Source organism: Equus przewalskii, chromosome 26, assembly GCF_037783145.1.
Source record: "Equus przewalskii isolate Varuska chromosome 26, EquPr2, whole genome shotgun sequence".
NCBI classification, from domain to species: Eukaryota; Metazoa; Chordata; class Mammalia; order Perissodactyla; family Equidae; genus Equus; species Equus przewalskii.
In genome coordinates this window covers 11,827,679-11,899,767 of record NC_091856.1, presented here as the reverse complement: position 1 = coordinate 11,899,767, position 72,089 = coordinate 11,827,679, and the positions used below count along the sequence as shown (strand labels likewise).

Below are 72,089 nucleotides of genomic sequence, written 5' to 3'. Positions count from 1 at the left end.
TGGGCATAGATGTTAGCTCAGGGATAATCTTCCTCAAAAAAAAAAAAGAAGAAAGAAAGAAAGAAAGGCAGCCAGCTGTCACCAGAAATATTGAGGAAATGCTGAAAAATATAGAGCTGCTAGGATAAGATCAAGAAAGAATGAGAGTTGGGAAAACCACAGGCCAAAAGACCAGCAATCAAAGTTGTCCTTCCCAAGGGTGTGACACAGCCTGAATGGGCAGAAGGTTTATCATCAGGGTAATAAACCACAAAACTATAACAGGAATCGTGGTGTTGATCAGACCTTTGCTCTGTCCCCAGGCTTTCAGAGCTTATGAACCTGGCAGGAGCATTTTATGTCCCCAGGATAAAACATGATAACTTCCTTCTAGGAGTAATGGGGAGGTGACTGGGACGGGGAGTCCGTATGGGAAATAGAGCCTGAAAGAGCCGGATAAATGACTGTAGGCTTCCACATTAGAGCAGGTGGAGGGGAGGTATAGGAGCAGTTAGCTCCATGTGGGCGTAAAACAAACCCAAGTGCTCTAACCCCAGAGAAAACTTCTATTTCTTTGGGATCAAGAAGGTCCCCAACCTACATGTCTCTTCCTAGTTCATGGACGTTATGGGAAAATCTGTGCACCCACTCAGTGGCTCAGCGGTTAAGTGCGCACGTTCCACTTCTGCAGCCCAGGGTTGCCAGTTCGGATCTCGGGTGCGGACACGGCATCACTTGTCAAGCCATGCTGTGGTAGGCGTCCCACATATAAAGTAGAGGAAGATGGGCACGGATGTTAGCTCAGGGCCAGTCTTCCTCAGCAAAAAGAGGAGGATTGTCAGCAGTTAGCTCAGGGATAATCTTCCTCAAAAAAAAATTTTTTTAACATTCTAATATATTTCTTTAGAGATATTTGAGTGGATGTTAAATATACATCAAAAAAATAAATTAATAAATATATAGTAATTGTTGTTATGAAATAACAGCAATCAAAAAAAAAAAACAGCAATCAGTACAAAAAAAATTCCTGAAAATTAAACATATGATTACCAAATTTTTAAAAAAATCAATGTATGGAATAGATAATTACAATGGATACAGTTGATGACTGGATAGATAAAGTTTCCATTACAAAGAACAAAAATGAAAAGAGATAGAATATATGAGATTGTGGAAGATAGAGCCAGGAAGTCAATGTGTATCTCAAATGAGTCCTAGAAGCAAAAATTAGAGACAATAGAGAGCAGAAAATAATCAAAAAAATAATGGTGGGTGGAAATCCCAGAGGTAAATAAAGAGATAATTCTTTATAACACAAAGATCTACCAAATTAAAAACAAAATGAATAGGAACGCATACAACTGAACAAATTTTGGTGAAATTTCAGAACTCCAAGGGCAAAGATAAAATCCTAAAAATTATCATAGAAAAGAGAGGTTACCTACAAAGCAATAAGATTAGAATGACAGCATCCTTCTCAACAGCAGTTCCTTCAAAGTTCTGAGGGAAATGTTTGAAATTGGAAATCTATACCTAGCCCAACTATCAGTCAAAAGTGAAGTCAAAACAAAGACATTTTCAGACATACAGAGATTTTTAAATGTTACCTCCTTATACTCCATATGAAAAAAATGTCCCAATGAGGAGCTCCAGTAAAATAAAAACATAAAATAAGAGTAAAACTGAGACAAGATAAATATATGAAGAAAAATAATAGCTGAACACGACCCAGAAGGAAAGACAGCTCCAAAGAAATCAAGAGGGAAAACTCTGGCCCCTGTGACTCAGCATCTCCTGTGAATGACTTAGGGGTGACATTTCCTTCTCTTTGGATCCAGTCACCTCACTAAGCAGGGTTCTGTAAACACTATTATTCTTTGGTTGATATTTAGAATTGACTTTTGGATAAAGCACTACTAAAGACAATTATAGTAATAGAACAGAATGTAAATATTTTAAAACTTGGCAACACAAAAATAAATACAACAAAATCAGGAGAAGAAATTATATGGAAATTAGCATAAGTGTACTATGTAGTGGGAGTTCCATAGGTAATTTCTAAATATAAGTTACCAAATAGAGAAGGGAGAATTTGTAAAGGAATACAGTTAGCCATTATTTATTATTGAAATCATATAATCCATAAAAGCTCAGGAGGTAGAGAAGGGCAAGGAAAGTGGACAATACTGAAAATGTCCAAATGCCTCAAATTTCCATAACAGGAGGCCAAAATGTACTCTCTGATGTTGATATATCAAAAACATAAAGTTCTCTTATTTAGAATTTCAATTGTAGCCACCAAAAACTAAAAGCAGAAACTTTAATTTCAGAGAAATGGAATGGGAGTATGGGGGGAAACAGACAACACTGATTTTTGCTCTTCATTTTAGACTCCCATGTGGTTTAAATGATTTTTCTGTTTGCAATACGCAGGTTTTACTTTGTTCTTTAAATTAATCTTTAAAATTTTAAAGAAAAAAATAAGTTACATTCTCCTAGCTTAGTAAACAATGAGTGGTGCCCCCAAGGTGAGCTGGGTTATTTTGGGTATTAGGAATTTAACATGGCAGCTGAGGGTGAGAACTAGGATCCAGGATGTGAAGTTTAAAAATTCTAGACAGAAGATACACAATAGGGCCAGACCAAGACTAAAATGGCATGTATGCTTATTAATAAATACAGAAAAATCATTACTTCACTCATGCATTTATTCACTACCTCAATCCCCATTTATTCCCTCTGACTCATTTCCCCACTTAAAAATCATTCATTCTCTCCTTCATTCATTCATTCAGTGGCCACTCAGAAAATATGAGACCAGCTCTCTGCCTTCGAGGAGTTTAAAAACCTACCTGGAGGTAAAGCAGTAACCTAATACATTACCTGAAAGCACAGAATCATTCTGAGACAGAGATCAGCATGAGTTCAAGGCTCATGAAGGGAGAAACAAACGTACTGGACTTGGAAAAAGCAATCTGCTCCAACTCAGGAAAGAATTTGGGTTTCCTTCATTTTACATTGTATTCACTTTATTTTAAAGTTTCATGCTACCCCTTGAGATATTAAGGGGAGGGATAGTGAGTAAGCCTTCTCCAAACCAGAGTTCAGAGTCCATTGATCCACAAGAGATCAGGCCATAGAAGAAAACAAGACTTTCTTCAACCACGGAAAAAGTTCCTTTACTCACCCAGGTGCTTGTTCCAGCTGGGTCTGGGTCTTCCCAGAGAGGATGAACTGCTCTGAGTAGGACGACCAACTATCCCAGTTTGCCCAGGACTGTCCCAGTTTTAGCACTGAAAGTCCTGTGTTCCAAGCGACCCTTCACTCCTAGGCAAACTGGGGCAACTGGTCACCCTCAAGTCAGCACACGGTTTTCAGCACTTTCACAGACTTCCTTCATTTGATTCATGCAACAGACTTTGCTGAGGTTCAAGATGCTGGTATCTCCATTTTCCAGATGGCAGAACTGAGGCACCAAGAGGTCCAATGACTGCTAAAGATCACATAAGTAAAGGAAGTGGAGAGCCAGGATCTAATCTCAGATCTGTTTGCTTTTATCTAGAGCCAAATCCACAACCCCACTCTACACCCTGTGTTCCTCTGATGGGCATGAGAACAGACGTCGTAGAACAGGCATGCTGAGAGAGTTTCTGTGCACAGAGACTGAAGAGGGAACAGGAGGCCCTGAGTTCATCGGTGCCCTGCTCCAACCCAATGAGCCAGGCAGCCCAGTGATGAGGCGGGAGATGAGGCAACGTCTCCACGGGGTGCTCAAGATCTCATAGAACTATTGGCAGGTTCTGATGAAATTTTCATTTAATTAGATAGGTCCTCAATTGATTTTTTCTAAATTGAGAAAATTAGCATGGTTCCTCATTTTCTACAGCAGATATAGTATGTCATTCCTGGATGCTAATAATTGTAATACATAATAACAATAATACTGCTAATAATAATCCACCATTTTGGTAGGTCACTCTAGGTTTTTTAACAAAACCCTTGCAGCCCCTTGTCAAGGATGTTAAGGATTATTTATAGATCCAGTACAAAGTGGGAACTTCTGAGGCCCCTTCCAACCCGGGAGATGACAATTTTGTACTAATACTCCTAGAAAAATCTTTGCATATAAGTGTCCTGCTAGGTTTTGTTTTATTCTGTTTTTTTTTAAGTATATATTTGATAAAAAGAGAAAGAGAGAGGAGAGCTGGGAGAAAACAAGGCAAGAGGGAAAGAAGGGAGTGGCAGAAATAATGGAAGAGGTAAATAGAAGGAAAGAAAGAAAAAGGGCTGGTCCTGCGTAGTGAAAAACGAGAGCAGATAAATGAAAAACGACAGCACGGAAAGTCATGGAGAGCTCAATTAATTAGTTATTGTCCATTTCCTTGAGAGACCTCTAACAAATCTGTCCTTGTCAGTGACAGGAAATCTTTTTGAATTCTTTGTAAAAGGATATTAATGGCGGTGGTAAGCTTCAGCACCCCTACGCAGTGATGCGAGGAGGTGGTGGGAGATACTGTAGGTCATACCGGGAGCAGCCTTGGTGCACAAGCAACCCCTCTCCACTGCTCACACAGAGTACTTCTCCAGCCCCCAGATTGTCAACCCTCTCTCCTTGACTGGTACATCAGGAGGCTGACATTTAATACCCTAAGGATATAGATGTTTGAAAGCTGGTTATTGTAACAAAGGAAGCCATCCAAACTCTGCAAGACCAAATGGATCAGATAAAGCTGACACAGAGATAAATCTGTTTTACATCCATTCTTGCACAAGTTTTGCTAATCTATGTAGTTATAGCTTTCCCACTGAAGGGGAAAAAATAACCCACCACATGTCAGCAAGTCCACATCACGTTCCTATTTTTAATCTCCGAGGTATAACATTCTAGGCAAAGACCATTTTTATGCTGACTTTTGCATGAACTCCATTAACGTAGGATGACACAGGAAGAAAATGAGAAAGGAGGAGAAGAGAGAGTAGGGAGGGGAAAAAAGAGAATTTCTTCTTGAATGGCTGTATAAATGCAGGGGTTTTTTTAAATGAATGAATTCTGCTCCATCATTGACACAGGATCTCTTCTCTCAGTCAGTCAGACACCTACTCTTCATTAGCCTGTATTTATGCTGCCAGATTGGACTTTCATATGGGAGCCTGAAGCACGAATGGTACAGATGGCAGGAGAGCTCTCATGAGATTGATAACGATGAAGAAAGATGCCACATTAAGTCAGAAGGTGCCACTGTTAACATCCCAGCTCAGAGGAGAATATTTCTAGCTAGCACTCCCCTCCAAGGGCTGTTTTTCTTCTGGCTTCAAGTAAAATTCATTTCCCTCCCCAAAAGCTCTCTGCCCTACCCTCTTGCTGGCAAGTGAGTGATACATTTGCTTTTGTCTCTTTTGTGTGTCAACTGACTTTGCCTCAGACACTTAACCTTTACTTTCCAAAGGTGGTTGAGATCCTAGTGGTGGAGGAGAACTGGGGGGAGAGGGGAGGGAGGGAGAAGGCATTTTAGTCCACGATGCCTTTAACAAAGGCACCACTATAAGAAGTTCTGTGCAGGAAACCTGAATGGTATTTATTGTTTCGATTCAGGCCCTCATTGCATCTGCTGCCTTTCAGAGACAGACCCTGTGTTCATAAAACTAGGACCCTGTCTCAAAAACCTTGGAGAAAGGGCAGTCTCCAGGGTGTAGGATTGAGGGTTTAATGGGAAAGTCAACACTACTGTAGGATCTGCAGCGTGAGGCATTCCTTTGCTGCTGGGATGGAGCAGGAGACCTTTTGAAGTACCCATTCTCAAGGGAGGGCCCATGATTCATTTGTACCTTCAGCTGCTGGCTGAGCCAGTTGGTTCCCCATTCAAGGAAAACACAGGTCTTCATCTGCAAACTTCAAGCTTTTCCCCTTCAAAGGTGAAAAAATGCACTACACTTCAGCAAAAAAGGGCAACGTCTTGTCCCAATTTTTAATCTCCATGGTCCTGGTCACTGATTTTATCTGGCCAGAAATGTATCTTTGGCATCAAAGCAGGGAATGAGTTCTCTGGTTCTTCCTGATGTCCCAGACTCCCTGGGTGGCAACCTGACACCAGGCTAGGAAATGAGAGCGGGAGAAAGTTCTCTAGCCTGCGGTACAATCAGATAGGGAAAGCATTTCCCTTGTTCAGAAAAAGTCACCCAGAAACCAAATCCACAGACAAAATGTGACATAATGGGATATGCAAACTTAGCAAGTTTGGAAAATTTGGCAGCTCTAGCCCAACCTGAGTGATATATTATCACAGTCTATTCTAGAAAGGGCAGGCTGGGAAACAAAAGGAGGCCACATCACGGGCCCCTGTACAGCCATCACAAATTCATGTTGGTGTTTAAGCATTTAATTAGCTTCCCAAGTTGACAGGAACTCTAGTCGATTTAAGACACTCTAAAGTAGCTCCAACCCTCTTGTAAGCTTGGACCTAGAAAGCCTACCGCCCTGGAAGGATATTTGGAGAATCTTAATGGAAGGGAATTCCTATTTTTATGTCTATATGATGTACCATCAGCATTTCCTCCCCCACAAAAATACACAGAGGGGCAACTAGTCCAAATAACTGGTTTAAATCTGTAAATTACAGCACTGCTTCAAGGAACTTTTAAGGTCGTTTTGTGTCTACGGAAAAGTTAGATGGCATCATAAAATTTTTAGAGCTAATGTAATCTTTATACAGTGGATTCATCTCAACCGATGAGATGGTTGAGGCACTACCCATCTCTCCCTTTCTTTGAACTGTCCTTGAGTCCTGAGAGAGAATTACTGCTCCGGAAGCATTCGTGCCACAACTATGCAAAAACATCGTCCTCCCTCCAGGACGAGAGGTCTTCCAACCTCAGTCTTCGTTTCACTCCCCTCCACTGGGAGAAGAAAGGAGTGCTAAATGTGGTTAATTTTCTGAGTTGGTTGCATTTCTGCTGTGGAGTCTAACCCTCTCTTCCATCTCCTGTGTGTATTTCTTCTCGGAGCTTCGGTCTTTAGTGACCTTCTCATACCGTTTCATTAAATGCCCTCCGCCTCGGTAAATTACAGTACTTTGAAGCCTTGGAGTTTAGCATATAAAAAAGCAAGAGCCTCTGTATACTGCCCTGGGATAAGGTGTGATGAAAATCCCATACAAGCTGAACTGTACTTCCTAATCAAATGGGTGTAACAGATGGCTGCTGGAGCAAACCATCACAATGGAAATATCTGCAGTTCTCATGGTAACGGAATCTGCCAGGTCTGAGGGATTTGCTGTTTTTCAGGACATCTGAGCTGCAATCTCTTTCGAGCTGTCTAGCAGTCTCCGTCTCGCTCTCTCTCGCTCTCTCAGCATGATGGAGATAGAGTTGAAAGGTGGAGCCCGATTTTGCATTCCAGCTGTGATTAAAGACACAGGCACACATCCTGGGAGATAACGTGCTGCATATTCATTATGCTATCTAGAACCTCTTTAGCTAGTGGGACACGACTGTCATACAATTACAATATGCCTTCTTCAGGAGCAAAGGGGGGCTGGGGTGGAGAAGATCAGAGAACAACAGAGAAGGAGAATGTGAGGAATTAAGATGCGTGAGACGTACCTTGTAATAAAGATATGGAGCAATATTAAAACTAGCAGTTGTTTCCATTTCATGGCAACATGTCAAGATGACTTAACATAGCAGGATAAAACATCTGGCCTGGGGAAAAAAATACATGATGTTGAATTTCCAAATCATAACGTAGAGTATGTGGAGCAAAAATAACAGATAAGCAACCGTGTACCTTCGCAATAAGTGAAGGCATATGGAAGATTTCCTTACACTCTGCAGTCAGAAAGGAGATCCGTCTCATAAGGTGGAGGTTAGCACATAGACACTGAGCTTTCATTATAAACCCAAGGTTTGGGTTGAAACCCACAGGACTATATTGGAAAAAAGGTTGGGTTTTTTTCCTCATGCTATTCATAACCTTCTGATTTTACAGCGGCGCTCGGAAAGGGGGAAAATAATCAGTCACAATTCTGTTTTATTAAAGTCTTTTCCTCCAAATCCCTATCGATTTAAAGAAATAAGGAAAAGCATACTGTCTTCTTTGCTATAGTACCTGCTAGCAAACACACACACACATACACACACAGGGTTGATTCACAGCTGCCTGGTCCCTTGGGTATTTGAGCTTGAAGATCAGACAACATATAAGAATTCAGCCATGACTCAAAATGGAAACAAAGAAGACCATTCTTAGCAAACCCGGCAATGTGAAATGAAAAACTACAGGCTGTAGGCTGGAGCCCCCTAGCACGCTTACCCACCCCATTGTCCTTGAGGGCACTACTGTTAAATACATATGACAGCCAAAGAGATGAGGAGAATAGTTTCCAGAAAGCAATGATTGGATCTCCCTTTTCATGAGGTAGAATAGGCAAGACTCTGTAAGCCTCTAAGTAGCACTTGAGCACAGGGTCTGTGAGGCAGCATTGTCTCCCTCTCATATGGCGCCTGAAGAACATATTATATTATATAGCCTTTCTCCAAGCCTGCCCTGCCCTGCCGGACACCCTCTTCCTTTAGAATCCTGCTAATAACAACTTGTGGATGACAATCTCCATCTTAACAAGCCGGATTAGTTAGTTTAAAGCAATGAACTGAGGCCATTTGTGCAGATGCTAATCAAAAAAGAAAAAGGAAAAAAATTATAAAAGACCCATGTGCCTCCATCCCTTGTAAGTACAACATAGATAAAGAGGAGGATGTCCCAGGGCCACATCTGCGAGCTGACCTCTAAGGCACACAAAGGTCGTCAGGGCCGTGGGGTTAGGAAAGGAGGGAAGAGGGTTTGTATGAGGCCAGTAGCAGGCAACAGTGAAAGGGCAGTTATCAGGAAACTGTCGGAAGCTTTTTTCCTTTGGAAATTGTTCTTTAGTCGTCTCCCATGAGGTCTTTGCTTTTTCACAGATACTTCCCAGCTCCTAGCACAGAGCGTGGCACATAGTAGAGATGCACATTGAATGTTTGATGGAGGGCGGGACAAAGGATGGAGGAAAAGATGTACAAGGAAAGATTCAAAATGCCAAAAACCACCAATATGTAATCATCCTCTCCTTCTTCTCCACACCGAGAACATAAAATTGTATTAAACATAATCGTCAGCACATTTGGAAAGATGCTCTGTGTCTTCAGAGATCAATGGCCAGATTGATTATTAACATTCAACCATGACTGGCACTTCAAAATACACACACAAAAGGGAAATCTACTCAGGGGATGACTCACTTAAAATATCGCAGAAAATTTAAGCCCGTTAAAAAAAATAATGTGTCATTTCATCAGCTCCTCTGACACGTCGCTTTTTTTCTATACCACAGCTAGGAAACTGACTCATGAAGGAAGGAATGTGTAGTTTCCTTTAAAATAGTCTGAAAATAACATAATATACACTTTATGACACACTGAGTGTGTAATCAGTGTGAGGGAGAAAAACAACTTGTGAGAGAGAACCCTAGCTCTCACATTCCAGAGAGTGCAACACACACGCGCACACACACAAAGCTTCTACTGGCTTCTTAACATTTTAACCACCCTTTAGAGTACATGTTGCTGTTTTAGGAATTCTCTAAGCCAAATGTTTGCTGGAATGCTAACCTCCTAAGGAGAACCTCCTCACGACCTCCTGCCAAGATCATTCAGTTAGAAGACATTCAACTACCCTATGAGTTGGAGAAGGGTAAGTTTGAGAATTGAAATTACTCTTTTTTTTTTTTTTTATAAAGTACATAAATTTTTCACTTTTTTTTTTTTTTTAAGATTTTATTTTTTCCTTTTTCTCCCCAAAGCCCCCCGGTACATAGTTGTGTATTCTTCGTTGTGGGTTCTTCTAGTTGTGGCATGTGGGACGCTGCCTCAGCGTGGTCTGATGAGCAGTGCCATGTCTGCGCCCAGGATTCGAACTAACGAAACACTGGGCCGCCTGCAGCGGAGCGCGCAAACTTAACCACTCGGCCACGGGGCCAGCCCCTGAAATTATTCTTAAAGAGTAAAACATAAAAGTTCCCTCTCTAGGCAACACTCATCTCTAACACTCATCACAAAGAATATTTTGGTACGAGAAGGTTATAGTCAGCCTCAAGAAGATAGATATAACTCCAAAATGTTCCTTCTGTAATTTACAGATATTTCAAACCAAAAAGAATAAGCCTTTTGTATATATTCAGCCCCATATTGCCTCTCAGCCACAGAGATTTTTTGGTTTACTGCCAATGATTGTCTCATTTTCTCATGTCCTTGTCACCTAGAGCTGAGGAATGGAATTTTCTGGTGTTGCTACTCCCTAGAATTTTCAGGATCAAGCTTGTTTCAGATCTTGCCTAATTCGCTGGAGTGTTCAAAGCCCAGGCAGGACAGTGAGACCTGCTCTTCCAGAGGAGCTTCTCTATGGCCAACTTTCTCTAGAAAGATCCTCAAGAACTGAACTGGAATATTTTGTTGCAGTTGAGCTCAACAAGCCTAAACAGTGACTTACTGCACAGAAGACATTTCGCAAAGCGCTGGGGGACTACGAAAATGAGTCAGCACTTCCTTGTCCTCAAGCAGCTTACAATCGAATGGGACCGTTAAGACAAGATGACTAATGGTTATGCTGTAAGGCAGGATGACAGAATGCCACAGAAGAAGTGTAACCCAAAGACTCTGCAGAGTCAGAGGAGGGTTTGTAAAAGGCTCAGTGCCAAAGGGAAAACTCGATGAGCCTGGGACGGTGCCACACAAGGTTTCGACAGATCCAGGCACGACGAGGACATTCCAAAGGGAGGAAATGACATGAGCATTGATGCAGAAAAGAGTTGGGACAAGTTTGGGCACACTGAAGAGACTTGTTTATCTGGGAAAGGGAAAGAGGAGGGAAATTCAGGCTAGGGTGACATTAGAGGAAGCAGTGTTTGATCCCAGGAGCATTTGGAAACTGCTGACCATTTGTGAGCAAAGGGGCATCACAATTGGAAACTGCAGCTTCACTAGGCTCACAAGACACCTTGCTTTGGGAGATTTCCAAGGACAGTCCAAGCAAGTCACAATCCCAAGGGTCCATTATCAACCGGAAATCCCGGGGGACACCCAGTTTGCATGAAGCACCCCAATGTGCGTGACGCATACTTTCTGAAAGTACGAACCTTTAAGAGACAGAACAGTACATTGTGCAAACTGTCCTATTCTGTAAGTCTTTGGAAATAAATAAACCTTTCTATTTCAATATTTGGCATCGTGACAAGACCTAAGAGGAACTAGAGAGATAATTAATAAGGGCATGAGGGGAAAGTGCAATTAAAAATGGCAAAGACTACTCCATAAATAAGTGCTTCATACTGAGAAGGATTATTACTGCGATCTCTAGCTTCAAACCTGAAATCAAATCACTCTGAATGGATAATTTGAGCATTATTAGGGGGGGAAAAGCCATCACGGTTCCTAGCCTCTAAATTACAGGAGAAACAGGATTTTATTCTGACCTCACCTTTCTGTCAGTTTAAATCAACAAGATAATCACGGCTTAGTCCCCATTGGCATAACTCTCCATAACCTCAAGTTTTAATATTGTCCTTCAGTTTCTCAACCAGAAGAGGAAGTTAGATTGAGAATGTCTCAAGAAGAGTCTTTTCCAGGGAACTTAAAAAAAAAGTTTCCTAGGAAACGAGGAATGCAAACTCCCTTTATCTGAATAAGGGCCTTTGTCAGAAACAAAAATTAGCTGGAGCAAATCTGAAAGCTCAAGCCCCACCAGGCTGGGAGATGTTTGAACCTCTGGCCCAGTTTACAGAGCCTGCTTAAAGATGTTTCCCATCTAAAAAGCAGTCCACGTGTTTGTCACTCATAGGAGAACTTTTGGCTTCTGCCTTTTTGAATGAAATGATTCAAAACTGAATCATTTCCTGCAATTTAATTTCATAGCTGAATGCAAAGTATAAGAAGATAAGGTCACGAGGACACGGATCTATCTCCAGCAAGCGATCACACTCCCTGGGCTGCTGTAAGTGGAGATTTAATTGGACACAGTAGGTTTTGCTATTGTTGCATCATGGAAATAAATTATTTTAAAAATGGCCAATGACCACAGCCAGCTCAGCAGGCACAGTGGTCAGAAGCAAATTTGACTTCCAATTATTGCCTGAGATGGAAACAATTGCTTACACCAATTTCAGCTGGCTGTGAATAGCTTCGTTATTTCATAATCATCATTGTCATCATCATCATCATCATCCTGCCTTATGTTTGTCTAGTAATCTTAGAAAAGGACAGTAACCAGAGAGAAAACTATAGTCTATGCTCTCTTTACCTTCAGTTAAGGAGGCCCACTGAAATAACTATCCTAACTATTATTCCTGCTCAAAATATCTGGGTCACATTTCTTTTCTTTCTTTTTTTTTTTTTTCCTCAAAGATTGGTACCTGGGCTAATAACTGTTGCCAATCTTCTTTTTTCCTTCTTCTTCTTCTTTTTCTCCCCAAGTCCCCCAAGTACATAGTTGTATATTTTAGCTGTGGGTCCTTCTAGTGGTATGTGGGACGCTGCCTCATCGTGGCCTAACGATCAGTGCCATGTCTGCGCCCAGGATCCGAACGGGCAAAACCCTGGGCCGCCGAAGCAGAGCGTGCGAACTTAACCACTCGGCCACAGGGCCAGCCCCCTGAGTCACATTTCTTGAAGTTAGGGGTTGGCAAATTATGCCCACAATTCAAATCTAGCTTGCTGCCTGTGTCTGTAAAGAAAGCTTTATTGGAACAGAGCCATATTTGCTCATTTATGTATTATCTATGGCTGCTTTTGCACTATAATTACAGAGATCACTAGTTAATGACAGGGACCATGTGACCTGCAAAGCTTAAAACATTTACTAACTAGTCCCTCACTTTACCAAGCCCTGCTGTAAGTTGCCACCATCATCCCTTCCATTTACAGAGCGTATTGGGTGTCGGATTGGTTTTAACACACTTCATTTGATAACGCCTTTCTGATCCATCAAGATGGAGACGATTGCAGTGCCCAGAGGCACCTCAGACCAGTGTCATTTCTCCATGGGAGATTCAGACTGGGCACTGCCTCCATCATGGGACTTGGGGTAAAGATGTCCCTTTGTTTGTGGAGAGTGAGAGCCAGTGCTCCTGGTTTTCATCAAGAATGAGAAGCATTGGGCTTGACCCATAGATTGGGGTGATTCCTCAGGAAATGATGGGGATGGTTGTCAAATTTGGAAATTGCTTGTAAAACCACCGTGTGTTAATACATTTATAACTGTACATATTCTCATCCATCTGGAGTGGAAATATGTAAATGGAGAAACATAAAAGTTGAGAACATTAACCTCATTAGACTCTTGGAAACTACAGTAGCAGCATAATATACTGGAAATAATTTAAAGGTTAAGCTCAAACTTGAGTTCAAATCCAGACACCCATTAGTATCCATCTTTGGACAAATTTCTTACCATCTCTAAGCTTCAATTTCTTCATCTTCAAAATGGAAATGCTAATAGATAACACTTACTTTTCAGGATAGTTGTAAGAATGGAGTGAGACAATTCCTGAATAATGTCTGGCACAGTGCAGTAAATGCTCAAGAAATGGCAAAAGTAATGACAATTGCTAGTGTTTGGCTTCAATTAAAAGGTAGGAGAGTTCCTTTCTAGAAGCTGATTTAAAAGTCCTTAGTAAATAAGGCTAACACTCTCAAAACGATGTAATTCTGTATTCAACTTGCTTTTAATATTATGCTTAAAAATATGATAATTTGTTTTTTCACATTGCTTCTACTCCCAAAGCTTTTCCAAGTGAACTCAACATCTCTACGTGTCAAGTATGGTATAAGGGTCAGGTATTTGCCCATTTTACAGATGAAGAAAGTGAAGTTATACCTAGAGTCCTGTAGTTAATGAGCTAAGCTGAGACCCTGCCTCTCCTCTTCACGACCCAGAGCATTTAGTATGATCCTGGACTTGATGTAACGGTCTGTTAAAAGTCAACCCTAACATCCTGGGGAAGGCAGGGGTCCCAGTTAGAAGGCAGCCGTGGGAAGGATGAGAGCAAAGACAGAACACACTGGGGAAGAAAGCAAGACACTCAAGGAAGCAAGAATCTAACAGAAGGATGATGCTTCAGAATTCAGACAAATGCAGTGTGCCTTTAAAAAGGACCATGTCTACACTTCTATATTGCTTACTATCTGAAGCTAAGCCAGAGGGATGTACATAGTGAGATCTTTGTCTCATTTCAGGAAGGATACAGTATAAAGATTCTGTGCCAGTAATCTTCCTTGGATTAATGGTTTCTCTTTTATCTGCTGTACTTCTGCTCAGATGTCTTTTCTCTGAATGAGTCAGAGGAATGCAAATGCTGGGCGCAGTCCGCTTGAAATATTTAAATCTAGTTTTGCAATATTTTGCAGGTTTGGAGGCAAAAATTATACACACACACACACACTCTTACACACATACGATGAAGGAATGGCAGATGAGAATTACAGATACATCAGCCAGCAGTACAAAAACGTGGTATTTCAATTTGACAACAAACTCATTTTTCTTTTTCCATTTCTTTGTTTCTCCAGATCAACATTTAAGTTGCTTGATGTGAGCGGAAGGAATCTGCAACATTCTTTTGTGAGGCTCAGAATCTCATCAAGAATGTATCTGACTACATGGAAAACTGATTTTATTTTGGCTCCTAAATGACAAGGCTTCATTATGCAATGAGCACGTCCCTGGAGAAAGCATTCTCTGCACGCTGATAGAGAGAAGGTGGGAGAGGTTGGGTGGTTGGGCATGATTTGTGTGCATTTTCCTGATCCCTCCTTTTATTGATACACTCTGAACTCTTTATTTTCATGTTCAGTCATAGACTTGCAGGCAGTGTCCTACTATTGTGACTAAGAGGGCTTCCTCTAAGAGGAAACCTGAATGGCATTAATATTCAAATCCTCTGGCTTGGTCTGCAGTAGCCTGATGGAGCTTGCACAGAGCCTCTGCTGCGAGGGAGAAAACCTTGGGAAATACAGCTCAGTAAATTGGGATTTAGCTTCCGTCCCCATGTGCAGTACTTAACATGAAACCCTTATATTGAAAGGTCTCCTCCAAAGGCTTTTATTGCTGCAAGAAAGAGTTCCTACCATGTGAAACCAAGGACAGAGGGAGGCTTTCTTATTTTCTTTTCCACCTCATGTGAAAGAATAATCTCATGCCTTCAGGACAAAGCCTTCTTTAAACAACAAAGTGAAATGCTTTCAACGTCCATGAACATCTCCCAACATCAATGAGATTGCTATTCACGGATGAAAAAGGGGAGGAAAAATGGTGGGCATGAACAATCGGTCAATACGGCATTACCCTCGCAAACCAGAAAGCCAGAATTTGAAATGTGAAACATCCCCAGTCCTACTAAATTAGGATTGATGAGTTCCCAGGGATGTTCAACTTCCTTTGACTTTCCTTAAATGATTTATAACCCTTCTCCATGCCATGGTTTCTAAATTTTCTCCAAGCATGCACCTGAACTGAGGCTGGGGAAGGCTTGGCACAAGAGCACAAAATCACGCTTCTTTTTCTCAAAACCTTTTTGTAAATTGGTCTGTGGAATTCAATTCAGCATTCGTTAAGAATCTAGAATGTGCCAGGTGCTGTGCTAGGCCCTCGGACACAGAGATGAGAGAGACACAATCCTTGCCTTCAGAGACCTCATGTCTCACAGAGAGAGAGAGAAACCAACACCTGCAATGAAACATAAGTGCTAGAGCAGAGATAAGTAAAGAGGAGGGACCACCCAGGAGTGCAGGTATCAATTTAAAAAAAAGGACTTTTGAGTTAAGCCTTAAAGATATTAACCATTGGAGAGATGGACAAAAGAAAAAGAGGCCTGGAATGAGGTCACAATCTCTAGATAAGCACAAATGTAACTTGAGATACAGCTACCTCCAGGAACACAAAAATATGCTGACTTTGCTAGATCACATTTGTTGGGTTTCTATTATTCATGCTCCCTATTGGTCAAGAATTGACTTATGTCACCCAAGGGCCTACTTCAGAAAGTCACGTATTATGAGAAAGGTCCAACTTCAATCTCTCCAGGTGAGATGTTAGTGGCCCCAGCCTCCACCCACCAGTCAGTTCTCCAACTCATTCTCTCTCCAGAAAACTACTGAAAGAATCAAATTCTCTGAGGTCTCTGGCAGCTGCAGACATGAATACAGGTCCTCTCTGGACCCCATTCGATCCATCGGTAGACTATCAATTGCAGGTGTCTAAATGAGAATGAGAAGCAGGGCAGGGGCCCCAGGCCACAGGAAGGGGAAGCCCTTTCTCAACAAAAGTCTCTGCCTAGAGTGGAGTGCTACATCCTGCCTGGCACAAGGATGCAAACCACACTGTGAAACAACTAGCCATTTATATCCCCTTGGAAGGACTCCAAGTGCTTCTGTCATCCTATATGCGTTCTCCAGACCTGAATGACGATCAAGGTATATATTCAATATCTCTAATATATATGTATTAGAATCCCAGTTTCAGTGGTTACAACTTGCCCACTGAGTCCTTTCAGTGAATCCAAATGTGGTTCACCAAAATACCTCTGCTCTCTTGACAGTAGAATTCAAACCATCATCTACGCTACAAAGAGAGAGATTTTATATCTATAGACACGTGCCAGCCCACCAAATTACCCTTCTCTGGCTAGGGGAGCTTGTTACTGAGAAGGCGTTTAGAATGCTCCTTTAAATGAGATGGAAGCTAATTTATTCTCTTAAATTATATTGAGGCTCTGGGTGGCATCACGTGAAAAATGACTAAGTCCACTCATACATCAAAGAGGATAATTCTGGTAAAGTTGGTGCTGACAGCATTAAAAAACAATGATGGAAGAGTCTGGCCTTGTTGTTGTCATTTTAATTGTCACTGTGAGTGACGAAAAATGCATTTCCTTCTCCAGCATACTTATCTCTCAGCTTTGTAATACCTTAACTGGGCCGGTGTCACTTGAGAGTGTGATAAAAAATAAAAAGGAAAAGAAGTAGGATGTGTGTGTGTGTGTGTGTGTGTGTGTGTGTGTGTGTGTGTGTGTGATCAAGCAAGAGAAAGAGAGAGTGGGAAGAGAGAGAGGAAGAGAAAGGGGGATGAGAAGAAGAGAGACAAAGAAAGAAAGAGAGACAGAAAGAGACAAGTAAGAGCTAGAATCAGAGAGAGACAATGAGACAAAGACAGAGAGAGGAAAAACGATAGACAAACAAGGATTATTTCAGATGGCTCTTCCTGAATATCAAACAAAGACTGCTGTCAGTAATCTCACGGAAAAGGCTAGTTTTGCAAATCAAGAAACCTGCAATGTTTCCAAGATCCACTCTGGGTTTTCAGGCAAGACAGCCCAGAATTTCTTGTTAAAAGCTTAAGGGCTCAATTTATGCTAAGCATTCAAGGAACTGTCTCATGCAAACAGGATATCGTTTTTCATATTAAAGAAGCAAACCGATCTCAGAGCATAAATGTTATTATTCACAGTCGCAAAGGAAAATGGCATTTACTTTCTCTTCCCTCTTAGGGAGGGAAGGAGGAGGCTGTCCCTTCTTTGGGGCCAGAAGAGAGCTCAGAAATCCTGTTTCTGCTCCTGAAAGAAATACATTTATTTCTCTCAACCCCAGTAGGTGAGTCCACAAGCCTCCTCCACAGCATCGATTGCTTTGCTGGGTCAGTCTACAGTATGCGCATGTTGCTTTTCAACATATGTTTGAGGGAAAGAATCAAAGCTAATTTCAGCGTGTGAAAAGCTAGCAGATTCCATTAGTGATTTGACTTCACTTCAAAGTGATAAGGCTGCTGGATGCAGGTTCTCAGAACTGAACATCCAAATGGGAATTTATGATGTAGAACCTCAGTTTTATCAACCATAGGCTTCAACACACACACAAAAGAAAAAATACATACACATTTTTCCACGAGAAGAAATTTTAAAGTTAGCCCAGTGAACCAGTCATACATTTTTTTTCTCATTGCCCCCCATCATTTTTTCCTCTTCAAAACACGTTAGAGTGGGGGGTCATCGGGATCATCATTTCTGGTTTTCACATCGATGGATCTAGAAGAATGCACATTACATGAACTCACGCTGCCTCCTCCACAGACGGCCATAGCAAAACCCCAGAAGCAATTCAAATGGGACTAGAACACAGTCTAATTCTCTTAATTGTCCTTGTAATATCTATATCTGGTAGTATTCTTAATTATCTTGGTCCCAAACCCCATGAAGTCATTTCTCATCTTTACGGAGAACAAGCCAAATTAGAGCTTGGAAAAGGATATGGTCCATAATACTTAATAGTTGTCATTACATTCAAGATGCACCCAATCCATAAATGTACATAAATTGACTACTCATATGTCCAAAGACAAAATGGTATGTCCTGCTAAATTCTATCAAAATAAAACACACTTTATCAGATAGTTTTTTAGAAAACAATGTTTGGTGTTCCCACCTATGAAACTGGGTGGTCTCCATTTAACAATATGTGGTGTTTTTTTGTTTTTTTTTTTAGCAAGACAAGATTTACATTACTCAGAATATGAAGAGTTAAAAGCTGGGCCCACCAATTTCATAAAAAAACAGTCAGGATTCATGCCAGTTTAATCTGATCTCAGGCAGAGTAATAATACCCTTCCTTGTTCCAGGTCCAGGAAAAGGAAAACAGAGTCACTGAGAGTGATACTGGAACCCCTCCTTGTTTGATTTGGCCGCAAGTCCCTCTGCAGCTATCATTTGCTGTGTGTTCAGGCACAAGTTGCTATGGTCAGTGGAAAATATAAAGACACAGAGTGAAGCAAAAGGTAATCAATGTTTACTGAGAGCCTACTGTGTGCCAGACACAGTTGATTACTTCTTTCGATCCTTGTAGTTACTCTATGAGGGAGACATTCCAATGCTCATCTTACAGACAATGAAACTGAAGCCCTAGGACTTGCCCATGATCTCATAGCTGGGAGCTGGTGGAACTGAGAATAAATTCAGATCCATCCCATCTGATTCCAAAGCCCATGTGCCAGAAGACTGTAGAGCAATGATTTTCAAACTGTGTTCCAGTGTTTTAGAGGTTCCTCAAATGTTTGATTTGAATTTTTTGAATATATTTTAAAATATTTTAAAACTATAATAAAAAATGAGAAGTATATTCAAGTGTTATATTCTCAGTTGTTAACCTTTTGGAGACTACCAGGATATTTGCTAGTTTTCTCATTGGCTGACTTTGTGATAGAACATGTTTATATAATTTAACATCTAAAACACATTCATACTACTAAAATATTAGTTTTATCAATTTCATATATTGAATTTTGCATAGGCTAAAAAAACAGGTTTAAAAACCACTGTTCTAGGGCATGCATTTTCAACGGGGGCGCTGGAGGGCAATATAATACTCAAGAGGGTGAAATTTGGTTCTTAAAGGCCAAAAAACCTTAAACACTATAATCTTTTCCCCCACTTTTCAAAGGTCATAGCACATAAACAGGTATCCAGTATTTCTATGGTATTAAAATTCATGTGGGGAGGGGGATTAGAAAATAAATGTCTAAAAAGGCTCTTTCCAGGGGAGATAATGTAAAAAAGGTTGAGAAACAATGCTCTGGGGTATTAACAATTTCAGAGAGTTTGAAACATAGAAGGGGGGTACTTCGGTCCTTCTTCAGCCTGAGCAGCCAACCTGACTTGAATTGTAACCCTGTGGGGAGTTCTCCCTGACTAATCAGCCTGGCTTGTTTGCAACCTTAGGATTTTCTGTCTGTAAAACACTTGTACAAGCTCCAATCCCTTTGCTCCTGAGAGGACACTTAGCAACCTGAGCCAGGCTCCTCATTTTACAGAAGGAAAAACTGAGGTCCAGAGATGCAAAGGTTTGCCCAAGGACATAGAACCATTTGCGGCAGTCAGAACTCAAACCTAGAACAGCACCCTACACAGGGCAAGTGCTCAAAAAGTGTTTTGTTGAATGAGTGAAGAGAAAAATGGCTCCTAGTTTAACAAAGAGATTGCATTGGAAAGATCAGATCAAAGAATTTTTTAAACCAAGTGTATGCAGACTGCCTATTCCACATCACCAATTGATAGGGAAAAATTAAAAAAAGAAACCCACGACCTCAATTTCCCCAGTGGTTGGAAACCCCTAGAAGTCCCTTCCCACCTCACAGCCCCACTGAAAGGGAACAGTGTTGGGAGACAAGTGAGTTCTTCCTCTGGCTGACCCAACTGCACATCTTCCCTTTGTTTGTTTGTTGTCTTTCTTTAAAGCTCTTACAATACTCCTAGCATAGTACCATCTGCCGAAGCGGGATGAACAGGTAGCTTTAAAATGATGATAGCTCTGGGAAATGATAATCACTAGGTCATAGAAAGCTGCACTGCGGTGTATAAATAAGATAAGTAAAAGTGCTGAGGACTGCATGTTTGCTTTCATAAAATGTGTTTTCCCTTTTTGTGGAGAATGCCTTTCTCAAACGCCTGGGGAGAGAAGCTGAACTATAGACCAGAAACTCGCAGACAGTTCCAGAATCCGGCAATGAGGGTGGGATCAGAGGGGAGAGGGATGAAATATGACTTACTGAGACACAAAAGGAAAGAGTTGGACCAGAGCCTTTGTGTTGAACTGCTGAAGCAATGGAATGAGATCAGACCTTCCAGGTCTAATTCCAAAGCTCCTTTGGTAGAGGCGATACGCTGCCGTGAGAAGAGCAGGGCTTGGGTTACAGCACATCTCTCCACTAGCCGTGTGACCTTGGGAAACTCAATCTCTCTGAATCTGGATTTTCTCAGATGTGAAAAGGGGACAATACCTCACAGGGATATTGTAAGGTTTAAATTGGAGAATGTGTATAGAGCGCCAACCATAATACATGATATACCTTTGGCATTTAATAAATGGTGGTAGTGATGATAAGGATGCAGATGCTCAAGAGGATGATAGTGGTGATGATGATGATGATCCATAGGCCTTCTCTAGAAAGTAGCTACATGTATATACTGAGTCTTGAAGATCCTAAGTAGCTTAGAGGTTACCATGCCCTGTGAGATATGCCATTGGAAAGTATAATTCATAGAGCAAGAATTTCCTTTGCAAAGCATTTCAGGGAGCAAGAACTAAGTCTTAAAATCATGGGCAGCTTCTGAAGTTTTGCAAATATATTATCCTACCTAGGCTTTCTACAAATACAAAGCATTTTCACTGACATTCTCTCATTTTATCCCCATACCAGGAATGTGAGGTTGCCAGGGCAGGTATAAGATACACATTTAACAGATGAAAAAACTCAAGGCCTAGGAGGTTTTGGTCATTTAGTTACTAACCCAGTGTTGCACGGAGAGGTGGTACCCAGACCAAAAACCTAGTTGTCTGCTTCCTATCCCAATGGTACGCTGAGCCAACTAGTTAAAAATTTCCACCTGGAAACAAATGTGGACCTTATGTAGGTCAGGCACAGTTGTGCCCTCTCTGCATCCTCGTGTGTAGTCATCTACCCTCCACCTGATTCCTTCCGAGTCAGCACAGCATTCTGTTTGGTCATCTACTTACCTCTGTGTCCTCCACCCCTGACCCAAAGTGGAAAATCCAGGAGAGACTCAAAATAATCTTTCCCCTTGGGAACCAATAAAGTGAGATGTCTATCAAACCAGACACATAAATGGCATCATCTGACCATTGTTTGATTGCCAAAGGAGCAAGACTGAGAAAGCTCTGGAAGGCTTTGCTGTACCCTACAGGGCAGAATAGAGCTGACTTTGATCTGCAAGATGTCAGCCCTGCTGGGAATACTCTCTTGCTCTACCCTCCAACACAATTCTGAGCACATAAATGATGTACCCTTCTCCTCACAGCAATCCTGTGAGGAAAATGGGGCAGCGTCCTTTCTTCAATTGGGGAAACTAAAGAATCACAAATAGGGTGCCATAGGCATAAACACACAACTTATTAGGTGGAAAGCTGGGTCTTAAACACAGGTTTCCTCACTCCAGGCCCATCTTCTTTGAACTCTACCAGATTACTGGCTATATCAATTAGAAATATTTTGGTGACAAAAGGCAGAAAATCCAATTCAAATCTTTCTAAATAAAAAAGTGAATTTTTCTTTTCTCTTTTTCTCCCTTTTTATGGGTGGGGGTGGGGTGGGTTGGGGTGGTGGTTACATAACTAAATAGTTCATGGGTGAGTCTGGTTTCAGATCCAGGTTAAAGTCTGAGTTAGCTCCCTCCACATGGTGGCCCCTGGCAACTACAGGCTCTCCTCTCATGGCAGAGGCAGTTCCATTCCTCATAGTCTCACTTTACCATCTTCCATGGGAATTGCCTCTGCAGTTCCACCACAGGGGTAACCTTCACTCTGAATGGACTAGCCTAAACCATGTGTCCTTCCCTGAACCAATCATAATAGGCAGAAGGAAGGGATACTTTGGTTAATTTAGGCTAATCAGAGCCAGCCATTGGAGTCAGGGGTGAGGTCAATCAGTCTATATGAATGACTATGGAGGAGGGGTACTTCCTCAAAGGAAATTCAAGGTGCTGTTTTCAGGTAGGAGAGGTAATGGAAACTGGGCAGGAACCCCACAATGACATCCAATCTTTAATTTTACAAATATTCCTTGAATTCCTATTGTGTGCCAATTGTACTGCCAGGCAGGAAGTAAATTTTAATATGGGAAAGACCAATGTCTGCCTAGGTATAACTCAGTCTAGCTTATCTGAACCCAGTGGTAGTGAGTAGGTACCTTCCCTGTTGACGGTATATTCAACCACTTCCTCATATTTGCCTCTAACTCACCCAAATTGCTCTTCTGGCCAGTGAGTCACGCTGGTGCAAGACACAGCAGAGTGGTGAGTTGAGATTGTTTTCTGTTAGCAAGGCAACTAGAATCCTAGAATCATGTCACGTACAGTAGGAAGGGCAGTGCGGTGTAGCAGTTAAGAGCACAGATTCTGGAGTCAGATTGCTTGAGTTTGAATCTTGAGTCAGCCACTTCCTAGCTGCGTCACCTTGGGCAAGTTGTTTGACCTATCTGTGCTTTAGGTTCTTCACCTATAAAATGGTGATAATGATAGCATGTAAGGATATTTTGAGATCCAAATGAGTTAATACAGGGATCAGCTAACTTTTTCAATAAAGGGCCAGATAGTAAATATTTTCAGCACCATGGGCCATGCAGTCCCTGTGGCAACTACTCTATTCAGCTCTTAGAGTGGGAAGGCAACAATGGACAGCATATGCACAAATGGGAGCGACTGTGTTCCAACAAAATTTTGTTTACAAAAACAGGTGGTGCCTAGATTTGCCTTGGCACCAAGTAGGAACTCAATATGGTAGCTATTATTATAAATTCAAGCAAATAGCATTTAACTTTGTTTATTATTCTCTTTCACACACTGTCCCTTTCTCTCAATGGACTCTACCCACCCTTCCTTGACTGTGCTGATAGTAGATCTATTATAACACATATATACACATTAGCTGTTTATTTATTGACTTAGTGACATAGAAGATAAAGAAAACTCCCCACTCCTCTAATTGGATTACTCTTCACATGTTTGAATTGTCTTGTCCACATGAATTAAAGAGGAAACACTCAGCAAAAACCTTGGCATGTTGTACACAACCCAGTGCTCCATGATTCATAGCAAGTAAAGAATAATAACTGTTATTATTTGCTATAAATAAGCTCTCAGCCTCATTAGTGAATGCTCACTTGCAGACATTTACTCCCATCAGAACGGTTTCCTTATGTTACAAGCCACCCCTCAAGTCTCCTCCTCTAACGATGCTCCAGGTCCAGAAATCACTGCTCAGATTTCGTGGTGCTCAGTCATGCTGAGATGTCTCAAGAGACACAAAAACAACACTGGAGTTAAAAGTTAATTCTTCCTGCTGGGTTAATAATTAGGTAAAACCAGTTTGAAGCAAGGGGAAATCGCTGTGTCTGGAGTTCAGAATGAATTAGTGAGGAAGGAGGGAAAATAAGGAATTACGGAGTTGGAATGTAACTGCCAAGAACTCCACCTTCTGCTGGGTGGGAAAGGGGAGACAACAAGGAAACCCATTCAGGAGTCTTAACTTATAATCAGCAAGGAATCCCCAAACTCAGAATCAGATCCCTGACTGGAAGAAAGCTTTTTAGCAAATCCAATGAATAACACTGCTGTTTATCAGTGAGACAGAGACAACTTAAAACTTGATGCATTATAAAATGTCTCCCCCTTAACACTTCTGCTGGCAGCCTAACTTAGTTTATTTGGTACCAAAGTATCTTCCCCTTAATTCAGCATCTTCCCCCAAATTTGTATGATAAAAGAGAAACTCTACATCTCATTTGTTCATTTTGTTAGGGTGGGTGCAACTGCCAATCATTATGCACCAATCAATATGCACATTACCCAGAATGCCAAGTGACAACGCTGGGAAAAACGAGAAGGAAAAGAAAAGCTGAGAACCTCTCTGCTTATTACCACACAAACACACTGCCATACTTTATGTCTTTCTGTAGAGAGGTACATGGGTGAGCCCATTCATGGCCCACGGTTTTGTTACTAGAAAAGGAATCAGTGGAGATGGGGATATTCTATGTATTTAGGCAAAACTGTATCAACATCACTCAGAATAAAGATGCTCCCATCCACTGTGTTACCCTGTACAAACCTAGACATATACCCAAGGGCACTTAGTGTAATTAGTCTAAAATATGCCATGGCCAAGATTAAGTCAGTAAAGGGTGAAATGCCACAGATTCATGGTCCTGCTGCTTGTGCCACCTGCTGCCTCTTAAACTGGGAGATGCACACGCAACTAGCCACGACCTTTAGCACCTTTCCACACTTTTTCTGCAAGGAGAGCTCCTGGTATCACCCAAATACATACAGCCTCTCCCATCCATCCCTTTCTCCAGGACTAGGCTTGAAAATGTTAGTGCAAGGAGCTAAGAAATTAGAAAAGTCCCAATAGCCTAGAGAAAATTGCATGGGCTTTAAAGTAAGATAAGGTCAAGTTTGACTTTCAAGGCTGCTCTTACTAACTGTAGGACTCTAGACAAGTTACCACTCTGTTTCTTCATCTGTAAAATAGTAATAATGGTATCCATGTCTGAGTATTTCTGTAAGAATTAAATAAATGCATGTTATGTTTTTAATATATATTAAGGACTCAATAGATACATTATTTTTCTGGAAATGCAATTTCTATGAGCCTGAAGCGTAATTTCTCCAGCCTTGCTGTCTGCTCCTCCCTATGTTAGTACATCATTTGATCATCCTAGGAACTAATGGAAAGGTCAGGATCCAGAAGACATAAAAAGAAGAAAGAGAAGGACAAGTGAAAGGAGAAGAAGAGAGAGAAGACCAATAGCAGCAGCTAATACTTATAGTGCTTACAGAGTGCCAGGCATTGCTCTGAGCTGTTCATATTTATTAACTCATTTAGTATTCATAGCAACCCTACAGGGTGGTACCATAATTATCCCCATTGTACAGATAAGAAAACTGAGGCATGGGGGGAACATGTGATATGCACAAGGCAACACAGCAGTAAGTGCAAGAGTGAGGATGCAAACCCAGACAGAATGGCTCCATAGTATGTATTAGTGACTTCTGCTATAGGACCCAAAGAAGCAAATGGTACCCACTCAATTAAAGACATCAGAGAGCTTTAAGGGGAAGGCACTCTTCTTTTTCTCAGAGGCATTAGGATGTAATTTTGAATATAAAACAGGTAAGCTGTGGGCTTAAGGATACTCTCCTGACATGAAGAATGCAGAGAGGGTTGTGCTGGTGAATCCACTAGTTCAGAAAGGTGCTCCAGTGAACTTGTGCTCACTGCCGTCCACATCTCTTCAGACCAACAGATTCCAAACGACTGAGGAAACTGAGGAAGCTTAGCAGCACACTGGTTCCTGCCTGCCCTCCCATGTCCTCTTTGGTCTTTATTATCAATTAGATAAAATTAGGTTGAATGTTCTTATTGCTTGAGTGGTGCCTTTGAATACTGAAGGAGATGTATGGAAGGGACAGGTCAAGGCATCTTCATTGTCATCCTCGAGGGTGGAAATATAGGCAGACATCTTGGCCAGAAACAAAGAGGGAGACTTGGCTCAGATGTCAGGTTCTCCAGTTTCCCCCAAAGAGAGGATTTGTTCCTGTTGTTACAGGTGTAGGAGGTTAAAAGCAAGCATACTTCCACATGTTCAGCAATAACCCTATCTGAAAAGCCTCACAGAATTTAAATACACTCTATGGTCCACAAACTACAATCAAAATGCTAGCTTCTGTACAAATTCTATGGTACAAATAATATGGGTCCAAAAAGGACCAAGAGATTGAGAACAGGAAACTCCAGAGGTGGCACAAAAGAAACATCTCACTGTGGAGGACAGCCAGGGGAACCTTACAGGAGTTGACCATTAAAGTCCAATTTCCTCCTCCTCCTCGGGAATAAGAATAGAATGAATAGAGAAGTGCTGACTGCAGTGTGGGAAAAGGCCAGGATACAGGCCTCCCAACTGCAGCCCTGGTGGGAATTCCTCAGAGGGGAGCAGAGGGAGGGGAGGGGATTCTGTTAAATGAGAGAAGGACCAGAATCAGCCCAGTTATTATCCTCTTAACCTTCCATGCTCCTGTGCCCTCGGGAGTCTTCAAAGTTCAAAATAGACTCTCAAGACATCAAGCCTGATACTTGGAATTCTTGTGTATGTCTCCAAATTCATCTTAGTACTATAAGACTGACCCAGGCTGAAGGCTTTGGTAATATTGGTGAATCATCTCAACAGCTTCAATATGACCAAGAGCTATGAATGCCTCGGTATGCAAACCAACCAGCCAGCAGGTTAGATTCCAGGCAATTCAAGCCAGTTGCTAAGAGCAGTATAAGAAAGGAGGTTTATTTATGTGAATTGAGTGCTAACCATTTTCTTCCCCCTCCCCCGCCACCCCCCTCTACCTGCTCTGGGGGTAGGCCATGTTGTCAGCAGCCCTATAGAGAGACTCATGTGGCAAGGAATGGAAACCTCCTGCCAAAAGCCTCCTGCCAACAGTGAGTGAGCTTAGAAATAGATTTTCCAGCCCTTTTCAAGTCTTTAGCACTGCAGCCTTGTCTGACAGCTTGATTGCAACCTCATGAGAGACTCTAAGCCAGAACCATCCATCTAAGTAGCTCCCAGCTTCTGACCCTCAGAATCCATGTGAGATAATAAATGTTTCTGGTTTTAAGTTACTAAGTGTTCAAGTAATTCATTATACAACAATAGATAACTAACACAAATACTTGCTTAAGTCATATAGCTGAAATATAGTAGTATGTCTGTTTCCAAAACCTCTGCCCTTGACTTTGCTCCATTCTGCCAAGGCTAGAGTAATTCTGTTCTCCATAACTAATGGCTTCTGTTATGGTTTTGAAAGAAACAGAAATCTAATCAAGCTGGCTCAAGTAAAGTGGGGATTAATGCAGGAAGCACTAAGCAAATCATAGACCTCCAAGGGTAGAAAACAAAGTACAGAGATTTGCTTTTACAAGAACGAATGGGTGTCTAACAAGTTATCCTCCCATAAATAACATCTATAAATCCCAGAAGAAAAGAAAATAAACTTTAAGGGCTCCAGGAACTCAAAAAAAAGCAGGCATATTTTGGAAGGCAGTCAAAAATTGTAGCAAGAAACCAGCACAGAGTGAATTCTAGTTTTTTCAGGTATGCCCTGGAGGCAGCCAGAATCGTGGCCAAGGTGGTATGGCTAAAATTCCAAGAAAATGTCTGCTACTATTCTGGCTGGAGGAACCAAGTGAAAAAAACCCAGAAAAACTGGAAAGCTGGAGAGTGAGAGGAGAAGAGAGTCAGGAAAGAAGAACACCAAATTCTGTGCATAAACTCAGCGTAAGTTTCTGCCTAATCCTTGAACCATGTATAAGTAGGTCAAATGGAGAGCAGCTAACAGTTAAAACTTAAAGAACTGACTTCAGGTCTGAAATTCCACTCACCACAGACATTACAGTTTTCAGTTCAAGTCAGACCAAGCTGGTTGCCTGCTCAGATAAAACATCAACATTCTTTAGAGTAATATAACAAAATCCAGAGTCCTTACAATATAACATTCACAATTTCCTGGATTGAATGTAAAAATCGTCCACATGTGAAAAATGTGACTCAATCTCAAGGAAAAATATAAACAATAGATGCCATCCTCAAGACAGTCTACATGTTGGTTTATGAGGAAAGGATTTTTAAATAGCTATTATAAGTATACTCAGTGAGGTGAAGTAAAATACACTTATAATGAATGACAGAAACTTTGGCAGAGAAACACAAAATATAAAAATGAAAAAAATTGAAATTTTAGAATTTAGAACTGGAAATAGAACATCTGAAACTAAAATTCAATGGATGGGCCTAACAGCAAAATGGAGATGAAAGGAAACAGTCAGTGAATTTGAAGATGGCTCAATAGAAATCATCCAATTTGAATGAGAGTTGAAAAAAATTAGCAGAACTTCAAGGACCTGTGAATAACTTCAAAATGCCTCACTGAGAGAGAGAATGGGACAGGAAAAAATTTTTGAAGAAAAAAAATACCAGAAACCATCCCCATTTTTTGAAAGATATAAATTTATAAATTCAGGAAGCTCAAAACTTCTCAAACAGGATTAACTTGAAGAAATCCATGCTTCAGCACATTATGGTCAAACTGACAACAAGCAAAGATAAAGAGAAAAATTTGAAAGCAGTCAGAGAAAAATATCACATTAAATATAGAACACAAGAGAAAATACCATAGATTTTCACCACAAACCATGGATGCTAGGAGAGAGTGGAACATCTTTAAAGTGTTCAAAAAAAAAATAATTGCCAAGAAAGAATTTCAAATTCAGCAAGGTATCCTTCAAGAATAAAGGTTAAATAAAGAGGAGTGACGTCAGCATCATAGCAGAGTGAACTTGCCCAGGACTCTCTCCCCTCCAACATGCAATGAAAAGGGGCAACCATACTCCAACAGAGAACATCCTAACAACACGAAAACTTAAGAAACATGCAGCCACACAATGTAGGGCGGAGAGGTTGGATCCGCCTTGGAGGAGCTGGAACAGGGTAAGACAGAACTTCACTCCCTCCCCTAAAGACTGCAACCATGACAGCAGGAGGACCCGTAAGGGAAGGAGTGGGGGAGGGGTCACTCCTTCATGGGATCACCTGGGACTCCCTAGGGCCCTTGCAGCCTAGAGGGAAGGCCTCTAATGGGTGAGAGCTCTCGTGGGGGGTGACCTCATCAAGCCAACACCCCAGGAGACCAGATAGGGAGAGCTGATTGAGAAAGCCCAGAGTGCACGCAGGAGCAAGTGCACCTCCCCCTACCCACCCCGCACCCCACTGCTCCACTGCCTGGGATCTCAGCTGAAGGTGGAGGGCTCAGAACATGTGGCTCTCAACCCACACCCAGTGGCGATAGGCTGTAACTGCAACTGAATAATATCAGAATGAGAAAAGGCCGACCTTCCAACATCAGACACTACATCAAATCTCCAGACCAGAGAGAAAACGACAAGCACCAAGAACTAAGTCCTGAGGACACAGAAATACGTAAGCTAAATGACAATGAGTTCAAAATAGCTATCATCAAAAAACTCAATGAGGTAAAAGAGAATGTAGAGAAACAATTCAACGAGTTCAGGAGCTACTTCACAAAAGAGATTGAAACTACAAAGAAGAATCTATCAGAAATATTAGAGATGAAAGATACAATGGAAGAGATAAAACAAAATATGGATTCCCTGAATGCTCGTGTGGACATCATAGAGGAGCATATCAGCATAATCGAAGATAGACATGTTGAAACGCTCCAGACAGAGGAGGAGAGAGAACTAAGACTAAAAAGAAGTGAAGACAGTCTCTGAGAAATGTCCAACTCAATGAGGAAACGCAACATAAGAATGATGGGTATTCAAGAAGGAGAAGAGAAAGAGAATGGAGCAGAAAGTGTATTCAAAGAAATAATAGCAGAGAACTTCCAAAATCTAGGGAAAGAGAGGGAAATCTGTGTGTAAGAAGCTTCCAGATCTCCTAGACTTGTCAATGTAAAAAGATCTACTACAAAGCATATAGTAGTAAAATTGGAAAAAAATTAATGACAAAGAAAGAATACTAAGGGCTGCAAGACAGAAGAAAATAACATACAAAGGAACTCCTATCAGGCTCTCAGCAGATTTCTCTGCAGAAACCATACAAGCTAGGAGAGAATGGAATGACATATTCAAATCTTTAAAAGACAAAAATCTTCAGCCAAGAATACTCCATACAGCAAAAATATCCTCCAGATATGAGGGAGAAATTAAAACTTTCCCAAACAAACAAAAGCTAAGGGACTTAGCCACGAAACCCTCCATACAAGAAATCCTCAAGAAAGCCCTCATAACTGAAAATTAAAAAAAGGGAGAAAGGGGGCACAAAACATAGAGTAAGGAGATAAATAGGCAGACAGAACCAGAATAACACAGCAAGTATTCAACTATAGTCTTAAGCTACAGGGAAGGAAAACACCAAAAACAAAGATAATCCTGTCACTTTAACCACAAACTCACAACACAAGATGGAATAAGATGTGAGAAAAACAACTCAGGAGGGGAGGAGGAAAGGGACTGAATCGGTTTAGACTAAGGAAATAAGAGACCATCAGAAAATGGACTATCTTATACATGAGACTCTGAATACAAACCTCAGGGTAACCACTAATCAAAAAAGCAGAACAGAGACACAAAGAATAAGTAAAGAAAAAACAAAGAAACGCATCATAAAAAACTACATAATTCAATGCGTAGACCAAATCACACAGGACAAGAACCAAAAGAAATGCAGGAAAACTGGAAAATGACTGATAAAATGACAGCATTAAGCCATCAAACATCAATAATCACCCTAAATTGAAAGGGATTGAATTCTCCAATAAAAAGACACAGAGTGGTAAGATGGATTAAAGAACAAGACCCAACAATATGCTGCCTCCAGGAAACACAACTCAGCTCCACTAACAAACACAGGCTCAGAATGAAGGGGTGGAAGACGGTACTCCAAGCTAAGGGCAAACAAAAGAAAGCAGGTGTTGTAATACTTATATCAGGCAAAGTAGATGTCCAGATAAGACAAGTGAAGAGAGACAAAGAGGGGCAGTATATAATGATCAAAGGGATACTCCATCAAGAAGAAGTAACGCTTATAAATATCTGTGCACCCAACACAGGAGCACCAAAGTTCATAAAGCAACTATTAACAAACCTAAAAGAAGATATTAATAAAAATACAATAAGAGTAGGGGACCTCAACACACTCCACTGACATCAATGGATAGATCATCCAGACAGAAAATCAACACAGAAACAGTGGAATTAAATGAAAAGCTAAATCAGTTGGACTTAATAGACATATATGGAACTCTCCATCCAAAAAGAGCAGAATACGCATTCTTCTCAAGTGCACACAGAACATTCTCAAGAATAGACCATATGTTGGGAAACAAGGGAACCCTCAATAAATTTAAGAAATTGAAATAATAACAAGGATCTTTTCCAATCATAATGCTATAAAGCCAGAAATTAATTACAAGAAAAAAGCTGAGAAAGGGGCAAAGATGTGGAGACTAAACAACATGCTATTGAACAAGCAATGGATCATTGATGAAATTAAAGGAGAATCAAAAAATATCTGGCTACAAATGAAAATGATAACATACCATACCAACTCATATGGGATGCAGCAAAAGCCATAGTAAGAGGGAAATTCATCACAATACAGGCACAACTTAACAAACAAAGAAAAATCCCAAATAAGCAATCTCACGTTCCATCTAACTGATTTGAAAAAGAAGAACAAAGCTCAAAGTCAGCAGAGGAGAGAAATAATAAAAATCTGAGCAGAAATAAATGCTATTGAAACAAAAAGGCAGTAGAAAGGATCAATGGAACAAAGAGGTGGTTCTTTGAGAATATAAATAAAATTGACAAACTCCTAGACAGACTTACGAAGAAAAAAAGAGAGAAAGCTCAGATAACAAAATCAGAAATGAAAGAGGACAAACAACAACAGACTCCATAGAAATACAACAGATTATAAGAAACTACTACGAAAAACTATATGCCAACAAAATGGATAACCTAGAGGAAATGGACTCTTAGAGCCTCCCAAAGCTGAATCAAGAAGAAACAGACTATCTGAATAGACCAATCACAAGGAAAGAGATTGAAACAGTAATCAAAAGCATCCCAAAAAATAAAAGCCCAGGACCAGATGGCTTCCCTGGGGAATTCTATCACACTTTCAGAGAGGACTTAATACCGATCCTTCTCAAGCTATTCCAAAAAATTAGGGAAGATGGAATACTTCCTAACACATTCTACAAAGCCAACATCACTCTGATACCAAAGGCTGAGAAGGACAGCCCGAAAAAGGAAAACTACAAGCCAACATCATTGATGAACATAGATGCAAAAATCCTCAACAAAATTTTGACAATGCAAATTCAGCAATACATGAAAAGAATCATACACCATGATCAAATGAGATTTATACCAGGAACACAGGGATAGTTCAACATCCTCAAATCAATCAACATGATACACCACATTAACAAATTGAGGAATAAAAACCACACGATCATCTCAATAGATGCAGAGAAAGCATTTGACAAGATCCAACAGCCATTTATGATAAAAACTCTTAACAAAATGAGGATAGAAGGAAACTACCTCAACATAATAAAGGCCATATATGACAAACCCACAGCCAACATCACAGTGAATGGGCAAAAACTGAACACCATCCCCCTGAGAACAGGAACTAGACAAGGATGACCACTATCACCACTCTTATTCAAAATAATACTGGAGGTTTTGGCCAGAGCAATTTGGCAAGAGAAAGGAATAAAAGGAATCCAAATAGGGAGTGAAGAAGTGAAACTCTTGCTGTTTGCAGTTGAGATGATCTTATATACAGAAAACCCCAAAGAATCCATCAGAAAACTAATAGAAATCATTAACAACTACAATAAAGTTGCAGGGTACAAAATCAACTTACAAAAATCAGTTGCTTTTCTATACTCCAATAACAAACACAGAAAGAGAACTCAACAATCGCAACTAAAAGAATAAAGTTCCTAGGAATAAATTTAACCAAGGAAGTAAAGGACTTATACAATGAAAACTATCAGACATTACTGAAAGAAATTGATAATGACATAAAGAGATGGAAAGAGACTCCATGCACGTGGATTGGAAGAATAAACATAGTTAAAATATCCATACTACCTAAAGCAATCTACAGATTCAATGCAATCCCAATCAGAATCCCAATGACATTCTTCATGGAAATAGAGCAAAGAATCCTAAAATTCATATAGGGCAACCAAAGACCCTGAATTGCTAAGGCAATCCTGAGAGAAAAGAACAAAGCTGGAGGTGTCACAGTCCCTGACTTCAAAGTGTACTACAAAGCCATAGTGATCAAAATGGCATGGTACTGGTACAAAAACAGGCACACAGATCAATGGATCAGAACTGAAAGCCCAGAAATAAAACTGCACAACTATGGACAGCTAATCTTCGACAAAGTTGCCAAGAACATACAATGGAGAAAAGATAGTCTCTTCAATGTATAGTGTTGGGAAAACTGGACAGCCACATGCAAAAGAATGAAGGTAGACCATTATCTCACACTATACACAAAAAATAAACTCAAAATGGATCAAAGACTTGAAGATAAGTCCTGAAACCATAAAACTCCTGGATGATAATATAGGTAATACGCTCTTTGACATCGAACTAAAAAGGATCTTTTCTAATACCATGTCTTCTCAGACAAGGGAAACAAAAGAAAAAATAAACATGTGGGAGTTCATCAGACTAAAGAGTTTCTACAAGGCAAAAGAAACCAGAAGCAAAACAAAGAGACAACCTACCAATTGGGAGAAAATATTTGCAAATCATATATCTGACAAGGGGCTAATCTCCATAATATATAAGGAACTCACACAACTGAACAATAAAAAAACAAACAACCCGATCAAAAAATGGGTAGTGGATATGAACAGACATTTTTCCAAAGAAGATATACAGATAGTCAATAAACACATGAAAAGATGTTCAACGTCACTAATCATCAGGGAAATTTAAATCAAAACTACACTAAGATACCACCTTATGTGTGTTAAAATGGTTATAATCACTGACTAAAAATAACAAATGTTGGAGAGGGTGTGGAGAGAAGGGAACCCTCATACACTGCTGGTGGGAATGCAAACTGGTGCAGCCACTATGGCAAACAGTATGGAGATTCCTCAAAAAACTAAAAATAGAACTACCATATGACCCAGCTATCCCACTACTGGGTATCTACTCAAACAATTTGAAATCAACAATCCAAAGTAACATATGTACCCCTATGTCAATAGTAGCACTATTCACAATAGCCAAGACATGGAAACAATCCAAGTGCCCATCGATTTATGACTAGATAAAGAAGATGTGGTATATATATATACAATGGAATACTACTCAGCCATAAAAAAGACAAATTCATCCAATTTGCAATAACATGGAAGGACTTGGAGGGAATTACGCTAAGCAAAATAAGCCAGACTGAGAAAGACAAACACCAGATGATTTCACTCATATGTGGAATATAAACATACACATGAACAAAGACAACAGTTCAGTGGTTACCAGAGGAAGGGGGGGTGGGCACAGGGGGTGAAGGGGAGCACTTATGTGGTGATAGACAAGAAATAATGTACAACTGTCTCACATTGATGTAAACTATTATGAACTCAATAAAAAAAGTAAAATAAAGAAATTTTTAGATAATGAAAAACCAGGGAATTTGTCACCACCAGACCTATGTTAAAAGTACATCAGAAAAAAATTAAAATAAAAAATATAAAAATACATCAGATTGAGGAAAATGATACAAAGTGAATCTTGCACTTTCAGGAATGAATGAAGAGTATCATAAATAAGTGATAAATATGGGTAAATATAAAATAATTTTTATTTTAATTTTTGTAGAATACATGTAACTGTTCACAGCAAAAAATATAACATTGTCTTGTGGGATTTATAATGTATGTAGATATAATACATAGAAAACTATAACAAAGTATGGTAGGATGAGAGTAAATGGACCTATACATTATAATATTTCTTCTTGTCATTATTTAATATTACATCGACTGTGAAAAGTTAAGAATAGATTGAGTAAACATTTTTTTAAATGAACAGGAGTATAACTTTAAACCAATAAATGTACTAATATGGAAATTAAATTATTGAAATAACCCAAAAGAAGGCAGGATAAGGTGGGTGGGGGATGAGAGAGGTTGAAAATCACACACAACAAAGAATAAAATGGTAGACCTAAATCTGACATATCAATAATTATATTAAATGTCAATGGGCTAAATACTCCAACTAAAAGGCACAAATCATCAGGGTGAATTAAAAAATCAAGACCCAATTAAATGTTATCCATAAGAGATACATCTTAAATATAAATAAAAAGTTTAAAAGTAAATGGACAGAAAAAGGCCCCTCCCTGTAAAAAGTAAGCATAGTAAAACTGAAATGGCTGTAATAACATCAGATAAAACAGATCTCAAGAGTATTACCAAAAATAATAAAGAAAATTTCATAATAATAAAAGGGGTCAATTCACCAGAAAGGCATAGCCATCACAGATGTGCATGTGGCTAATAACAGAGCCTTAAAATACATGAGTTAAAAGTTGGCAGGATGAGAGGAAGAAATAGATGGTGTTACAATCAAAGTGAGAGAATTTAACACCACTCTTTTAGCAAATGATGAAAAAGCTGGATAAAAACAAGTAAGTACACAGAATACAATAATTGAACATATAATTCATCTACACTAATTTTTATTTATAGAAGTTTACACCCAACAACTGCACAATACACATTATTTTCAAATGCACATTGTAATTCACCAAGATAAACCATATGTTAGACCATAATGCAAGTTTCAATAATGTCAAAGGATTTAAGGCAAACAAAGTATATTCTTTGACTACTAATAGATTAAATTAGAAATCAATAATGATAAATAGCTAGGATGATCACAAACGTTTGGAAACTAGACAACAGTCTCTCAATAATCCAATAGTCAAAGAAGAAATCACAGAAGGATTAGAAAATATTTGAAAATGAATGATAATGAAATTAAAACATATAAATATTTATGGGATGCAGCTAACATGGTGCTTAGAGAAAAAATTATGGTTTTAAATATTTATATTAGGATTAAAAAAGAAAGATCTGCAATTAAGGACTTTAAGAATCTAAAAAGAGGAAAGCAAAGAAAATCCAAAGCAGGTGGAAGGAAGGAAATAAAATTAAGAGCAAAAAACAATAAAATAGAAAACCAACAATAAATAGAATTAATAAATAGAAAACTTGTTCTTTGATAGGAATCAACAAAATTCCTAAACCCCCATCTGAACTGAGTTGGAAGTGGCAGTGGAGTGGGGAAGAAGATACAAATGACAAATATAGGGAATAAAAAAGGGGTTATAACTACAGACACTACAGATATTTAAAAGACAAAAAATTGGGGCTGGCCCCGTGGCCGAGTGGTTAAGTTTGCGCGCTCCGCTGCAGGCGGCTCAGTGTTTTGTTGGTTCAAATCCTGGGTGCGGACATGACACTGCTCATCAAACCACACTGAGGCGGCGTCCCACATACCACAACTAGAAGGACCCACAACGAAGAATATACAACTATGTACCGGGGGCGGGGGGGGTGCTTTGGGGAGAAAAAGGAAAAAATAAAAAAATAAAAAAAAAATAAAAAAAAGACAAAAAATTATAAATAGTTTTATGTCAAAATACTTGACAACTTAAATGAAGTAAATTTAATCCTTGAAAGCTAGCAAATTACAACCAAAAAGAAATAGATAACTTGATAGCTACTAAAGAAATGAAATTCCTTGTTAAAAATCGTTCCTATAAAGAACAGTAGACTCAGATGTCTCTACTGATTAATTCTACCAACATATAAGGAAGAAAAAAAATACTAATTTTACACAAACTCCTCCAAAAAATAGGAGAGGAGAGTAACATTATCCTGATGCTAATCTATACTGAGATATTACAATAAAATAAAGCTACAGATCCATGTCCTTCAAGAACACAGATACAAAAACTCTTAAACCTTTAGCAAATCAAATCCAGCAATGTATCAAAAGAATAATACACCATGACCAAGTGAGGTTTATGCCAGTAATGCAAGGTTGCTTTAACATTTAAAAAGCAAGCAATGAAGCTGGCCCCATGGCATAGTGGTTAAGTCTGGCATGCTCCACTTCAGCAGCCTGGGTTTGCAGGTTCGGATCCCAGTCACAGACTTGTACCACTCATCAGCCATGCTGTGGCAGCAACCTACATATAAAGTGGAGAAAGATTGGCACAGATGTTAGCTTAGGGCTAATCTTCATTAGCAAAAAGAAGAAGAAGAAGAAGAAGAAGAAGAAGAAGAAGAAAGCAGAAGCAGAAGCAGCTAGTGCAATTCACCATATTAAGAGAATAAAGGAGAAAAATCATAGGCAGAAAAAAATCACTTGACAAAATTCCACACCCATTCATAATAAAAGAATTCAATGAATTCTCAATGGATAAAAGGAAACTTCCTGTACGTGGTAAAGGACATCTAGGAAAATACTTAGAGCTAATATCATACTTATTGACAAAATAATGAATGTTTCCCCGCTAAGATCAGGAAGAAGGCAAGAGTGTCTGCTCTCACCAGTTCTATTCAACACTGGTGGTGCTAGCAATTCCGATAAATTAAGAAAAATAAAAAGTCATAAAGATCAGAAAAGAAGAAATAAAACTGTCTCTACTTGGAGATGACATGATTACTTATGCAGAAAATCCTCACAAAGATACAAAACAACTACTACAACTAATGAGTGACTATAGCAAGATCTCAAAATATGGAATTAAAATTTTTAAAATCAAGGCTAAAATCAAAATTAATAAAATTTTTATGCAATGGTAGCAAACAAATAGAACCCAAAATTTTTTTAAATTCCATTTATAATAGCTCCAAAAAATGATACTATCCTTATGAATATATTTAACAAAAACCATACAAGACTCCTACATCAAAAAGTACAGGATATTGCCTAAAGAAATTAATTAAAGATCTAAATAAATGGAGAGATATACAATGTTCATGGATGAGACAACTCAATATAATCAAGATGTCTCTCTCCAAACTTATCTATGGTTTCAACATAATGGCATAAAAATTCCAGCAGGACATTTTTATAGAAAACTACAAGTTGATTATTAAATTTATATATATGTGGAAATCAAAAGGACTTGGAATACAAAAAGCATTTTTGAAAAAGAACAAAGTTGGCATACTTACATATCTGATTTCAAGACTTACTCTAAAGACACAGTAATCAAGACAGTAATGGCAAAAGGATAGACATATAGATCAGTTTGTGTAGAATAGGGAATCAAAAACAAGACTCATACACACATGGTCAATGAATTTTCAACAAAGATGCTGAGCTAATTTAATGAAGAAAGATAATCTTTTCACCAAATTGTTCTGAAACAGCTACATATGAATAAGTGGGAAAATGAATATTGACCATTACCTTATGCCATGAACACAAATTAATCAAAATTGTCCATAGACCTCAATGTGATGCAAACAAAAAGGAAACAAAGATCTTTGCAACTCTGGGGGAGGGAATAACTTCTTAGATAGAACACAAAACCCACAAACTATTAAAAGAAATCAGTAAATTGGATCTCACCAATGATACCAAAAGATAGCTTTAAGAATATAAAGTGATAAGCCGCATAATGGAAGAAAATATTTGCAACCTGACAAATGACGAGTATTTGAAATACAAAAAGAATTCTAACAACTCAAAAATAAGAAGACAAATGACAACATAAAACTGTGGACCAAAGACTCGAATAGACACTTTACTAAAGAATATAAATGAATGGCCAATACATACATGGGGAAAAAATTGCTCAAATCATAAGTAATCAGGGAAATCCAAATTAAAACTAGTAATATCAAGTTTCTGGAGGCAGTAACAACAGAAGCAGAAGCTGCAGCACCAGAGCTTGGCAAAGACAGCAGTGAGTGTTCACTGACCAGTTCTGTGGTATGATTTTTGACAAGATTCTAGCCATATCACCTCCAGGTCCAGTTTTCCAGCACTCATCCTCCATCTCAGCAATTCCGTAAACTACCCAACATCTTTTCAATAAGTTCTTTTTCTACCTAAATTTGCCAAAGTCAGGGTCTTTCATATTAAACTAAGAACCTGAATAATTCAAACAGCTACCTTCTAAAAATTATTTATATAGAAGACTAAAGAAATATAGAAAACATCTATGTTCAAAAAAATAAGGATACTGTCAGACAAAAGTTGAGAGTCATCAGGTGTCAGATGCAATGAAAAAGTGAATGAAATACAGGCAGAAACATAAAAATAAGCTTACTGAGAGGCCAGCCTTGTGGTGAAGCAGTTAGGTTCACACATTCCGCTTCAGCCCAGGGTTCACCGGTTCAGATCCCCAGTGTGGATCTATGCCCTGCTTGACAAGCCATGCCATGGCAGGCGTCCCACATATAAAGTCCAGGAAGATGGACACGGGTGTTTTTTTTAGGTGAGGAAGATTCTCTCTGTGCTAACATCTGTGGCCAATCTTCCTCTATTTTATATGTGGGTCACCACCACAACATGGCTGATGAGTGGAGTAGGTCCTTACCTGGAATCCAAACCTGCGAACCTGGGCTGCCAAAGCAGAGTGACCAGACTTAACCACTACTCCACAGAGCCAGCCCCCAAACGTCTTTTTTATTTTAATCACCAATTGGTCTTGTTAGTTCCTACCTAGTACTTATTGCAGTCTATGAGTACTTGTTTATTTGTTTGTTTATCATCTATCTCTGCCTACTAAACAGTAAACTTCTTGAGGGCATTGTCTATCTTTTTGCAACTGTGTCCTCAGCACTTACCCATTACCTGGCATACCAAGGTGCTCAGTACATTTTTATCCAATAAGTTAATTTATTTTTTTATTTTTTCTCATTTTTCATTTATTAACAAATACTTTTATAGCACTAAATGCCTGGTATAGTTCTAAGTGCTATGCAAATACTAACACATCATTCTCGGAGCAGTTTTCTGAAGTCTATTTTTATCACCAGTTTACAGACTGAAAAACTAAGGCACAGAGTCATGAGATAACTAACCCAAGAACATTCCGCTGGTCAACAGCAGAGTCAGGGTTTAAACCGAAGCATTCTGATTCCAGTCTCTATGCTCTGAAGAATTACACTTCAATCCTATATAATATATCATATCTATTAATATATGAGCCTCTTCAGCAACTTCACCTGTGATCTCTGCTTACTTCAAGAAAATCTTGGGGACCATAATGACTCATGTTTATAGATCAGTAATTTTAGCAAATTTTGAAAATGTATTTATTACCTTATTTGTTGCACTTGTGTTTGTATGTCCTTTATTTATTTTTTACTTTTTAACAACCCGATTTTAGAACAGCTTTAGATTTACAGAAAAATTATGAAGATACGCCGCATACCTTTGGTATGACAAATTTGATACAATTGCTTAACTAATGTTAACACATTATTATTAACTAAAGCTCCTACTTTATTCAGATTTTTTCAGTTTTACCTAACATCCTTTTTCTGTTCTAGGATCCCATCCAGGACACCACATCACATTTAGTCATCGTGTCTCCTTAGGCGATTCTTGGCTATGACAGTTTCTCAGGCTTTCCTTGTTTTTGATGACTTTGCCAGTTTTGAGGAGTATGGCCAGGTATTTTGTAAAGTGTCCTTCTACTGGGATTTGCCTGATGAATGACATACTGGGTTTATGCGTTTAGAATAACAGATTTGTTTTTAAGGATTACACTCAAGAGCTACAAAGGTGCATTAAAATGGGCATTCTCATATTGTGACAGTGAAAATTGCTACATCTTACCTAGAAATAATTTCCATAATGTAACAAAACTCTATACAACCAAGTGATTCCATTTCTCAGACTCCTAAAAAATTATCAGACATGAGGGCATGGATTGAATTCTCTCTCTGATTCACATGTAAGAGGAATTGGATGAATATAGCCATAGAAGACACATGAGTAGGAGAAAAGTCTGGAGGAAGGTCTTTAAAAAGTTCACAGAGTTTCCATCTAGGTAGTATATTATCTTTTTAAATTCTTTCCTATATTTTTAAAATTTCTTACAATAAATGTATATTGCATTCTGATGATGACTCATGACTCAAGGCTCATGACGGTGCCAAGGTAATCTGCTGCCATCTCCTGCATTCAGGATGCTTGAACTCTCTGCCACACATCGGTCCAGGGATCTGGACTTAAACCCTCTCGATGACACAGAGGCCAAGGGTCTTTCTACCAGAGTTTCTATTTAATAGTTGACATTAGGACTTTTTCCTCTTTACATCTGTGAACTGGCTCATGGAATCATTGTATTGTTAAATCATTGATTTTTTTTTCTTTTTTTTCTTTCTCTATCCCCAGATTCTCATCCTGACAATTCTCCCAATATCAGGTCAACCAGTACTGCCCTAACCTCAGATTCCCCTACTTTCCTTATAATTGTTTATGTTTTGTCTATTGAGTTTCTTGAGAACCAAGTCATATCTAATCAATCTTTGTTTTCACCTTTTGCACTTAGTAAATCTTTGTTAAATTGATGTTGTATTATTTTATTTATTTAGTTAGTTAGTTAGTTATTTAGTTATTTATTTATTTGCTGAGGAAGATTCGCCCTGAGCTAACATCTACTGTCAATCTTCCTCCTTGTGTGTGTGAGCCATCACCACAGCATGGCCACTGACAGACGAGTGGTGTAGGTCCTGCCTGGGAACCAAACCTGGGCTGCTGAAGCAGAGTGTGCTGAACTTAACCACTAGGGCACCAGGGCTGGCCCTGTATTAAATTTTTTAAAATAACTGTTCAATATAATCATACTAATTTTTTTCACCATTGCTCTAAACATGCCTCACTCATTTCTGCCTCTGTCCCTATCCTTGTACCATCCTCCTGCCTAGCCTGGCTCTTTAGCTTTCACTTCCCATTCACATCTTTGCCAGCCCTTCAGGTTGCAGCTAATTCTGTGTCCCTCTGTTAATTCTCCCCTACTAATTTGGCCTCTGCTTGTCTCTGCTTCTTCTGATTTCTTAAGGCTCTATTTGTATATTGTTACATACTATCTTACAATGTCCCCTACTAATATCAGGTCTACCTGAGTCTGAGCCAGCATCAACTAGTAGAAAGTCCTAGAATTTGATATAAGAGAGAGACACTTTGAGTTGCAAACCAACATTGCTACTACCATCTGGGAGACCATGGTCAAGTTATTTATGCTCTTTGAGACTCTCTTTCCCATCTCTAAAATGGGGATAATAGCTCAAAAAGACTTTACAAAGGTCAAAATAAATATACATTCAAAAAAGAAGGCAAAAGAAAAATTATCTTTATCATTATTGTTACCATTATTAAATCCTTTCTCCCTGAGAGTTCCTAGTTTCTTGATACCACAGAATTCCTCTGTATCTGCCAAAGCATCCCACCCAATATTTCCCACACAGCACACTGAGATGGAATCAGAAGACACACCTTATTGCTATATGACCTTGAACAAGTCACTTGACCTCTCTGAGTTTCTCTGTCTGTTAACAAAGAGTCACATTATCATATCTCCCCTACTCATCTCACACCATGGTTAGAGGCAACAAATAGATGATGATGCACAAGTACTTCATACTCTATAAAGCACCTGTAACCTATACAATGTGACTGCTAGCTTTAGTTATCATCAAATATACTCAATATATACCCATGGACTTGGATTACCCTTACTCAGCCTCTTTTCAAATTTTGCTAAGTCTTTTTTACCCCACTAGTTTTCCCATAGGCACAAAGAAAGTTCCCTCCCTAAGCCATGCTCATACCAATTTTGACTTATCATACCCAACATCAGATGCTAGCTTCTTTCTCTCTTATGGGCACCATGGTTCACACAATTGATCATGTTCTCCTCTATACCTTGGCTACCAGGGGCCCAGATACAAACGTGCCAAACTCTAGCAACTATACAGGACTTCTGAGCATTCTTATACTAACTATGCTCCTGGCTTCATCTTTTCCACTACTTTGATTTTCCCTATACCTTCCATTTTCTCTTTTACCTTGTTACATGTAACTCTAAAAGCCACCCCAAATTTGTTCTAAAATGAGAAAGAACAAAAATCTGCAATCAAAGCTCCATTTATTCACTGAAGACTGCCCTGTTTTCATTCTGCAGGGTGCTATGATCCCATAGCAACTGTGACAATTGATGTGGCCGTGATCAGCTCAGTGCAAATAGGAATGGCTATGGTAGACTGTTCACAAACAATGACACAATGGTTTCTTCCCTGTATGAATGGTCCTTTGCAATGTGGCTTTGAAGCAAATCCCATCAAAAGGTGGAAGTTATTTCCCTACCCCTTGAATCTGGGTAGGTTTTGTTACTTGTTAAGTAAGTAGAATGTAGCAGAAACAATCTTATGACAGTTCTGAGACTCAAGAGAACTCAAGAAGTTCCCCCTCTCTGTCTCAGAATCCCATTCAACAATCAAGTGAACAACCCAGGTTATCCCACTGGATAATGAAAGATATGTGACCCAGTTGCCCCCATCTCCCCAACTAACCCCCTAAAGCATAGCCACCTAGCTAACTGGAAGTTGATGCAAGATTGAGGCCATCCAAGACCAGAAGAACCATTCAGCTGAGGCTAGCCCTAACTGATGACCTAGAGAATCATCATCTAAACATGTTTGTTGTTTTAAATCACTGTATTTTGGTAAGGTTTGTAAGCAGCAAAAGTCAACTGATACAGTGGCTAAGAACATTCACAGGACTGAAAAATAACAATTCAGCCAAAAGAGAATAATCATTTGAGCATTGTGATCACTACATAGATATGAAATAGAATCAGAATCTTTTTAGGACATTGTCTTGAAATCCATGACTCTATCACGTATAGGAGCAAATCAAAGAAACTTATTCTCATGAAAAGTGTAGTTCCCTTGAAGGAGGTGAAAAACAATCACCACCAACCAATAAGCTTCCAGTGGTAGCTGAGTGCAAGGAGCTAACCATAACCCTCAGCATCCTCTGGGGTTCCCATTCCCCAGACTTTTCCATACTTCTGTGCAACTGCAGACAAGCACTGCCTTCACAATTCACAAAGCTTGGATTTCAGACACATCAGATATGAGGCAGAAACCTACTGCTAAAGGACGGTTCCTTGGACCAGAAACTCTGAAGCTGTCTGCATTTAACAAGACCCAGGGAGGAGAGACAGGAGAAAGAAACAGAACAGAGGCATACATAGTGCTAAGAGGACAGCCCTTGGACTCAGAGGGACATGAGTCTCAGCTCCATACCCTATTAGGTTACTTACTGAGCTTGGGGCTGGGGAACCTGGGTTCACTTCTGGGATTTCCACTGATGCACTGCATCTCATTTTCATCATTTGCAAAATGAGAGCTTTGTTGTTTGCAGTCTTGAAAATTACTAATTTTGAGACTAGAGGTTTATTAACGTACTTTCTATTTTCTTTGAGTAAGTTACTTAAACTATCTGACCTTCAGTATCCTAACCTTTAAAATGGGTTTAGTAAAATCTACCACGAAGTGTTGACGTGTATGTAAAGCACAAAGCACAAGGCTGATAAATAGCAGACACTCAATAAACAGCAGCCAGTTGGAAAAATGTTTGACTTTGCTGTTCAGACCACATTTTTTCTTGCTAGAATCCTACTGATGCTTACTATTGAGAATTCTTGAATTTTCTACTATTCTAATGAGTACTTTTTATTGAGAGTAGCCAGAAGTCAGGAACTTTATCTTTTTTTAATATGTAAGCCATGGAACTAAAAAAGCATAGGATGTAAAAAAATAATAGCATATACCTTAGCAAACCACTAGTCTCAAAATTACTAATTTTCAAGACTGCGAAGAACAAAGTTCTTCATTTTACAAATGATGAAAATGAGACTCTCAGTGAATAAGTGGAAACTCCAGAAGGGAACCCTGGTTTCCAGACTCCAAGCTCACTTCTCTTTCTACAATTCAGAACACTCCCATCTTCACCACTGGAACCTTAATAAATATTTGACCATGGTGATAGCAAAATACATACATACATATATCTGATAGAGGAAACGTTCCCCAGTCATTTCTCATCCATCGTTTTGGCCAGAAATCCAGATTAGCCTTTGTCACTGCCATATCATCAGGCCAGCTTCACTCAAGACCCACTTATTGTCTGCAAATGTTGCTATAATTAAATCCAAGTGGCCGCTGTGAGTTATCATCACGTACCCTCTGCAGGCATTAGTCAGATTTCCAAGGCTGCAGTTCTTTCTAAAGAGGTCACTCACTCTTCTCTTTCCCCTTGGCTATCCCAGCAGGTTTTGTCTTTCCATTTCTTGGGCAAGGAACTTGTTAGCCAAACTCACTTTCAGGCAATGGGCCAACATTCCCATTTGTCCCAGTGACCTTAGAGCAGCCAGGAAGTCTCTCACCAGCATCGCTGTTGAGCTGGGTGGGGGTGGGGGAGGCAGTGAGGGGAAGAGCTCTGAAGCAGCGTCTCTGAGAGCAGCAGACTGAGGGCTGTTTCTCATAGAGCGCAGGACCAGAATCGTCATCATTGCCATTGCCCTTAGAATCAGAAACCCCTTGTGTTTGTGCAGCACATTACTGTGCTTCATCTCTCTGGATGTTATAATAATCCTCCCAGCTAGGGCAAAGACTGTAGAATCTTTGAGCTGGATGGGGTCCGCAGAATCACGTGGTCCAAACTCTTACAAATGAGGAATCTGAGACTCCATGAGGGAAAGTGACTAGCACACAATCATTTAGTGAGTGAACAACAGAATGCGTCTAGACTCAGGTCTCCCACCTGAATATCAGTTCAGGAAGCATCTCACTCTTTGCTTCTAGGATCCAAGAAGACTAATAAGCGATTGTAATGGAATATGTCTTGAGGCTGTCCTCTGAGAAACCACCTCATCACCATTTCTAGTCAACATGACTCAACCGAGGTTGGCTTTGCTTCCCAGTTCTAAGGATAAGCACATGGCCCAGACCTGGGTAATTAGAACACATCCTCCTTCTGGCCACAATTCAGGGATAATTATATGACCTAAACAAGGCCAAGGAGAATCAACCCCAGGATTTTTGCTAGAGCTTTTAGAAAAGAATCTGCTCTGTGTTCTCAGGCATTGTCAGTTGTAAGGACTATAAAAGCCTTGAGTTGGTAGAGGCCATCTTTGCCACTACTTCAAAAAAGCCTTCCTTAGAATGAATCCAACAGAGCAACATTATTTAGCACCTGGATTCAACCATGTCTGAAGACCGAGACTTTTCAATTATATATGTCAATAAATTTTACCTCTTTTAAGATAGTCTGAGTTGTGTTGTCATTTGCAACCAAATGAATCCTGACTAACACACCAACTTTTCTCGATTATTTCAATCATGAGTGAAATTTTAAGACTCCCTTGGTGCAACACAGCTTTTAACATGATCACTGACAACATGAGTACCCCTTCCCCTACCCACTTACACACCTATACCCAATGGACCCCCCTAAATGGAATTGCTCCCTGAGTCTTCCATTGTACTAATCACATTAATAAATTATTACCGGGTACTACTTTTTGCATTATCTCTGACTATACTGCCATTAAATTCTTCAAAATCCCCATCAGGAAAAATATCTATATAAATGAAGCAAGAGGGCTTTTAGGACTCCAGTTTATCTAATGTAAAATGGCCCAGTTGTGAGAAAGTAAGCATCGAGTCCATCATCCCATTGCCTTGATACACACCCACCTCCCAGCCAAGGGGTAATATTAATGATGAGCATTCAGACAGGACAGCCCATTTAAAACAGAGCCTGCTAAAAAGTCGTGATGGCAGTTTTTTAATTCATGATAAAGAGCTGCTCTGAAGAAAACAAAATACTATTATTAAAACCACCTCAGCAGTCACATCAGCTTGGCTCCTTTCTAAAAGACCTATCTCCTAGGTAATGGAAAAGATTCTCAGAGAAGTTAATAAAGAGGTCAGGAGTCACCAAATGTTTACCATATGCTGTGGTGTGGAGGGTGGAATAGCAACCAAACAAAATAATAATAATTAGAATTACTGGGACAGATTCAGAATTGTGTATTGAAAAGACAAAGGACCCAGTGACAGCATTCTACTTTTTAATGAAAGCCTTCCTAACAGTTGTGTTTTGTGGACACTAAGAAAGCAGAAGCTTGGCTAGCAAAGCAAGTCAGGAAAGAAGCCACCTTTCCTACTATAAACATACCTGTTTCATTGTGTACAGTGTGGTATCAAATGCTAATACCCAGGGATTATTTTTCAAGTTTCACATCACAGCCAAAATTATACTCTATGGATAGGATAGAATGGATGGATGGATGGATAGATAGATAGATAGATAGATAGATAGATAGATAGATAGATAGATGGATAGATAGATAGATTGACTCTGCTTCTTAATTCATTTCAGATCCAGATAATACTCACCCTTTTGCCATCACCTCTCAGAGAAGATTGGGCACAAGATGGGTTCTAGGAAAAAATATGTATCTCTAACTTAAGACAAATAGCATCCTTAGCCTCAAAATGCATTGCATGCAAACAAGCAGAAGAGTTTTAATATCAGGACACAGATGCACATTGGAGGAAAACTATGGGTTAAAGAAGGGAGTCCACAAAGAATTCAGGAGTCAGAGCAGTGGATCCACACCTATGTTTTAGGCTAACTCTACTCCGCCCAACTTCTGTCATGGAACTTTTATTCCTTCTTCAATTAAATATTTATTAAGTTGCTAATGTGTGCCAAGACTGGGCTAAGTGTTTGAGCACACAGTGTGAACAAATGAGGCATGATCCCTGTTGTCTTCATAGTGCTTACAGTCTAAAGGAGAAAAGAGATATTAATAAATAAGCATGAATATGCATTGTTCCAGTTGTCTATTACTGTGTAACAAACCACTCCAAAACATAATGGCTCAAAGCATCTACCACTGTGTTATATCTCACAATCCTGAGGGTCAGGAATTCAGGCAGGGTTCAGCTAGGAGTTCTGTTCCACATGGTATCAATGGAAGTGACGTGACAGTGTTCAATGGGAAGAGATGGTGCTTTCTGAAGGGTCCAAAGTAGTTCACTAACATGTCATATGCCTTGGTAGGGATGGCTGGAAGACTGGGCTAAGGTAGGACTGTTGACCAAGTGCCTCCATGGGCACTCTCTGGCATGGCAATGTCAGGGTAATCAGGCTTCTTCCTTCACAGCTCAAGCTCCCAGAAAGCACGCCAAGAGGCAGGAAGCAGGAGCTACCAGTTTATTAAGGTCTGAGCCTGGAAACTCTCACATAGTTATTTCTGCCATGTCCTATTGGTCTAGCAGTCAAAGAATCCGACCAGATTCACAGATCCCACCTCTTCCTGATGGAAGGAGGAAGAAAGAATTTGCAGGCATAGATAATCTGCCCAAATAATGTAATTCACAACTGTGAAGATTACTGTGAAGGATGAGAACAGGGTGCCATGAGGAGGACTGAATGGGGGATCTAATTTAGCTAGGGTAGGCAGACAGCCATGGGCTCTCTCTAGCTCTGAAGGATAAGTAGTCATAAGCTACCACAGCTCATCTCCAGCACACAACAAATACATCCCATCTTCAACATTATCTTTCCCCAACAAAAGAAACCTGTCTTTATTCATGGAAAAAAATTCAATAAGGTGTTTTGTGTTTTTCTAACTCCCTGGAAGATAGGCACATGCTTCAAAGCTACTGAATTCCTTCTATTCTCTGAGGAGTGAAATAAATTATATCTCTGAGAATTTACTTAATGATATGGAACAGCGAATTCCACTCTAAAATCAAACACAACATCTGTAATAGTACAATAAAATAATAAGCAATCAAGTAGAAAACTTTGTTACTAAATATGAATATTTGGAAAGAACATTTTGTCATCTTAACGTACAGAACATTAGACGCTTCCAAATTGCCATAATTCGCATTCACTTTCTGTAATGAAAGTAAATATTTTAACATAAAATTTTCAGGTATATATGTTTATCATAAAAATTACATAGCTGGTATATGTGAGGGTGCATTTATATACAAATTTCTAACAGTATGTGCAATACACTCCTGCTGTATACTCAGCTCTCGTCCACACAGTAAGCATCTGCTTTGTGCCAGGTCCTTTCATTATATCACCTTAACATAAAAATTCTGCAAATAATAGAATTCCTTACATGATTGAGTTCGTCCTCTTCTTTCCTATACTGCACTGCCCTACTTGGGACTGCTTCAATTCCACCTGAACTATTAGAGAAACCTTCTTCTAGTCTGTTCTCTCCAGTACATTCTCAAATGGCCCCCCAGAGGCATCATCTAACATTGTCACCCCAGGACAACATCCGAGCTCCAAAGTCTAATATGCAGTCGAGTTATAAAGGACCTCTCCGGCCTCTTCTCCTCCTGCCCCAGACGCTCCCCACATCCTAGGGCTCTGTAGTTTTGACTGCACTAGTCTCCTGCATTTTGCTGGCTTATCCTTCAAGCCTTATCTCAAAATTTGATTCCTCTAGGGGATTTTCTCTCCCCTGTTCCAACAGCTCCTGTTCTCAGCTCTGTCATAGCCTGAATCATAGCATATAGAATTGTCCACTCACTTGTCTGTCCCCAACCTCCACCCTTAGCCTGATCTCTGCAAGGACAGGGCTATATCTTCTTCACCTTTTTATTTTCAGTGACCAGCAGGGCCAAGCCCAATGTCACCATCCCATAAACACTGTTGAATATCTCTTCTTTCAGGCCCCAGATACCCTTCTAAAAGGTTGATTTGCTGGCTTGAGGAAATTTTAGCTTTCTTGAAACACCCAAAAGCCATGATTCCAATAGGGATATAAAAAAAATTTGTTTTCAAGTTCACTTCAATGTTTTTATTTTTTTTCTTCCTACTAAGCAGAGGATTCTTCTCCACACTCATTTATTTGTCTCTATGTTGACAACTGATGCAATTTGCCTAATTTTGTTTCTTAAGTTACGAAGTTTGGCTGCTGGGAATTTGTTTGCCAAATCCAACCCAGCACACTTGACCCACAACATTGGCTTTTCCAATAGTCCCTGAAAAATGGCTCCTTCTGTGGCGTTCAGGTCTCCCTGTGACACTGGAACTGACCAATGAGATGAGAGAGAGGCAGAGATCACAAAGGGAGCACTCTAGAACTTTGCCACTTCCTAACGCTTGGACTTCAAGCAAGCTACTTAATCTCTCCACACCTCAGCTTCCACATCTGAAAAATGGGGATAGTATGAGAAAAATAACTGCTGCACAGCGTTTGGTGAAGCAATGAACACAGAGCATTTAGCACAGCACATAGCACCCACCTTGCTGTCTTCCTCCATCCCCAGATAAACATTGCAGGAGAAAGCAGGCTCCCAAGAGCAGGAGGCCCAGGACAGGAAACCAAATGGGCCCTGTCACCCAGTCCAGATCCAGCCCACCTGCAGGAGCTTGCTTTCTAGCTGCTTTTGCAGACTAAGATTCCTGGTAATGAACTCAAACCTCTGAAGTGATTAGAATGAAAGGCTGTGGACACTATGTACTATTAAGGACTGGTTTCTCTGTGCTTGTTCAGCTGGGCTGAGGTGTTACAAAAGGCACATGGGTTTCTCCCCATCGTCACAGGGGCTGTCAGCAATAAAACCCACCTGCCTCTTGTGCAGTACATCTGGAGATATCCCTGCCCAGACATCATTTAACACCATCCAAGAGTCTCCAAACAGAGGGCGATCCCTGGGTCCACCTACATAAATTGCAGGCTGCATCTCAACATAATGACTTAGTCAAAACCAAGTTGCTTCTCTTAAGGTTGCTTCAGGGGGACAGCAGTAGGGAAATTGGAAACAATCAGAGATCAGAGCTTGGGGGCAATTTAAAGGTCAGCCGGAGAGGAATAAGGACGTGCTCAGGGTCATACAGCAAACTAAGGGCTGAGATGGAAGTAGAGTCCAGAGTCCTTTAAGCCAACTCCAACATTTCTGCCCAATACGACACTGAAAAGATGGTGGATAATTGAATGGACCTTGTGATTTGGGGTGGAGAGGGGTTTCAAGAGCAGAAGGCCCACTCAAATATGGATTAGTTTATTCATCAAAGGTTTGTTGAGTGCCTTCCACGTGTCGGGCACTGAGGAATGTGATAAGGTGCCTGCTCACGTATGTGACTTACAGTCTGAGCAGGGGGAAGGGCAGGGACAGATAACAAACAAGTAAGTAAATACATCAAGTAACCACAGTTTGTGACAAGCACCATGACGGAAGCAAACAAGGCATTGTGATAGCAAATAACTTTGTGGAGGGGGCCTCTTTAAATAACCTGATCAAAGAAGGTCTCGCAGAGCAACTGGCCTTTAAACCAAGAGCTGAAGGGCAGGACTCCAGCCATATGAAGAGCCAGGAGAAGAATATTCTAAGGAGAGCAAAGGAGCAAGAAGCAGGAAAGAGCTTGCTCTTTTCTAGAAACAGTCAAATGTCTGTGGGAAAATGGAGCTTAAAGCACAAGGTAGAGAGTTCAGGAGGTAAAAAGAGAGAAGAAGGCTGGGGCCCAGTCATACCAGGTCTTATCAACCAAGGTAAGTAATTCGAATTTTATTCCCAGTAATCTAGAATAAGAATTTATTCTAGGAATCTACAATAGAAAATCTGCAGAGTTCCAAGCAGAAGAGAGACACGCTTTACCTTAATTTCTTGGAAGATGGTTCCAGCTACTCTGCATGATGATGATAGGTGAGCAAGCGACAGAAGCAAGGAGCACACTTAGAAACAATGGAAGGGGTCAGGCTACAGATGATGATGCCCTGGGCTCCAATGATGATATAATGACAACTGAAAGAAATACGTGGATTTGTGATCAGTTTAGGAGTAGAACTGAGAGGATTTATCAGTGGGTTAGATTTAACTAGAAGGAAGAATCAGATACTGTACCTAGGTTTGTCACTTAAGAAACTGGCTGGCCATGTTGGAATTTAGAGAAATTCTAAAGACTTAGAATGATTCTGCGTCGATGAGTAACAAACTCTGGTTTAGCCCAGGTAATCTGAAGTCTGAGCAAGTTGGTAGACATCTCTAGGCCTTGGTTTTCTTTTAAATAAAAATGGGATCATAATATCTACATTGTCCAGTGATCAAAGGGATATAACGAGTACAGTTACTGGCACATATTGGCCCTCAACAAATATTGATTTCACTCTTCCTAAAATAACAAATCTCATTTGAGATCAGATACAGTTCCCTGAAGATTTTTTTTAACTTAGCCCACTTTAAAGCATCAAGCTTTTCAATATCCTAAATAAGTATGTTCCAATACAAATTAGTTGGGTACACAATAATTTTATCACTAGGAAAAACCTTTTAGAAGCCTTCTAGAAGATCTGTTTTCCTTTCACTTCTTGTTTCCAACTCTCAAAGTTAATATCAGTTTGATTTGATTGAGATTTAGTCTAGAGAAAGTCTTAAAATTCTTAGTCACTGCCTCATAAGTACGTCAACTTGATTAAATAAACCAGGGGCCACTGTGGATATCTCAACCACTTGTTGTAAGTTTTAATTCTGGGTCCTCCCAATAATATTTTCAAAGCTTCTTGGTCAACAGAAAGAAAATAATGCCCCATTTGTGGATTCCTTGGGAGGAATCTCTTAAGAGGCACAGTGGAACTCAAGAGGGTTGATATTGCAACTTGGCCCATTGGGAAATTCAGCATCTTTTCTAGACCATAATGCAGGAGGGCAGCAAGCAGTTCCAGGGCTTCAGCTGAGACGCTCAGACTTTAGGGAAAGTCTTGTCTCCCATCCTGCTACAAATGCTTCCAATGTTGAGATTTAAATCCTGGCAGAGATTGAATATTTAAAGCAGAAAAATCGTTTTTATACTATCACCTAATATTTTCCCCCAACGCATGTAAACACGTGAGGCATGTGTATAAACTTCTATATAAAGTCTTTGCCCTATGATTTTGTTGGCATATTTTCTGGAAGAGCCAAATTTATATAAAAAGAGAGGGTAATCACTGTAATTTCTGGCCTAACACATTCATTGGAGAAATGTGCCTATACCTTAGGGAGAAAAATTATTTTTCCCTCATGATAAGTAATTTGGAAGCTACGATAAGGGTTTCTTTTGGCTTTCCTTAGATATCAATTTCTTATTCAATTTTCCTAAATCAAAGCAGAGAATGCATATACAACTTCTTGGGACGGATGGAGTGCAATATAGGGGTGAACTCAGAAGACCACATTTACATATTTGCTATACTACTGAGCATTCCTGTGAAAAAGATGAACAATACTCAGCCTCTGATAACCAAAGAACCAGCTATTCTAAGAGAAGGTGGCAGTATAATATGTTTCTAAGGCTAAATATCTCCTCTCACACTGACTGTCATTTAAATTCCTGCCTAGCAAAGGGATTTTTATGGAAGGTTAATGCCTCCTATAACATTTATCCTGGATGGTGGAGCTTTTCGCATAATTTTCTGGGCTTTATTCCTGCAGTGTTATAGAACCTTATCTTCCCTCTAATAGCTTGCCAGTAAAGAGCCAGTGCATATAAAGGTAGTCGTTATTTCTCAGTTCAAGCCCTGATTTAATGAAATTCCAAATCTCTAGTAAAAGGAGGCTTGGGGTTAAGCCATGAAGAAAGGAGGGCAGGCCAAAGGCAAGCCGTCACGGTGCTGCCTGAGACTGGCTGTCAAAGGTTACACAGGACACAGAGCCTGGCCTGTGGAGGCTGCCTGAGGCCACAAGGAAGAGCATAAAGCAGACCAGTGGACTAAGCCAAGGGCAGCATCACTGCTGTTTGGAAGGGCTCTTCAGCTGGAGGAAACTTTTTCAAATACTTCCTATTTGAATTTGAGCTTATTTGCCTTTCTATCATTTTCTTAATTCCCCTTCACTATTTTGACACTAACTAGAGACCCTGGCATTTCAACAAAACATTTCCTTCCCAGTTACCTATCTATCTCTCCTTCCTCATCCATCAGTGGGTCAACAACACTAATAATGACCACAGCCGATTGCATTTTCCAAAAATGGCCACAGCAATATATCTGGTCCCACTTGCCTTTCTGGAATCTTGCTACTTCCCATCAAGAGGCAGTCTTTTCACTTCCCCTTGATACTGGACAGGATTTTGTGACCATCTTGTTCAATAAAAAGATCAAGTTCATGTTGCATGACTTCTGGGGCGAGGCAATGATGAGCAATGTGACTCTTGGCCGGTTCTAGCCTTTAGATTTGAGCTGCCATACTATGAGAAAGCCAAAACCAGTCCATGTAAAGAGACAACATGGAGAGGTCTGAGGCACCTAGTTGACAGCGAACCTCAACCAGCAGTTCTGTGAGTAAATGAGTCTTTAGGTCTTTCCAGCCTCAGCCTTTGAGTCTTCCAAGTGAGGCCTCACAGGTCATGGAGCTGAGACAAGCCAGCTCCACTCTGCCCTGTCTGAATTCCTGACCCACAGAATCATGAGCATAAGGCATTGCTTTATGCCATTTGGGGGTAGTTCATTTCACAGCAATAGGAACTGGAACATTGATGCACTATAACCACGTCCTTTGTAAGACATATACAAATGTTTGCTACAAAGAGCTCTTACTCTCTACCAAAGTCTCCTCAGCTACACTCCAGCTGGTCCCTTGAGCCAATCCTTAGCCACCTACTATTCCAGGGCAGCAGTGAGGCAATGGAAAGGGTAGGGTCTTTGGAGAGCCCCAGACCCAGTTTCTTTCTTATGGCCTTAGCTAAGTTACTTAACCTCTCTGTTTCCCTGTTTCATCTATAAAAGAGAGATAATAACGTGTACTTCATGAAACAAGGCATGTGCAACTCTTGCACACAGTAGGACCTCGACAACCCTATTGGCACGAGTTGAGAATTTTTCCCAGCATACGCCTCCTCCAGGCAGTCTCCAGCAGTACAGAACTTCTTGCTCTTTGCCTCTCCATATCATTCCTTTCTACTCCATTTAGCATCACTTCCGTGAGTATGTCAAGAGAACATTTTAGCTGGGCCATTGCCTAAGGCTCAGACAATGCTGACCATTGTTATGAGATATCCATTCCCCACCATACCCTTGTGCACTTGGGTTACAGATTCCCACACATCTCTTTGTATCCACAAATCCATGTCAGAGCAGAGGAATCTCACAGGAGAAACAAAAATAAAACTCTGACTCTCTTGCCCCTTACGTTTTGATGTCCAAGGATTAAAAATATTTTTTTCATATAGATTAGGGTGGCAGCAAAGTAGGAAAATACAAGAGAAAAGGAATTCACTGAAAGAGAAATGGAGTCTGAGTTGGTAAGCCAGATGTGACAGTAGGTTAAAAGGAATAATTCTAGGCACAACATGTAGTAAATTGAACCTCTCACAGATCTAGCCAAACTGGAGCCAGAAGTAGGTTTTCAGGAAAAATAGTTGCATGTGGCTATCAAGACCTATACTCCTAGAGAGCTGTACCATTTGAGCCCAGGCAGTTTTGTTCTAGAATTGTACTGACTCATATAGTAGCCCCTAGCCACATGTAGCTACTAAGCACTTAAAATATGGATAGTCTAATTTAAGATGTGTTGTAAGCATAAAATATACACTAGATTTCAAGGACTTCCTATGAACAAAATCATGTAAATTATTTCATTAATAATTTTATATGCATTACCTATTGAAATAATATTTTAGATATGTTGGGTAAAATAACACAAATTATTGAAATTAATTTCATCTATTTCTGTATATTCTTTTTAATGTGTCTGCTAAAAAATTTAAAATTATATATGTGGCTCACACTGTATTTCTATTGGACAGCGCCACACTAACATCCCTGACTAAGAAAGAGGGCATCAGAAAACCAGGTTGGCTTGAGCAAATCTGTAGATAAATATTCGTAGTGGGATAACAAACAAGTCCTGGGATTCCTGGGGCCCGGGGAGAGTTTCATCAGACATTCCTGTGGAGAACAGCCAAGGCTTGGACCCAGCTCTCACCAACAGCTGCCCTCCTGCACTAGCCACGGGGTGCAAGAGGCATCCGGGGCACAGAGAGTGCAGCCTGGAGACCTCAAAGAATGCATCCTGGTCTCTGTTCTCCCTTTCCAGGCAGGAGATAGAGGTTAGCATCAAGGAGAATCAATGATTCATGAACCTGGGGATTCCCAAGAACATTGGGGGTGGAGGGGGGAGAAACTCAGAAAAGGCAAGAACTCCTGGGTAGACTGAACCGGGTTCTAAACCACGGTAACTTGGGTGTTAAATGTCACATAGCTTTATTTACAGTCCTGGATTATCAGAGCTTCCTCATTTCGGTTACATTTCTGTTTGCCTGCTACTTATATATTCACCTCACATTAAAAAAACAACAACAATAATAATAATAGTTACTATTGAGTGGTTCTGCTAGATATTTGATGTTTGTGTTGAATCCTCCCTATCCCCCTAAAACATAGGCATTATTATCCACATCTTACAGATAAAAAAACAGAGGCTTAGAAATGTTAAGTCTTATTCAAATTCTAGTAAATGACAGAATCTGAATTCAAACTCAGATCTTTCTCATTCCAAATCTCACAGTCTTATTTTTCAGGAACCAAAGAATTCTAACCCACAAAACAAATGTGTTATAATTTATTTACGTTGATTAAATATGTACTTAACCTTGTGCATGTGGATTCCTTTGCAAAGATTAGGTCGATGGTAAAGTAGATGATGCCACAGAGAGAAAGCTATGAATAGGTTTCTACTTTAAATATTGAACTCTTTGACCCCCAGCTTCCTCTTCTATAATAATACCTGCATTCAAGGACAGCATGAGAGTGACAGGTTCACTTCTGTCGATTCTGAGCCAACTCAGTCTTGTTTTCTCACTAGATTCTATGACCCTTGGATATGGAGTCTTATTGGGCTAAAATAGTCTTTTAGTTATTCAAAAGTCATGTAGCAGACATAGTTTAGTCTTACATAATTTAGTCTTTATTGTGAAGGCAGCAGAGATCATTTTTAAACTGGGCATGAGATAATCAGATTTGCATTTTAGAAGGATCCCTGTGGGGTACTCTCACACACACTTGTGGGAGTGTAAATTGATACAATCCTTCTGGAAGGCAATTTGGCAAAGTGTACTAAGAGCTCTAAAATGTTTGACATAGTAATATCACTTTTGTGACTACTCTGAGGAAATAATCCTAAAACTGGAAAAAGCTTTAGGCACAAAGCATCCATTGTAACGTTATTCATAATGGCAGAAAAACGGCAACGACCTCACTACCCAACATAGGGGAATAGTCACACAAGTTTTGGTACGTCACTGGGTGGCACATTACTCAGCCATCTAAATGATATTCATGACAAATTACCAATAACATCAAAAACGATAATTTACTAATATTAGTATTAGCAACACATTTGTGGTAGATTATAAAAATGGCCGCAGATTTTTCTCCTGCCTATATCCATGCCCTTACAATCCGGTGCTTCAGATTCTCTTGTCCACAGGTGGAATCTATTTTTCCACTCCTTGAGTGCAATTTGACCCTGTGACTTGCTTTGACCAATAGAAATATTAGCAAATGAGATGCAACCAGAAGCTTGAAAAACACTTATGCATTGGCACTTTCCTTGTGCTGTGGTTGAAAGCCTTCCATATGTGAAGAAGCCCAGGGCCAACCTGCCGAATGATGAGAGATACATGAACCCACTCCCTCTGTGGCCCCACATGGCAGCCAGCCAATTCCAGAAGCAGTGCCATCCATCTAAGTGGCAGCAAAACACAGACGCATGACTGAGGCCAGCCAAGACCAGCAACAGAACCGCACAGCTGAGCCCAGCCCAAATAGCTCCTCCAGAGAATTATGAACTAAATCAACACTTGCTGCTTTAAGCTCCTAAATTTTTGAGGCCATTTGTTATATATCAAAAGTTCATTGATTTAATGCTGATAATTTTTGAAGCTAGGTGTTGGGTACGTGGGGGACCAGGGTTCATTATAATATTATCTCTGCTTTTGTGTATGTTTCACACTTTCCATAATAAAAATTTTTTAAATACATATATACATTTAGACTAAAAGAACAAATAAATGTTAAGTAAAGTGTTAAAATATACAAATATACATGCGTACTGTTTGATCACAACTATACAAAAGAAATTTTTCATAGAAAAAAATATACCATTGGTTGCCTCCAGGTGCTGGGACTATGGGTTTTTTTTTAACTTGCATGTATTTCCAAAGTGTCTGTAATAAACCTGATTTACTTTATTCTGAAAATAAATATTTACAATTTTATTCATTTTTGTCACACCCCCCAATAAAATTTCCTTGCATAGAATTTGTGGAGAACTGATCGGAGGGTTAAGAAACTAAAGGCAGAGAGACAAATTCACAGGAAATTAAAATAGTCTAGGGGAAAAGTGATAAGGGTCCCAAATCAAGGCAACAACAATAGAGAAAGAAAGGAGAGGATAGACGTGTCGGGGGAGATACCGAGAGAGAATCCATAACGTTGGGCATTGCCTTGCACTGAAAGGGTATTTAACCTAGGACCACAGATAGGTTTTAGGGGGACCCACAAACCCAACCTAACAATGCACTCAAATTTGGATTTACATGTGTAAATACATCTCTCAAGATAGAAAATCCACAGGTTTTATCAGATTCTCAAATGCAATCCCAAAAGATAAAGACTCATTAAGACTTGTCTCCCTATGGACAGGAAGAAGCCACTTTTTCATCCCCATTCAAATATGATCTGTCATAAGACATCCTGAATAGGATATTGAAATGATCAGAGCACAGTCTTGGACTCTGGTCCATAAAGCACGACCTGAGTGCATGATGGCCCAGGTAATGTCAACCCTTCTAAGCCACAGCTCATCACACACACTTTCCAAGGGTCCCTTAGAAGCTGGTTCCTGCTGGGTTCCACTTTGGAGAATACCAAATCCTGTGGGCCATCACTTCAGGGTGTCAGAGCCACGGCTCTAACTCAGAACTCTGCACTCTCTCCCTCCTTCTTGTTCCCCTTCACTCTGGCCTACTTTAAGTTCCCAGAAATCTGTGCTTCCTCCCACCATACGAGCTTTGCATATGCTGTTCCCTCTGACTCTATTCCATTCCCCTCCAACTAGTGAACTTATCCTTTACATCTTAACCTTCATCACTACTTTCCAGGCCAACCACATCCTCCTGATATATGCTCCCAGAGCATTAGCACAATTAAAATGTTATATTTCTTTTTGTGATTATTAGATTAACATCTGCCTACTCCACCAATAATAATTTAATAAAAGTGAACATCTGAATGCTCACTATGTGCCAGGCACTCCAGGAATCCCTCGGCATGCATTCATTTATTTTACTAGCACAATAATCCCACGAGGGAAATGAGGCACAGGAGAGAAACAACTGGACGGCGGGTTCCCTAGATAGTCAGAGGCGGTGCTGGGAGGCAATCCCAGGCAGGCTTCAGCTAGAACGGCACCGGCCTGAAGCTCCATGTCTGTTTTCACTGACTGTAGGCCCACACCCAGCACAAAGTCTAGTGCTTAACAGGGACTCCAACAGTGTGGCTTAAATTGGCTTGTTTTGACCGGCCTTGAATTGCTTTGACACATGAAATCCAGACTTGGGGCCAACCTCACAATCACCTCTACCAACCCCAACAGAGGAGGAATGGGAGACCCAGAGAGGGAACGTGGCTTTCTTAAGGTCACACAGAACCAGGCCTAGAAGCCAGATCTCCCAACACAGCCCAGTGCTCTTTCCACTCATTAAATGAAAACTTAAAATAAAAAGTATTAAATAGAAAATATTTCATAAATATTTTTAAATCAATAAAGAGGCTTTATTTCGCTCTCCTAACTTTGCTGCGAAATCAGAAGGGAAGGATGAGGGGTGGGTAAGGAAAGAAAACTAGTTCTTTAGTAATTTGTCTTTGGAGGAAAGCACAAGGATTGTAGAAAATTACTATTCATGTAAATTGCTCCTTAAAAAATGATTTTCTTTTTTTTTCAATTTACTAGTGTTGAGCATTTTTTAACTCAAAATAACCTTGATTTAGCAAGTCTGTGTCTTAAACATACTATTATGTCAATGTGGTCACCTGTCATCAATTTCTTTCGTTAGCTCAATGGCAACCTAACTTGCGCTGATCTTGATTTATGCAGAGTTGTGCCATAAGGGGGTCTCTGTGGACCTGCAATGATGCAGCCTGGCCATCAGAAAGACCCTCGTCATGGCTGGGGAGGCACTTTGAATGTCGCTTTAGTTTGAATAGGGGAGGCCTGGGGATTGGTAAAAAGGATAGATGAGCTTTGCATTGTTTCAAAGAGCCTTATTTCTGTTCTCGTAAAGACTTGATTTGTAAGACAGGATAGTTGTTTTTAATTCCTCAAAGAATTGAGTTGCAGGGCCCAGCCCAGTGGCACAGTAGTTAAGTTCTCACGTTCTGCTTCAGCAGCCCAGGGTTTGCCAGTTCGGATGTGCAGACCTACACATCACTTGTTGAGCCATGCTGTTGCAGGCATCCCACATATAAAGTCGAGGAAGACGGGCACGGATGTTAGCTCAGGGCCAGTCTTCCTCAGCAAAAAGAGGAGGATTGGCGGCAGATGTTAGCTCAGGGTTAATCTTCCTCAAAAAAAAAAAAGAATTGGGTTGTGACATGAATGATATCAAGATACTGACCCAGTCATGCACCTGCACTATCCTCAACCTGCTTCTTTGTATCAGGGAGAAGATCCTCAACTAAGATGGAAATCAAAAAGCTCCTATGTTCTAGGTTTAGAGCTGTGTCTCTTTGGAATGTTTTAGTAAATCCTTCCACGATGGCTTCAGAATGTTTTTCTTTCTCTCCGGATACACAGGAGAGAAGGCCTAAAGAAAGCTCCTGTCAGGATCTGAATTTCAGCTTCCAATCTGGCCAACTTCTGAACTTAGGGATAATTTTTGAAAAATCCTTTCAAACGTCTTGTCAGGTTTCAGCCTGGACAAACAGTGAATATTGCTGGGAGTATTGAACAATGCCATAGATTCAAGTGGGGTCCCCAACAAAGGTGCAAAAGATACTACCCTCCCAAGATTCAGAGCCATTCCCAAAGAAAATCAAAAGAAACAAAGAGACAACTCCCTGGAGAGCTGGCAAGACTCAGTGGGACCCTAGTCGCCAATGGAGTTCAACCCACATTTCTGTGCAGCCATATTTTTAAGACCCCAACCTGACAGTTGCCAAACCAAGTTCTCAAAACTCAAAATAAGACAAACAAGAGGCAAGAGCTGTCCCTAGGAGAGAAAGGGTCAATAACCAATGTTTCTTCCTGCCAATCTGAGTTTGGAAAGGAAGGGACAATGTGGAATTTTACCTTCCTCTCTCTACCAGCCACCACACGTAGAGAGCAGGGACAGCTGACTTTGGTAAGAATTCCCACCCTGTACCAGCTTCTGCCAGTTTTCCCAGGATGCCACCTGCAGGCTCCAGAGTGAGTGAGGTGCCCCAGCGGGTCTCATCTTGGTCACCAGAAACTGTAGAGGAAGAAGAATAATTTTCCCTCGACCCTTTATAGTGAGTGCCTGGCTGAGACCCTCTTTTTCTCTAGGGCCCCTCATAAATGGATAAGCTTAGCTAGGTTTAAAGCTCTCCACTGTGGCCACTATAATTCAAGACTAATTGCGGTAAGGTTAACCTGCTTGTTCAGCCTTAAAACAAAGTTGTGTCCACCTGAGGCCTCTCCCTGGCCCCAGTCCAACTTAAGTCAAACCCAGTCCCACCCTGACTCGGTCCAGTTTCAGAGTCTGGTTTCTAAGTCAGAACCAGTCCCATTCCAGCCAGTTTCAGACCCAGTCCAGAAAAATAAGTGCTCAAATAAAGTCTAAAAGCTAGTAAGGCAAGAGCTGCAGCGTTAGGATCTGACAGAGACGGACCCACCACCTCCAGAGGCCGTGAGAAAGCAGCCAGCTCCAGGGGCCCAACAGGCTCACCCTACATCCGGGTCCTCTGTGTTCCTGGGGGCCATTAGGGCTATCCTTCGGTTTCCTCTTCTGACACCAGAACTGTTAAAAGATAAACTGAGGCATACTAAAAATTTTAAGAGTTTATTTGAGTAAAAATCGATTCTTATCAGGCAGTGCCAAACCGGAACCAGAAGTGGTTAGCTGTGTTCCACCAACAGGAGCTGGTGGGGAATAGGGAGGATTTTACAGAGAAGACAGAGAAGCAAAGTAAGGAAATTATGGATTGGCTATAGCTTAGAGACTGGTTCTGACTGGTCTCCCCTAGTGTTATGATTTCCTAACCTTGAGGCATTTATAAGCTTAGATTCAGGGTTGCTTACACAGGTGCCGTGGAATTAGAGCTATGTCAGTCCAGTGGCTTCCTTGTCTAAAATTTAGCACTCTTAAGAAGACATACTTTTCTCCACTTTATCGATGAGGATACTAAGTCCAAAGAGGTCGAGTGATTTGCCCAAGGTAACACAGCAAGCCCCAGGTTGCCTGACTAGGAGTCAGAACTCAGTTCATGAGAAATATAACGCTAGAGTGTCAACAACGTGATCACCTTTCACAAGCCAGGAGGCTAACGCAGAGGGACATGGTGATAGGCCAGTGAGCTCCAGAGAATCCAGGTCAGAGGCTGAATTCGCTCCAAGAGCAGCTGCTTCCCACAGGGCCTCACAGGACCACCGCGGAAACGCTTTACAAGAAGACTTCCATCCTTTATTCTGACATTGCCTTTCCCACCAGCAGTGACATCGAAGCTCCACTCTGGCTTATTTTAATGCTCTGGATTTTTTAAATGCCTTCTCCCTGCAAAGAGCTGGGGAAAAAGTTCATCACGTGCTCTCCGGAAAGCCTCCCTCTGCGCCCAGAATAGATGCCTTCATGGTTAGATGTCACCAACAAAGCCCACTGTCTTCTAATAAAAGAAAGCAAAGATTATAAGGTCTCTTCAAAATGCTCAATAAGTAAGTGACACATGTTCTGAGAAGAGCATTGGTAAGTGGGAACGGGTCTGGAGAAACTCAGCACACTGAGGCCAAGAGGAAAGTTTGATGGAATGGAAAAAAGGAAAACTGAGAGAACAGCAGAGGACAAGAAGACTGCCCACATACTTGAAGGGCTATCATGTCAAAGAGGGCCAAGGTGTGTTCCAAGTGTGTCCAAGGGACAGAAAAGTAACATTTACCAGACTGTGAGCAAGACTTAACATCTCCAGGCCTCAGTTTTGTTACCTGTAAGGCACAGATAATAATGCCTGTGCTTTAGGACTTTAGTGTTGAGACAGGCTGAGCAGGAGGGTGCAGGGGTTAAGAACCCAGGCCCTTAAATCCTTTCTCAGCAGCATAGATAGCCTTAGTTTCCCCCTCTGTAAAATAGTCGTGGCAATAGTAGCACCTATCTCATAAGTTTGTTATGAGCATTGAATAAGATTGTGAATCTCAAAGGGTTACCACAAGGCCTGACAAATAGCATGTCCTCCATATAATGTCACCTGTTGTCACTGCTATCTGGAGGAAGTGAGCTCTTTGCCCTTGGAGGTATTCAAGCAGCAACTGATGATCAATAAGCCATGAAACTGTGTGAGGAGAGAGATTCATGCATTAGACAAAGGGCCGGATTATGTGACCTTAAGCTTCCTTCCATTCCTGGCTTTCAAATTCTTTGTTTCATTGAAACCGAGGTTAATGTGAAGTCCTCTCTTGGACTTTGCAGGCACCAGCTTTGGGGTTTTGTTTTTCCACCTTTGTACTTGCAAATCCTTGCTGTGGAGCAGAAGCTGGAGGGTGAGTCTTGGAGCACACAAACTAGGAAGGAAAGCTTCTTTTGCTTGGTGGCTGCATTCCTGGAATTCCCAAGATTCCAGTCCCTTTTCCTCCTCACATTGTAAACATTAGGTTCTTGTGGGGAGGACAAAAAGGTCACTTTCCAAACTGCTTTTGCTCCCAGGCTCTGCTCTGAATAATTCAAGTCATCCTCAGTAAGAGCAGCAGGCTTTGGGGTGATCTCCAGCCTGTTTGACAGGAACGGTGCTGACTTAAGCTAACAAGAGGTCATTGTCTGAGCAGAAGAATGGCATCCTAGCTTCTTGATGAGCAGAACCAGGCATGGGAACATAAAACAAGACCAACTGACTCATTGTAACTGAACCAGAGGCAGCCAAGTGCCTTCCCAAATTCCCTTCTTAGCAGGACCAAGCCCTTGAGGAGGAGGAGGCATTTATTGGGGATTGCTACAAATTCGGCTTTACTGCCACCGCCTTTATAACCACAATATAAAGTAACTCCCACAACACAGTGAAGATAAGCTCTTTAAAGAAAATATAAAAGCATTAGCTTGGCAATTCACCCAAACCTCATCATGCACCATAGACATTTTTGAAGTTTAACAAAGAAAAGCACATCATTAAAGAATAGTGCTCTATCACCATTCTTATGCAAATCCTTCCAGATAGTTGGGTGGAAAATTCCATCTAACACGCAGCAAGAAATAAATGTTGCAGGGTGGAAATTTCAGCTATACTGCGTGCATCTATCACTTGTATAATCCAAACTACTGTATGTGCGCTGACTACAGAATTAGTATTGATCCATTCACCATGTAAACATCAAGTACTTTCTATTATTACTTGAAATAGCATGCTATCACAATTTCTATTTCCTCCTTCTATCTTAAATAGAAGTATGGCACATTAGCCCTTTCCTTCATGTACTTTTTCGCACAGCTATCTAACTACAGTGTTCAGTGTGGTGCTGAGTTTCCTGCAGACATCTGCAGTATTAGCATTACAGCACTTTATTTTCAAGTCATCTCTGATGGAAGACAATACAACTTTCATTTACCCAGAAACCTGTTACCAGAGCTTCTCTTGGAAATAGGCACATTCTCTCAATCTCTCTCTCTCTCTCTCTCACACACACACACATACAGGTCATCATCATCATCCTCCTCCTCCTCCTTTGTTTGCAGAGACCACCATCATTAGTATGTAACTCTTCCTCACCCCCCCACCCCCAACCCCTGCAATAGGACAGGACCACCAGGTCTCTGGAGCTCTGAGGCAGTGGTAAAAATATCTGCCAAGGCTGAGAATGGTATTTAATTTTAGGATGACTTGAGATGGAAACTCAAGACTCGACTCTGTGTTGCGTTGTTCAATGTCTGGATGCATGAAGAAGAATTACTTTGGAGACTCAGCTCTGATGTTTGAAAGCATGTAAAAGCATAGTGAGGGGTGAGCCTCTCCTCTCTTTCCTCTCCTGCATTCCGCAGAGTAACAGCGTGAGGAAACTCAGACTGGGTTCCAGACCCTGGAGGGTCAATTTTAGCTCAAATAGCTTGGAACTACATACGGCGTAATTCACGTGCTCTAGTGCCTGTGGCACTCCCTGGGCACCACATGCATCCTGACCCAGTGCTCAGTGCTTCTTGTTCCCCTTGCCATGCTCCAAACAATATGCACTGTGTGTGACTTAACTAGATTTTGAGTGTCTTCAGAGCCCAGCAGTGGCTCAAGTGAGAACACATACAGTTTCATTTCTGTCAATGGGCATCTATACATCGCAACCTTAACCTGCCAGACAGCCAGCCTTCACGGACATATGTAATACCCCTTAAGCACAATCCAAGGGTGCAACACCATTGTTCTCTTTAACCAACGTGTAAAACCTGAAAATTTTCATCTGAAAAACCAAAGCTGTGGCTTCGTTTGATGGAGAGAAAATATCCAGGACCAACTGAAGACTATTTAGCCACCATCCTCATGTCCAAACTCCTTTCAACCAATCTAAAAAGAATAATGATTAAGTAATTAATTGAAATTCTTCTTAATACATGGCAGCTTTGTTGGCAAACTAGACTGACAGAAACTTGAACACGTGAGATTCTGAAATTGAATAGCGTGTGTTAAATATTCAAAGAAGAGAAAGTGAGGATGTTATAAAGGAACTGGACGCCTAGGTCTGCCTCTAACAAATCTCCAGCTTTATTTCTTGACACCAACTATTGAGTCTCTTGAATGCTCAGTCATGTTCACAGCAATAAAGTTCTACTCGCCTCCCTGAGAGTCCCCTTCCAGAAGTGGAACCAGATTAAAGGTGTGCCCATATGCACTCTCTTTTTTATGTATAATCCTTTGAAGTGAATGACAAATCCTCAAAATAGTGGATCTGATTGCTCTCCAATAATTGGAAAACAAAATTCATGAATTAATTAACTGATTGATTAAAATAAAAGCCATATCATAGCAACCACTGTCAATTGCCTCTTTCTTCCCTCTTCCTGGTCAACAATGTCCTCCCTGATCTTGACCAGGTAAGTACCACTCGAGAGAACATGACCCTCTCCCCAGCTCAGGGTAAAATCATGAACAGGTAGTAACTGATTGAACTCTTGGCAGGGACTGGTCCAGGAGCAGGCATGTGTTTCAGTTGTGACAAGATATGAGGGAACGAGGCTGGGGCCTTCGAGAGAAGGTTTCCTCACTCTTAATAAGAGATTTGATGGAGAGTCCACCAGCAGTAAAAACACAGTCCGATGTTGGATCTGCACATGACCCCTGAACCCCAGAAGCCATATTGTGCAAGATGAAAAGAGTCTTGATCCTTACTGAGCAGCTGAGTCAACCAACTCTGAAGCAGCCCTACCGTGGACTTCTTGCTTTTAGCAAGATAATTATTTTCCTCATGATTGAGGTTCCCAGTACTACAGTCAAAAGCATCATGACTACTACAGGTAATGACAGGTCCTTATAGATTGAGATGTTGAGAAATGACCCTCCACTCACTTCCTCTCTCGTTCGTCAACCAAGATGAACTTCTTGGTTGAAGTGGAAACATTCATATATTTGAGCAGACATGGGTTAATGCTGCTCTAAAAGTAAGAGATACTAATGAATCTTACCAGTGAGTACCTTCACCAAAGAAAGAATAATTTCATGATGGCCCATTAGCCAAAATTTGACATGGGACCACCCATGAACATCCAGCTAGAGTGTTACTACAGAGCTTCAAGATGGCCTCATATTAAGAAAGAATGGAATGAGTACAATATTAGAAGAATACAGTCTTTGAAGCCCCTCGAGCATCACAGTTTTGAGAAAATAAGGACCTCACTGTACAGTAGCAGGTTCCAAGATTGCTTAGGCACAGAAACCACTGCTTTCTTCAGAGAGAACCTCAGGCAGAAGTTGGATGGTAACACTTCAGATTGAAGAGGGGTGGGAGTCTCTACTCTACCCACTCAGTCTACACCCCGCTGAGGGCCTCTGAGTCATTTCCACTGAATCTCTAGGACTCCCTGGGGTAGTTTTAGAAACAATGATCTAAATGAAGGATGAGGGACCATCAAGTTTTTTGGGTAATACTACTTTTTTTTTTTCCTGAGGAGGATTCACCCTGAGCTAACATCTGTCACCAATTTTCCCGTTTTTGCTTGAGGAAGATTCGCCCTGAGCTAATACCTGTGCTGATCTTCCTCTATTTTGTATGTGGGTCACCACCATGGCATGGCTGCCAGAAAGTGGTGTAGGTCCCTGCCCGGGAACTGAACCCAAGCTGCCGAAGCACAGCGCAATGAACTTAACCACTAGGCCATAAGCAAAGAAAAGACATAAAGTCCTAAAAGTTTAAAAAAACACACAAAAATGCTTTCATTTGTAGGAAAACATGCAAATCAATGGTGAAGTGCCCTATCAACACTGGAGAAATGGCCTCAGCAAGGCCAGTGAGAAGTTCCTCCCCACCTCTGGGTCAGGATTCTACCTATGTCCCCCAGAGTGGGGTCACCTGAGAATCTTGGCTGAAAAGAAAAAGAAAAAAAGAAAGTCTACCTAAACATAGGTTGAGATGTCTGCAGGAAGAGAGTAGAGAAATGTGGTCTACACAGGAACTGTAGTGTTCTTCACCGTCAAAAAGGTGGTGTTATACCACGAACACTACTAAAAGACTAAAGACAGCCTGGGAGAAAATATTTGCAACACATATTATGGACAAAACTTGAATATCCATACTATACGGAATTTAAAAATCAATTAAATTTTTTAAAAAGGTAACTCAGTATAAAAAATGGGGAAAGAAGATGGACAGACAATTCATAGAAGAAACATAGGTGACCAATAAATATATGAAAAGATTCTCAGCTTCACTCCTAATTAGGGAAATGCAAAACAAAACCATGAGACACCACTCTCTGCCCATTATGTTTGCAAAAATTTAAAAGACATCATATCCACAGTTGCAAATAAAGCAGAGAAATGGGCATTCTCACACATCTGATGGAAGTGTGAATTGGAACACAGTTTGGGAGGACAATTTGGCAATGTCTATCAAACTTAAAATGCAATTCCATTTTAGGAATCTGCCCTCCAGATATATTTGCACATGCTTGCAAAGATATAGCTACAAGGATATTCACTACAGCATTGTTTGTAATTGCAAACACACAGGAAACAATGTAAATGTCCATCAATAAGGACCGGATTAAATATATTCTGGTAAATTATAAAATAGAATCATGAGCAAACATCAAAAACAATGAGATAGATAAGTATGTCGTAGTATGGAAGCACCTGAAATGTGAAAAATGAATAAGGAAAGCAAATCTTCCAAAAGAATTTAAAAATAAAAGATAACATGTACATATCTTCTTTTAATATACCTAGTGCAATCCAGGTATACAGTAAATACCCAACAAATATTAAAAATATAAATGACTTGTAAATATTTGCTAGAGGAATGAACGAGTGATGAACAAATGAATAATGAATGTGCATGTAAACATAAGAAAAATTTGTTCAAAAAAATACACAAGGTTACCTCAGTGTAATGGGAGAGAATCACTTTTCATTTAATACTTTTTATAGATTTTTTTTTTGAGGAAGATTAACCCTGAGCTAACATCTCCTGCCAATCCTCCTCTTTTTGCTGAGGAAAACTGGCCCTGAGCTAACATCCATGCTCATCTTCCTCTACTTTATACGTGGGACGCCTACCACAGCATGACTTTTTGCCAAGCGGTGGCATGTCCACACCCAGGATCCGAACCAGCGAACCCCAGGCCGCTGAGAAGCGGAACATGCGAACTTAACCACTGCCACCGGGCAGGCCCCTATAGATTCTTTTTTAATGTTTACAGGCATACATGCTATTGTCACACTAACAGAAAAAGAAAAGTGAAGGGTCCACCTCTGCTTTTTGAAAAAGATGTTATCTTAAACAATAAAGAAAGATAAAGGAAAGACAAAGAGAATATTTGCAACATACATAATGAAGTTAATTCCACAAAACATAAAGAGCTCTTATCGATCAATAAGATAGAGACAAACATTCAGAAAAAAATAATCAATAGCCAAATGATATGTGGCAGACACTGGTAATCCTCTACCCATCTATTATTATCTATTATTATTATTATCTATTCTGCTTTTTCACAAACAGAACCATATCAGAGGGTGAGGCTACCAATGTGTTTACTACCCAAAAGAAAAAGTACAAATGACCAAAAAGCACAGGAAAAGATATTCAATCTCACATAATCAGAGAAATACAAATTGAAAATAAAATACTTGGGTTTTTTGCTCATAACATAGCCTAAAAAGAAGAAGAAGATTTCTACTATCCAGTGTCGACAAAAACATGGTGAAGGGCATTCTGAATCAAAGTGGATGGGAGTGAAATTGGTACAGTAATTCGGGCCGTAACTCGATATGTTTATCAAATTTTAACATGGACCTAGAAATTTCACTTCTAGGAATCCATCCCACAGAATCCCTTACACAATTGCCCAAAGATGTATGTAGAAGAATGTACACTAGAGCCCTGTTCATTAGCAACAATCTGGAAACAATTCTATTTCTCCATCAGTAGAACTGTGAAAAAGAAGAGGAGTCAGGATCTCTGCTGGGCTAGAGCCTACGTTCCAGCGGCGGGCAGAGGAGACAGACAAGAACCAAGAAAATAAATAAGCAAGATGCATTCCAGTAGTAAGTACTGTAAAGGAAATAAAACGAGATGATGTGACAGAGCGTGTCTAGGGGTGCAGAGGGGAGCCGAGCAGAAGGGAGACTATTTTACATGGAGCCATTAGGGGAGGCCTCCCTGGAGGGTGACATGGAGCTAAGATCAGAATGATGACAGAGAACTAGCCCAGCAAATGCAAGGTCCCCTGAGACAGGATCGGAGGGAGATGCAGACCAATGAATAGGAGGAGAAAGGAACAAGATGAGGTTGGGAAGAAGACAACAGCTTGATGTTTAGGTCTTGAACTTCAGCCTTCAGATGAAGGGTTTGGGAAGCCACTGGGGTGGTAAGCAAGGAGGGAGATGACCCAGGCTGCTGGGTGCAGGATGAATTGTAGGAAATAATAATGGAGGAAAAAGAGCAGTTAGAGGTCCTAGCAAGATGTGCTGGCGGCTTAGACCAAATTGTTGGCAGTGGACAGTGAGCAGCGTTCAGATGTGGGAGTGTTTTGGAGGTAGAGCCTACAGCATTTGCTAGTAGACTGCACTTGGAGTCTGACAGCTAAGAAGGAATCAAGGATATCTCCAAGCCTTGGGACCTGAACAACTGGGTAAGATGGTGGTATGATTTGCAAAGATGAAAAAGCCTGGGGGAGGAAGAAGTTTAGTGGAGAAAGTGCAGAGTCCATTTTGGACTTGTGAAGCTTCAATGTCCTATGAGACAGGCAAGTACAGATAAAGTTGGAAATTAACATATATATTTGCAAATGCACAGAAAGAAATCTGGGAGGTTATCCACCTAACTGATAAAGGGATTCTCTCCAGGAAGTGAAATTGGGGGTGGAGGGAGGGGAGACGGAGAGGAAAGAAGCTATTTCTACGTTTGACTTTATGTACATTAATAAGGTTTGAAATTGTTACAATGAATATGTATTACCTTTGAAATTTAAATAAATGAATATAAATAAAAGAAGACTGAGTGATTTTCAAATTTTTCCACAGAGCCTTTTCTTCAAACAAAATCTTATCCAGAATGCTCTTCCCGCTGTCATCACGGAGGCCTCAGCTCAAATACCACCTCCTCAGAGAGCCCGTCCTTAACCACAGCATCTAAAGCTGCTCCACCTCTTCCTTCCTCCTAGTCACTCTGTCGCATTCCCTGTTTCATCATGCTCGTATCACTTACAACCCAAAATTGACTTGTCTATTTGTTTACTTGTCTTCCCTACTAGAATATAATGGTCAAGAGAGCATGGACGTTGTATATCTTGTTCTCCAAATATGTCTAGAATCTAGAACAGTGATTGCATACAGTAGGTACTCAATAGACACTTCTTTGATTAAAAATGAATTCCAATTTGCACTCAAGATAAAAAGCTGAGATATTTCAATTTAATTGAGATCAGGGGTCCAGAATCTTCCCATTATCTCTCTCTCCACTCCCTCCCCACCACTACTGGTCTGCCCTGCGCTATGTCCATGGCACCCCCAAGGACCTGCAGGAAACAGTGTAAAAACCACAAGATTGCCTGATGGCTCATGCAGTTCAGACCACAAGGGTCTGACCAGAGACCTCCTTCTCAGGAACCCAACGTTCCTCAGGTTCCATCCACCACCACCAGAATAAGTCTGGTCCAGACTCAGCTTTAAGCTCCATCCATCTCTGTCCACCTCACCTCCACCATCCTAACTGCCCTTACCCAGGCACTCCTCCTACCAGGCACTCCAGGTCATGCCTGCCACCCCTCTGCTGCTCCTGCTCACAGAGTCACCAGTAAATGTCAGCTGTGGCTCAGTCCGTGGGCACAGTGAATCCAGAGACAAGCAGAGCAGCGCCTGTCCTGCAGGAGCTGCATGTGGGAGATGTCAGGCCAGAGTCAATTCCAGCACAGTCCCCCGGCATTCTGGT

At 40.4% G+C, this 72,089-nt stretch overlaps 1 long non-coding RNA gene across 1 annotated transcript; it reads left to right on the top strand.

The window, feature by feature from the left end:
* The first annotated feature begins 50,412 nt into the window (after positions 1 to 50,412).
* LOC139079685 (uncharacterized) lies at positions 50,413 to 71,375 on the top strand. Its single transcript, XR_011533528.1, has 3 exons — positions 50,413 to 51,817; positions 70,089 to 70,204; positions 71,183 to 71,375. It is a non-coding gene; the product is annotated as an uncharacterized lncRNA (long non-coding RNA).
* Positions 71,376 to 72,089: the final 714 nt, after the last annotated feature.